This window comes from Vitis vinifera, chromosome 1, assembly GCF_030704535.1.
Source record: "Vitis vinifera cultivar Pinot Noir 40024 chromosome 1, ASM3070453v1".
Classification (NCBI taxonomy): domain Eukaryota; kingdom Viridiplantae; phylum Streptophyta; class Magnoliopsida; order Vitales; family Vitaceae; genus Vitis; species Vitis vinifera.
In genome coordinates this window covers 7,711,212-7,773,980 of record NC_081805.1, presented here as the reverse complement: position 1 = coordinate 7,773,980, position 62,769 = coordinate 7,711,212, and the positions used below count along the sequence as shown (strand labels likewise).

The 62,769-nt window shown below is 35.2% G+C and overlaps 5 protein-coding genes across 7 annotated transcripts in view; 2 read left to right on the top strand and 3 right to left on the bottom strand.

Annotated features, from left to right (window-relative positions):
• Positions 1-3,708: 3,708 nt before the first annotated feature.
• LOC100260250 (high affinity nitrate transporter 2.5) lies at positions 3,709-7,810 on the bottom strand. Its single transcript, XM_002266148.5, has 2 exons — positions 6,163-7,810; positions 3,709-4,393 (listed from the first exon to the last, which is right to left on the bottom strand). The coding sequence occupies exons 1-2, from the start codon at positions 7,305-7,307 to the stop codon at positions 4,021-4,023; spliced, it is 1,518 nt and encodes a 505-aa protein (XP_002266184.1). The 5' UTR covers positions 7,308-7,810; the 3' UTR covers positions 3,709-4,020.
• A 5,508-nt stretch (positions 7,811-13,318) lies between these two features.
• On the top strand, positions 13,319-14,053 carry LOC100255169 (pectinesterase inhibitor). The gene has a single exon (XM_002266188.5). It carries the CDS (start codon positions 13,420-13,422, stop codon positions 13,954-13,956), a length of 537 nt encoding a protein of 178 aa, XP_002266224.1. The 5' UTR covers positions 13,319-13,419; the 3' UTR covers positions 13,957-14,053.
• A 6,354-nt stretch (positions 14,054-20,407) lies between these two features.
• Positions 20,408-40,067, top strand: LOC100246568 (alpha-glucan water dikinase, chloroplastic). Of its 3 annotated transcripts, none has more exons than XM_002270449.4 (34): positions 20,408-20,659; positions 20,950-21,245; positions 23,113-23,154; positions 23,304-23,413; positions 23,588-23,666; positions 23,795-23,886; positions 24,006-24,159; positions 26,524-26,748; positions 26,905-27,249; positions 27,353-27,460; positions 27,591-27,689; positions 27,811-27,951; positions 28,074-28,162; positions 29,754-29,888; positions 30,168-30,330; positions 30,459-30,548; positions 30,631-30,816; positions 31,294-31,356; positions 31,437-31,499; positions 31,579-31,638; positions 31,722-31,874; positions 32,034-32,117; positions 33,240-33,416; positions 33,565-33,671; positions 33,848-34,061; positions 34,148-34,251; positions 34,469-34,607; positions 34,700-34,825; positions 35,584-35,694; positions 37,615-37,713; positions 38,455-38,628; positions 38,698-38,790; positions 39,057-39,172; positions 39,655-40,067. In XM_002270449.4, the coding sequence occupies exons 2-34, from the start codon at positions 20,979-20,981 to the stop codon at positions 39,857-39,859; spliced, it is 4,413 nt and encodes a 1,470-aa protein (XP_002270485.1). In that variant the 5' UTR covers positions 20,408-20,659; positions 20,950-20,978; the 3' UTR covers positions 39,860-40,067. The 3 variants fall into 3 exon arrangements, with proteins under 3 accessions (XP_002270485.1, XP_010651715.1, XP_059595691.1); XM_010653413.3 differs by having other exon boundaries at positions 20,529-20,659; positions 23,110-23,154; XM_059739708.1 differs by lacking the exon at positions 20,408-20,659 and adding an exon at positions 20,676-20,698 and having other exon boundaries at positions 23,110-23,154.
• A 2,854-nt stretch (positions 40,068-42,921) lies between these two features.
• On the bottom strand, positions 42,922-44,330 carry LOC100250014 (uncharacterized). The gene is made up of 2 exons (XM_002266225.4): positions 44,098-44,330; positions 42,922-43,481 (listed from the first exon to the last, which is right to left on the bottom strand). Exons 1-2 carry the CDS (start codon positions 44,292-44,294, stop codon positions 43,040-43,042), a joined length of 639 nt encoding a protein of 212 aa, XP_002266261.1. The 5' UTR covers positions 44,295-44,330; the 3' UTR covers positions 42,922-43,039.
• A 9,054-nt stretch (positions 44,331-53,384) lies between these two features.
• The window catches only part of LOC104879707 (uncharacterized), an 18,040-nt gene continuing 8,655 nt past the window's right edge, over positions 53,385-62,769 (bottom strand). Inside the window, exon 2 of the mRNA XM_010653436.3 lies at positions 53,385-62,769. This exon is cut by the window's right edge and continues 348 nt beyond it. Within this exon, the coding sequence (XP_010651738.2) occupies positions 61,757-62,769 (1,013 nt within the window). The 3' untranslated portion in view covers positions 53,385-61,756.

The following is a 62,769-nucleotide window of genomic DNA, read 5'->3' as shown; positions in this document are numbered from 1 at the left end:
ATCCATCTGCTTTGTATTTTATGGTGAAAATCCACTTGCACCCCACGGGCCTCTTCCCAACCGGCAAATCTGTGATAGTCCACGTCCCATTCTTCTCAAGTGCATCAATCTCATCTTGTACTGCCTTCTTCCATTCTGAAATTTTTAATGCCTCTTGTATTGTGTTGGGAACCCGAGTATCATCAAGAGAAGTAGCAAATGCTCTGTAAGATGGTGATAGCCCTTCATACGTAACATAATTCCCAATTGGATGATCTGTACATCTCCTAACACCCTTCCTCAATGCAATCGGCAGAGTAGAATCATCAATGTTGGGAATTAACACCTCTCCAGCCCTATCCTCACCTATGTTCTCTTCAGGAAGACTTGAATTGGAGTCAATATATTGGCCACATGTTGATTGTGATCCGTGCTCTAATTCCTGTCTTTTCCTCCTCCTGATGTAAACTTGTAAGTTCTCATTAGCAAGTTGTGGGGCTATAGGTTGAATAGGCATGGGAGACTAGATGGTCACGGGAGATGGAACATTTGTGTGCTGGGCTGGCTGGACTGATGACGGCATGGGTGTGGACAACTCAGTGGGCACGAATTGGGAAGGATTTGGTGACTCTGAGTGAAAAGAAGGTACACCCTCAAGAAGAGACTCCCAAACTTGATGTTCATTCATGCTCTCCCCCTGAACATGAGATTTGGGATAGAAGAAGACATGTTCAAAGAAAGAGACGTCCATGGTGGTGTAAAATCTTTTGTTGGTTGGAGAATAGCATTTGTACCCTTTTTGGGTTGGAGAATACCCTAGGAAAATGCACTTATTTGCTCGAGGAGCAAATTTACTACGATTTTGAGGATACACATGAACGAATGCTGTGCAACCAAATACTTTGAGTGGTAAATCAGAAGAGGCTGCACGGGTGTGAGGAAATTGTTTTAAGAAAAGTTGACGTGGGGATTGAAAGGTAAGCACTCTGGATGGCATACGGTTAATCAAATAGGTAGCTGTGAAAATACCTTCCCCCCAGAAATAGTTTGGAACATTAGAGGAAAACATAAGGCACCGGGCAACCTCCAAGAGATGTCTATTCTTGCGTTCAGCCACCCCATTTTGTTGTGGGGTGTCAACGCAAGAACTTATGTGGATAATGTCGTGATTTTGAAGATAAGTACTGAGACTACTAGTAAAGTATTCCTTTGCATTATCTGACTTGAGGACTTGAATTTTGGAATTGAATTGATTTTGAACCATAAGATTGAAGGTTTGAAAAATGTGCCCGACCTCTGACTTTTCTTTCATAAGGAAAACCCATGTTACCCGTGTATGATCATCAACGAATGTCACAAACCATCGAGTGCCAGAAATATTTTTTATCCAGGAGGGACCCCACACATCACTATGTACTAGAGAGAAAACAGTCGAAGGTTTGTATGGGATTTGAGGATATACTGTTCGAGTATGCTTTGCAAACTGACAAATTTCACAGTGATAAGATGCTGGATTTTTATTGATAAATAATTTGGGAAACAATTTTGCAAAGTAAACAAAGCTAGGATGACCAAGGCGATAGTGTAACATTATAATCTCACTATCTTTATTGACCTTAGAATTTGACACAGAATTGAAAGACTCTAACATACTCTGAGACTGTACGCAACTTGCTTGAGAGACTTGGTTTGAGAATTGGCCACATGAGAGGAGGTAGAGCCCGGAACACAGTTCAGCACTGCCAATCATCTTCCCCGATTTCAAGTCCTGAAAAACACACGAGTTTGGATAGAATTTAGTAACACATTGGAGATCACGAGCCAATTTGCTAATGGACAAAAGATTACAATCCAAGTTTGGAACATGGAGGTCAGAGTCAAGATATAAGTCTTTAGTAAGTTTTATAGAACTTGTCCCGGAAATTTTTGACTTTGAACCATCAGTAATATGGACGGATGAATGACCATTACTTGGCTTGTAATTTTGAAGAATGGCAGCATCTCCTGTCATGTGATCAGAAGCACCTGTGTCCACTATCCACGGCTTCATTCCTCCTCGATTAGCAGTGAAGGCTACACCAGTAGTACTGCCACTGCCAACTTGGCTTAATAGTTTCTGTAGCATCTCCATCTGCTCTTTGTTGAATGGACTCGGCTCGGGAACAGATGTGCTCTCAGAGTTGGTAGCCACGTGTGCTCTGCCATCTCTGTCAACCCGTGGCTTTGGTTTCCAATCAGCCGGTTTGCCATGAAGCTTCCAGCAAGTCTCCTTATAATGGTCTGGTTTCTTACAATAATCACACTAAGGCCTATCCCATTTCTGACGATCTCTACCACTACTATTAAATGACCAAGCAGCAAGGGTAGAGGCATCCAATGTTGGGGCAGGTTGCTCTTTGGATCCCATCATCACTTTCTTTCTACTTTCTTCACACCTAACCTCTGAAAAAGCCTCCCTGAGACTTGGAAGGGGTTTAATGCCCATGATTCGGCCTCTAACATCATCCAATTCCCTGTTTAGTCCTAGGAAAAACTTGAACAGTCTCTTTTGTTCCACAATTTTCCTGTATGTTGCTGCATCATCAGAACATTTCCATGAGTGAGTCTCAAATAAGTCAAGGTGCTGCCAATACCTTGTGAGTGTGTTGTAATACTGAGTAACTGTCTGCTCTCCTTGGCGGAAGTCATGTAGGGCTGATTCAACCTGAAAAAGTTCTGAAATATTTTCAGAACTTGAGTAAGTTTCTTTGGTTGCATCCCATATGTCCTTTGCAGTCCCAAACAGCAAGAAATTTTCACCTATGTCATTGTTCATGGAATTGATAAGCCATGACATGATCATGCTGTTTTCAATCTTCCACTTCCTGAAACCCGGTTCTGTAGTTTCTGGCATGGCTGCTTCTCCAGTGAGGTACTCATCCTTTTCTTTCCCGCAAATGAACAGCAACACAGATTGTGACCACTGTAAATAGTTATGGCCATTTAATTTGTGTCCTGTGATGAGAATAGGAGAGGAATCACTGCCACCAAGGTTTGGAATTTCAGATCTGTCCCCTGATTCTGGTGACGTGACGCTGGATACTTGTGATGATGCCATTCTGTATTTTGTCATGGACCGGAAAGGTAGAAGAACACTTCCCAAGGCACGTACAGGGATTGGAGTTGAGAAAAAATAGCCGGAGGACGTCGGAAAAACTGATCGGAGGGCCCGCGGAGGCAAAAGAACCCCAAAAGAGGCACGTGCAGGGCTCGGATGGCAAAAACAGGTAAGAAGGGTGGCTGGTCGGCGTCAGGCAAGCCTGGAGGAGGAAGCGCGTCGCCAGAAAGTGGCTCACGCGCCCTCACGCGCCGGCGCTTGAGATGCAGTCATCGGCCGGAAAAACGCACGTGGCTGGCGCGTGGATGGTTTTCTGGCTCCGGTGGTTTGGGAAAAATTGGAGATCTCCTCCAGGCACTCCTTGCGGTGTAGAAAAAACCGTTGCCGGAAAGTTTGCAGGAAAAGTTCGCCGGAAAAGTTGCCGGCGGTGAATGTTTTCTGACGACGATTCGATAGACCGGAAAACGTTTTCTCCCTTGGCTCTGAGAACAGGGACTAATGACCGGAATGAGAGATGGCCAGAGAGAGAGATGGTCGGATTGAGAGATGGCTAGAGAGATTTGGCCGGAATGAATGATGGCCTGAATAAGAGGTGGCCAGAAGGGATTAGGGTTTCAGAAAACTGGCTCTGATACCATGAAGAATTTCTGAATTCCTTTATTGATTTTTTAGATACACACCATACACATATATATACACAAATGACTGAATAAGAAAATATCAATCTAGCTTGATTCTCTCCTAAAATTAGGAAACTGAATCATCCTAAATGATCTCTCCTTTTTTATTCCTAAAATACTTTCCTAAATTAAAACCCTAACTTTGAATGCCAAATTTCAACGACAACCATATATGATAACTACTTACTGAAATACATTACTTTCGGTGGTTGTTAGGGCTTTTGGTATATGGTTTTTACCCATTCAAAATGCTTGAAACAGTCATCAGACATGCATGGATGAGGTCCTATCAGGTGTGGCTGCAGAGCCCACCCTTCTACCTCTTTCACCTCTGCTGTTATCAGCAAATTTCAGACTTCCATGATGGAAACCTTTCTCCTTCTCTTTTGAATTCCATTCAGATGAGTAATAGTCTTCCTCTGTGGCATTCTCTTTAGATGATGGGCCGCAAAACATGCCACCCCATTGTGGGAAGTATATTAGACATATTGGAAGGGTGCAGCATAACATCATGATGCCCATGAGAGTTATCCCTGTTTCTTTTGAATATCTGGATCCTTTGAAGAAAATTAGTTGAGTCAGAACTGCACCTACATTTCCACCTCCTCCTGTCATACCAGATACTACCCCCAGTGACCTGAAGAAACACAAAAAAATGAAATCTCTGTAGGTTCAAATAAGAAAAATGGGGTGCGATCAAATAGAATAACACATCCAGATACTATGTATGACATAAAAAATTTTACTGTAGCAAGCCTACTTCTAAGACAATGCTTCGATTAAACAACTCTTCATGGAAACTGTAGACTACCAAAAATGGGCTATCAATCTCTTATTAGTTCCTATTAAAAGATTAATAGTTCATTTCTATTGAGTTGGCTATAGTTGAATTGCACCAGATGGTTGATTTTATTATTTGATAGATATTAAATTTATTTCCTATTATTTTCTTAATTAGCTTTCTCTTGAGCCAGAGAGCTCCCTGTATATTTGGATATCTGGAAAGTGCAATCTATCAGATGTTTTGCAACTTCCTCTCAAATCAAGATAACTTCTGATCTAGTCATAATCTTATGCAGTAAGTACACAGCAACCGAAAATCATGTTGAGGGGCCTGCTCAAGGGACAAGAAAGCTGAGCAAGCATGTGGTAAGGGAGGAATTTCATTGAAGCATCTCTTGATTTAAATTCCTGCTATACTGTCATGTCTGATTTCATAAGACTGTCTATAGAGATTTTACCATATGGAATTCTAGAAAGTTGGATAGAAAAATTCATCTGCTGTTTTTGATGAATGAATGGTTCTTTCCCTGAAAACCTTTTGATACTTGATGAACCTAAATCCATAGCAGGTCTTTTTCTTTTTCTTTTCTAATGTTTGTTGATACAGGCAGCATAAATAAGAAGTAATCTTTCAGATGAATGAAGCAGTAGGTTTGTGGATTTGATAGTATGATAGAACTATGCTCTGTTAGATCATTAGTATTTGTTTTCCTATCCTGTTGAAATCCTCATTTGTTGCAGTCTCCTTTATCAGTAATGAACTTAATTTCACTTGTGTGAAGAGAGGGGAGGGGGGTTGGGTTTGCATTGGTTTAAATTTGATACCTTGTACAGGTTAGGAGTCTTGGCTGAAGGTTTTTGGTTCATCATTGGGTGAAAGATCATGATTTCAACAGTCAAAATGTTGGGATAATGATGGCCGGTTGAAAATTGCTAAGAAGTGTTCCTACTACTTAAGTTTTGGGACTCTGTAATGCTGCTATTTGCCAATAACAAAGGTTTTCATAGCTTTCATGTTGTAGGAGATTGAGATATAATTCTCTGAGTGATTAAAGTAGTGTTCAAATATTGTTTAGAGATAGAAAATATCCTTACTTTTTTTAAGAATTTGATGAACCAAACAGGACCAAGACATATGGTTTCTTATACATTTTGGAGAGGGTAATCAGGCTGAAGATTGGTTACAAACAGTGGTTCTTTCATTAAGTGAACCCAGATACAGGTTCAGAACCTCGCAAGAGAATTGCTGGAGATAATTAGATGGAGATAATTAGAGATGGTATAAGCAGTATGACTACCTTAGGAAGGTGGGACCAATCTCATAATGAACCTATTAGATCAATACTAGACAACCTGTACAAGTGCTCTCAGCTTCTCTCACGCAAATTGACCATAATTCAGTACATATCAGACCAACTGAGAGCTATACGGAGATGGAAGGGCAGCAAGAGAAAACACTGACCATAATAAAGACAAAAGTTTGCAGCTGATAAGGTAAGCATCATCAACTGAACTTAGGTCTAAAATTACCCCTTGATTATACATGTATCAAAAGAACAAATTCTGAATACTATATTGAAAAGAACTGGAAAATTGAATTTGAGAAGATTGCTGTGATCATACCTTCGGGAGATGAAAGGAACCACTCCAAATGTAAGACCACATGCAGCTTGGACGAACAATGAGAATGCAATCATCACAATGATGGATGCATTCAAAGATCCTACTCGTCCCAGGATAATGCAGAGTACACCTCCCAAGGTCTGCACCACCCATAAGGTCCACAGCCTGCCCCTCATCCCAAACCTCTTTGCCATTGCATCTGAGATAAACCCTCCTGCTGGTCGAGAAATCAAATTTGCTAATCCAAAACTTGCAGCAATAATTCCTGCAGTGTGGAGTTTGAGATTAAATCTGTCATAAAAATACTCTGCAATTATGTTGTCCACTGTCAGCTCTACTCCAAAACAATATCCATAAGTCAATGCCAATATCCATGCCCTGTAATTTGTAACCCCATGGTAGAAAACCTGTGAAAATTTATCTTTTGGTCTGTCACCAGATTTATTCAGTCTCTTGAAGTTACCATCTGGTGTGTCTTGACCAAATAACAAAACAGCAAAAGCTGATAACGTTTGGAATAGAGCTGGAATGAAGAATGCTATTCTCCAGGCTGTGAATTTGACCGCACCCATGTCACGGATGAGGGAAAAAACAAGTGGCATGATTAGCTGTGTTGCCCCACCTCCGAGGTTGCCCCATCCACCTGCAAAACCATTTGCAGCCCCAACCACTGGAGCAGAAAACATTGAACTCATCCAGAATTGAGTTGAAACGAAAGTGGAAAGGGAGAAGCCTGTGAAAAAGCGTACAAGAAGGAAGGAGATAGGTGATGAGATATAGGAAGTAAAGTAAACAGCTGGTGCAGTGAGGAGGATGAGTGAGGCGGAGGCAAGACGGGGTCCAAATAGGTCACAGGCACTCCCCATGGCAATCCTGGCAAAGACTGCACCAGAAACTGATGCAATCCCTGCATTGCCAATATCTGTTGCTGTAAGATTGAGGTTGTCCCGTATGACAGGGATGAGAGGAGGAGCTGCAAAGCTGGAGACAAAACAAGCAAAGAAGGAGATCCAAGACAAGTGAAATGCCCTCATGTGTGGTGCCGCCACTGAGAATAAGGGAAATTCAGTGGCCTTGTGTTCAGAGTCCACCGGAAGAGCGAATTTTGGATGCTGAGGTTCTGGTTCAGAAATTTCCATGCTCATGTTTCTGAATTGAATCGAAGAAGAAGAATCTTGGTGATGCTAAGAGTCGTCTCTAAGCACCAAAGGAAGGCAGGCTTTCTTCTTTTCTAGGAAAAGGGAATGGAACCTAAAAGCTATCTTTAGCTAAACTTATATAAGGCAAAACTCTCTCACCATAGCTTCTCGTGAATGATAATTTTGTATCTTTCTTTTTCTAGCAAACTGAAATTATTGTCAAGAAGTGTTTGGGCCATTTTTGTGTAACGGATGATAAATATACTGGAGATAAAAAACTAGCAACCTTTGGCAGGATTTGACCTTCATTTAGCTTTTGTTTCAAAGCTGAGAATTTTAGGGTTGTGTGGGCAGCGGCTCTTGGTGGATGAGAAGGGGGAAAGTTGGAAAACAACTCTACAGTTTCGCCGAGTCACATTGCTTGGCAGTGAATTCTGATGGAAAAAGGATAGAAGGATATGATTTCAAAGGTATCTAAGCGAGTAGTTGGGAGGTGAGTATCCCTGAAGTTGAATTTTAAATTTTGGGAGGAGACTTATTTGATGTAGAAATGTGGAGAAGTTGCATTAACATTGACTTTGGAATTTGGAGAGCACACCCAGAATCCAAGGGAGGTACATCTGGACTTGGTAAAAGATTCTTTTTTGAATTTTCTGTCAGATATCAAGTAAAATACAAATCTGTCCTTATCATTTCACAACCCTATAATGTTCTGAACAAAAATCGGGAAATAATGAGCCGTACATTACAAAGCTTACTGTCATTGAGGAGGAACCTATTGTTTTATGATATGGTTAAACAGGATCCATTATTTTGTCACAATGCATCATCAAATGTTTTTAATGTGGACGCTTTCAATTGTAAAATCACACCTCCTAGAAGCACTGTTAGCATGTTTGATGTAGACAATTTCGGTAGTATATTCAATCCACCGAGATATTTTAATAGATGCTTTTAGTAATAAAATCAGTCCTCTGTGAAGCATGTTTTTAATGGCAGGATTGCTCATCTAAATTTGGAGGTATTGTTATGAATTTTTTAAACTTTGTTTAAGGTAAGAGTAGCATGAAAAAGGAGAAAAATAGATATTTAGTTTTACATTTTCTTGTTTTTTAAATACAGAATTTAAGATTGCAATTCTTTGGATAAAATAGAAATTATTTTATAATTTCGCCTTTATTTGGATGTGGGAAAGCCGTCGAGCAGAAAGCCACAAGGGAAAGGTGAAATTGAGCAAATGAAAAAAAAAGTTAGGGTGAGAAAAAAGGACGGAATAAGAAAAGGGCACTCTGGTCATTTGAACCTTCATCCATTTTCTACGGGCTGGTGGCACGTTGAATATTGATTATAAAAATAATTTCCATGATTCTGACAGGTAATGAATCTTCTCTCTCTACATGCACACCCATTTTCGTCTTCCTGTAGTGTGGATAAACCTAACTTCCCGCTGCAATCTTGCTAATAGACTGAAGATCTCGAAGATGGGTCTCACACAATTTAAATTATGAAATAGAAAATTATTTAGTATTTTCAAAAATATTTCCTAGAATATTTGATGAAGTATTAAAAAAAATTATTTTCATCATGAAATAAACAAACTTTACTGTCGTTTTACTTTCGTTTGTTTGGTGCATCTTCCCAGCTGGATTCAATCCCTCATAACTTCAAAAACATGTGCCAAGGTCAAGACCTTCAAATTGGACTTTTGGGGCTTTATGAAATGACAAAGCTTCAATTATTGACATAGTCTTGAAAAGTAGCCCACCTCATTGGAAATTTTATGTTATTCGTCAATTCAAGCCAAAACCCAATAGAGAAATGTCACTCTTTTGGAAAATTCAGACTAGGGAGTTCCAAAAATCTGGCCCTTGGGTATCACTAACAGACCTTACGGCTTGCGGTTTAAAAAAAAAAGAAAGAAAAAAAAAGGGAATATCTATATTCATTCTTGTCGGCAAATTCGTGAATTTAACGCAAAATTCCGAGGCTGGATTGAAGTCGCACGCTTTCAGCTTTCCTTCGTAAACCACACAAACTCTGAAAGGCTATCTATGTAACAGACTGAGACTTGAAAGCAACTTGGGAAGCCTGAGAGGTCGGAATGAATGCTAGTTTGGAAGTATGCTAAAAGGCCATTTAACTTGCCTTCGTCACCTACTTCTCTAAGTCTCAAAGTCAATGGTTTCTCATTAATGGATTATCTGTCATAAAAGCCACCCCGTTAATGCCTTCCTCACAAGGTTTCCGTCAAAGCTACTCCTCATTTGCATAGCCAACATTCTTGGGTTGTATTTTAATATTCTCCTCAAGGGTCATGCTATAAAGACGGGACCCTGCTCTCTATATAAGAGAGGAAATTATTAAATAAACATTCACCACCACTCAAGTATATTCTACTGAATTTTTTAATTTCAGTTTAAATGCAAATATATGTATTCACGTAATATAAATATAATACTTGATGATGGTGTCTAAGAATATGTAATACAGCCATAAATGCATAACATCAATGTTGATGAGATATGCCGCGACCAAAAGTAAACCTACGACTTCGGGATTACGATGAAATGACTGAACTCTGGATAAGCTTCCAATGCTCATTTCATTCACAATCGTGGAAAACTTCAGCTTTGTACTTCATTTTTTAAGTCAGGGGTCATCGTCCGCCCATTTCTACGAGAGGAGCTCCAAAAATATGGATCAGATTGCTCATTCAATTCAGCTTCATATCTGGAGGTCACGTCAGGCAAAGGATAACCCTTTTTTATAAATCGAGTTTTGGGCCGTTGTAGGTCTTTAAAAAAATATTATCAGTATGATTTTGAATTTTTTAAAAAATGCCCATTCTAATCTGTCTAGCACGTCAGTTGAGGTAAATTTTTATTATTAAAATAATATAAGGACAACTCACAATTATGGTTTATTGACATAACTTAAGAAAATCCCAGTCATGGACTGTTGTTTTTGAAGTAACTCCGTCGCTCAGCGGGTTTATATAATGAAGTTTAAACTTTATCCACATAATCATCTTTGAACCCGAAGGACATTAGAAACGAAATTATTTGAGGGTTCTGGATAAGTTAAAATTCTTTAAAGAAAATTTTGAAGATTTTGTTCCATCATTTTTTGGATACGGAGATGCATTTTCCAAGTAGAAAAAGACTCATCTTTTATAGTCACTTTTCCTTTTGAAGGAGCATGAAATGATGGTTTTGGCGGTAGGTCAACAGATTTTGTTGACTTTTGGACATATGAGGACAAGCGTAATTGGACTCTGTCTTTCTAAGCACATATTAATGGTTCAGGTGTATTAGAAGTTGACTTTTTTTATGATACTAGTTTTGGTATAACGTGATTTTGTGTGTTTTCAGGTTCCTTGTTTGAGAGGTGGTGTATTAAAGATATACCGATTTTTGGTACCTCCAAGTTCAATAAGAAAAAAATGTTATTTTGATAAAAAACTCTATAAATCAAAAAATCATCTAGACATGAAATGTTTCAAATCAAATTAAAAGCCAATTGAAATCTAACTTCACTTTGAGCTTGAGCAGAGTCCTTAAGCAAAATCAAGGACTTCAACGGCAAGTCTACTTCTAAAATAACTCAAAACAGTAAAATAAGGGGATCTCCATCAAGCACCAAAATAGGGAGAAAAAAAATAAAAAATTGAAACCACAGAACTCCAGCAATTGAGAAGATACTGCAACTTCAATACAAGCTATGCCTGGTTTACCACTCTCTGTATTTCTATTAAGTTCACTAAGATGGGATCCGTCTCATGTAACCCATAGGAAAATATTTTGGGATATTGATTAAAAGAGTTGAGATATGATCCCATTTTACAAAAATGGTTGTCACATTTTTCAGAATAAGAATAATTGTTTTGAACAAAAATATCTTTCATCGTACTTTTACACTCATTTCATATCAAAATATTCTTTTACCACACAAGGGATTTTGATCCAATTGAGTTTATATTTACAACTTCAAACACCTATGGTGGAGCAAATAGCCATAAGTAAGAGGTTTCTTTTTTTAGATAGATCAAACTTGAATTTGAGCTAAGTTCAGGGCTACTTCCTAAAAGGTCTTTTTTTTTTTTTTTTTCACAAGTCATGTATGGTTTTAAGGCTTGAGAGGTCAAGAATATGAAGCTTCAAATGAGGCATGAATTGAAGCTAAAACAAGAGAGATTGACTATTTGAAAACTTCTATACAATATGGATGAAGTTGAGTTTGAAATTTAGAACTCTAGATTTCAAACCTCAATCTATAGGCCTTCTAAGTACTAACCAAGCCTTAGAATAATAAACCTAAGATTCAAGAATTTTATCATTGTTATAACAAGAAATCTTCCAACTAATTTTATAAGATCCAAATATGCTAACACGAAGGTAGAGAATTGAGAGTAGTAAGAAAAGGTAATATATTGATTTAGTTTAATTATGTTTTCATGTTTGAATTAGTAGGAATGAATCTCCTGAGTTAATTCCCTTATATGAAGTATAGATAATTCTTACAAAGACACTAATAATTTTTTGAAAGATCTTCATCACTTGCTAACTTAATTTAATCTTATTATTAATGAATCTAAGGGTCGTAAGATAAATATGAGATTTCGATTAGATAGAATTAAAAATCAAATTAACTATCATATTTAATTGATTAAAGAGATCTCGATATCAAGTAGACTTTGATCTTAAATCCTAAATTATATAATACTCTCTCCCATAATAGATTCGACATTGGATTAATGTTGATTATAAAATTCAAAATTCTTTAAAACCCTTTCTTTTCTTTTGTTTATTTTATTAAATATTTTAAAAAATATTTATTTATTTCTCTGTCCTGTGTATTTCATATTAGAGTTTCATAGATATAAGCAAATAATTAATCTTTCTAAATTAAAACAACTGAACACATTAGTATGTAGGGTATGGGGTATTTAGACTTGAACATTTTAATTTATAGCCATTTGACAACTTCCATATTCAAGAAGCCATCAGTATGGGGCCAGTTCTTAGCCTCATATTAGCATACCCCTCATCAGGTATCCCTTGATCTGAGCAAAGTCTAGAAACATTAAGCAAACTAAATATAAAAAAATTACAATAACATAACAATAGACACAAGCTTTTTTTAAAACTTAATACAAAAATAACACATCAAAAGTTAAAAAGAAGCCAAATAGAAACCATGAAAAAAAAAAAACTTATACCAAGTAACAAATCCATAAAATAATAGGGGAAAATGTAGAAAATAAAAATAAAAATATTATATAATTTATAATAAAAATATATATAAAAGAAAAAGAAAGTGAAAGTTAAAATATATTAGTGCAATTGGATGGTTTATTTATAATAATTTAATCGAAACATCCTTTATGTATAATATAATCAATAAAGTTTGAAGGAAAAGTGAAAACATAAAAAATAAAATAAAAATTAAGAAAATAGAAAGGAAAAATAAAAAGAAAAAGAAAAAGTAAAAATAATAATAAAAAAATTAAAATCAATAAATTATTTTTATATAGTATTTCGAATTCATTTCATTTATTTAATATAATTTAAAAATATATAAATATTTTATTAATTTTAACTATATTTTATTTTATTTTTTTATAATAGAATAAAATATGAAAAATTATTTTCTTTAATATTTTTTTTTTAGTAATTTCCAATAACCAGCCTATATATAATTATTGTTGTAAATACATATGAAAGGTATTATTGTGGTATGAAACGGGTGATAAATTGTTAAAAATTGAGGGTGGACCTCTTGCCCAACCTTAACACATTGAAATTCATTTGCCATTTGACCAAAGTAATCGCCTAAGAATGGATTGGGTCAGTTGAGTAGGAGAATAGTAAACTAAAAATCATGGCCAAGGCCATTGGTACGGCCTAGAATGAAGGCGAACCTCATAGACCAAGTGAACAACCCATGTTGACCAGTAGTTAGAGAGACGGTTAATTCTTTAACAACATTTGCATAAATCACAAACATCTCTACCGTAAAAGCGAGATCCCGATACTGGAGAAACCCAGAGAAACAAAAAGAAAAAAAAAAAATCAAAGAAAGAAAAAGAGATTGAAAAGGAAATTCCCAAGTACTGGCCATGGCTTCCAAGCACTACTTCATTTTCTCACTGGTATTTCTGACAACCGCCACCTTCCTCCTAGCCGGAAAATGCAGTGCCCAAGACCCTGTCTCCATGACCAGCGCCGCCTTGTCCAGCCTTTGCTCAGACGCAGATTTCCCACAACTATGCGAGGAAATAACAAAGGGAGCATCGGATCCAAAGAGTGCTACTCAGATGGCCATCCGAGCACTCATCCTCCGGGCATCCAACGCCAAGGCGTTGGCCGTGAAGCTGGGCTCCAGTGCCACGGGCTTGCGAAAGTCAAACTTCGACACCTGCGTGGAGGTTTACGACGACGCGGTCGACAACCTTCAGACCTCCTTGGCCAACATCCAGAGTGGAGACAAAGGCGCCCTTAAAAGCAACCTCTCTGCAGTTTTGTCTGACATTGTCACATGTGACGATGCTTTCGCGGAAAGTGCCGACGATCCACAAGCTCTAGGCCAGACTAACAAGGTCATGAGTAAGCTGGGAAGCAACTGTCTGGCTTTAGTGGATGAGGTCCACTTCTAAGAGGACCCCTCATACATTTCTCTCGTTTAAAAATGCTACGTTGCTTCCTCCATTGTGATGCATGCTTTTATAAGATTTTCTTTTCACCTTTCTAGCTTCTCCTCGTTATTTACTACATTTCTCGACGGTTTTTTTTTTTTTATAAAAAAAAAAACTCTTAAAATTTAAGATAAATAAGATAAAATTTCCTTTGAAACTGATAAATTAAAAAACAAACAATTTTTAAAATGACTTAAGTCTTAAAGTAACTTAAACTTAAGTCCAAAAAAAAAAGGACCTAATTCTATCCAGTACTATTTATACTTGAATTAAATTAACATCTATTTACATTTAAAACTAAACAAGAATAAAATAAAATAAACAAATTTTATCACTAGCTTAATTTGATTACTTTTTTTATACATTCTGAAGACGTTTCTGATCATCAAAAGAAAAATGTCAACTTTTTTGCTAATCTCTTGTCATCTAGAAAATCATTAAACAAACATAAAACTATTATTTTTGTGTACCCACCCCACCCTTAATGGGAAGAATTTGGAATAATGTTAATAAGTTTAAAAAGTTTTAAAAAACCGAAATAGGTTTAGACGTTACTTTGTGCCTCCTTGCCTTATTCCAATTATATATAAATTTAAATAAAAATTACTTTAATTGATTTTTTTATTTTTCAACTTTTTTTCACAAAAATAAAATATTGTTTTTCATAAAATAAATTATAAATATTTTTAATATTTCTTTATTTATAAATCATATTTATTTTTAATCAAATTTAAATTTTAAAAACAAAAAAAAGATAAAAAGTAAAATTAAATTGGAACAAAGGCTATGCGAGTATGAGAATTTCCTATACTCAACCTGCCATACCTAATTATTATTATTTTTGGACGATAATGGAAATATAGATATATATAAACGATATATATTGAGATAGAGATAAGTCATCTTAAATTCACCCGTTGTCATCTACGTAGGGGGGTCAAAGATTTTTCTTTTACCTCAATTAACAAATTGTAAAAATAACTATTCTTCTTTTGTGTTGCAGCCTGAAATTTTGTTTTAATTTCCACCTTTTCCCTCTTAAATCGGCAGTACCATAGATTCATAAACGTAGAAAATCAATTCAGATTTGGGGTTCATTGGATGGATTAGCAATGGCTTCGCCCATCGAAGCCGATGATGAATTGGTGGGCTGGGTTCAGGGGGTGAGGGTGGTGGAGCTGAGTTCGGGCGTGGGCTGTATTAGGGGTCAAACACATCTCAACCGGGCCCAACTCTGTGCTCCATGTGCAGCCCAGTTATAAGTTTCTCGGCTCATTCTTATCATGGTATAAATCCTTACCGTAAATAAAATCAAGAAAATGCGAATCATACAAATCCGGTGAGGAGGGAGGACCACCTGTCCATGGAATATCACCCTTACAACTTTAATATAAGATTAAAACTAGTCCATATTTATGTAGTACCAAGAACTTTCCTTATCCAATGTGGGATGTTAAAAAGAATTCATACTTATATAATCATTACAAATGGTATTAAAGTCAATCCACAATCCCGATGTGAGAATTCGTTTGGCCTCATAGAGAGTGGTTGTCTATCTCTATATATATAGAAATTCTTCTTAATATTATAAATGTGTTTTAAAGTCATGAGGTCCTTCAACTCAAAGATGACAATATCTACATGATTTTAAATCATTACAAAAATAATCTTAAAATTATAATATTTAAATTCAAAGTATTACTCATTTTTTCAAAAAATGAATTCAATATAAAAATTTTTAAAGTAAAAAAGATGAATTCAATATAAAATGTGATACTAGAAGTGATTAAAAGTGTTATGTTTATTTATTTATTTGTTAAATAATATTATTTTAATCCTATTTTTAAAAAAAAAATCCCAAAGATTCCCTCACTTCCGTTACAATTATTTAATTTGAGGTACTTTCCTACGTTACAATAACTAAATTTTTAACAATAATATCATATTTTTTTCCAAATGCACTTCTTACTAAGACGACAACAAAAATAAAATAAAAAAGGCTAAACCGGGCCCAACTCTGTGCTCCATGTGCAGCCCCCGTTATAAGTTTCTCGGCTCATTCTTATCATGGTATAAATCCTTACTCTAAATAAAATCAAGCAAATGTGAATACAAATCCGGTGAGGGGTGAGGACCACGTGTCCATGGAATATCTTTTGAATTCCATGCTAATAATGCATTTGATATTTTCTTTGGTTTCTGTGAGAATAGTAACAATGTCAATATTGTCCTTTTCAGACTTAAATGAATCCTTACAACTTTAAAACGCGTTTACAAAATTAAAAAAAGTTTATATTTATATAACATCAAAAATTTTCTCTTTTATCTAATATAAGACGTTAAAAAGAATTCATACTTATACAACCATTACAAATTGTATCAAAGTTAATCCTCAATCTCGATGTGAGAATTTATTTGACTTTATGATTGGTGTTTATTTATAGTTATATACATAGAAGTTCCTCTTAATCTTATAGATGCATTTTAAAATTATGAATGTCCCTTCGACCCCGACCTAAAAGGGATAATATCTACGTGATTTAGGTTATTACAAAAATAATCTTAAAATTATAATACTTAAATTTCAAATATAAATCATTTTTTCAAAAAATAAATTCAATATAAAAACTTTTAAAGTAAAAAAGAAAATATAAAAGGTGATACTAAAAGTAAGTGTCGTGTTTTTGTATTTAGTTTTTAAATAATATTATTTTAATCATATTTTAAAAAAAAAATCCCAAAGATTCCCCTCACTTTCCGTTACAATTATTTAATTTGAAGTTTTTTTACAATAGACTTTCCTACGTTACAATAACTAATTTTTTAACAATAATATCAGATTTTTTGCCCAATGCACTTCTTACCAAGACCAAAAAAAAAAAAAAAGAAGCTAAAATATCTAGATAGAGGACAAACGGGATCACAAACAAAATAAGGAGAAAGAATGGAGTCAGACTGACTCCATTTTAAATACTTTTTATTTTTTATTTTAAAATAAAAGGCTTTTATATAAAAATAAAAAGTTTTGTACAAAAGGTATTGATTTATGGTATGTCTTAAATATTAAATTAAAAAATTTAAAATTTGAATCAATGCCTTAATTTTTTTCAAATAGATTTTGAAATATTATATTTTATTTAAATCTCTGTATTATGTCTTATAAAAAATTATTATTATTTTTAAATTTTAAAAATAGCAAAGCATCTCCGCTCTCCTGGACTGTCTACATGCGGTTAGGCAGATCAGTCCAAATAAAATCAACCTAACACTCTGACGATGGACGGCTCAGATTAATCATGTATCGTCCTATTAGAAGAATCCAGACCAGATCTCAAACATATAAAATCAATTTAAATCACATCTCCAGACTCCCACGTTAGTTTTCTAAGGAAAAAGCAAGCAAATCACGAGCCTCCCGCCTTTGGCAAAAGCCGTAAGAGGATTGCTTGGGGAGGTGGGCAAGTGTCTCCCGTCTTCCCCGATTTTGTTGGATTTTTGAGAAGAGTACACGTCAGTTTAAAAAAAATAATTCCTAAATTAGAGGGAAAAATAATTTCAAATTTATACGTAATTTTGTTCTGATTAAAAAGAGAAAAATATTTTTTATTACATAAAAAAAAGTCATTTTTAAAAATACTTTAAAAAAAAGTAAAAAAAATTGTCTTTTAAATAAATGATTTTATAAAAAGAATTATAAAAAAGTGGAAAACCATTTGACGACTTTCAAAAAAAATGTAAAAAAATAGAAAATTTATTAAAAAAAGAAAAAAAATTATAAAATGGGAAATCGTCTTTAGACGATTTTTACAAAAAAAACAAAAAAACAAAAACAAAACCAAAAAGTGATAAATTGTCTCAAAATAGAAGATTTTCCAAAAAAAAAAAAACTTCAAAAATCCATTTTTTCATTCCCTAAAAATAATATACTTATGAAATAATATAATTATAATATATATTATGAAATTAATTAATTTTATTTATTAAATTTAATATATAATTATAATTATTAAGAGGTTTATCAACAATAATATTTATAAAATATAAATTATGTTTAACATTTCATATTTAAAAATTTTATATTAAATTAGATATTGAATTAAAAAAATATTTTTTTCTTAACCTTCAATTTTTTCTTTAAATTAATTCTATTAATTTAATTTGATATTTTTATTTATTTATAAGATAAATAATTATTTATCTATTATTTTTTGTTTCTTTCATTTTGAAATTTTTAAAAAAATATTATCAATTTTATGTGAAAAATGAGTTTTTTTTAAATATTATTAATTTATTAAATAATTATGTGATTTTTGATTTTTTTTTTTTGAGAAAATCGATTTATTACTTTTCTTACTTTTTGGTTATGAGTTTTTTTATTTTTTTTTATTTTTATGAAAATCCTATCTTAAAGAGAAGATTTTTCACTTTTTATAAATGTTTCTTTTAATAAAATCGTTTCTTTAAAATACAATTTTTCACTTTCTAAGACACATTTCTCTCCTTATTTTTCCTTCATTTTTAGGAAATCCTCATTTTAAAAGACGGTTTTAATAAACCGTCTTTTGAAAAAATGATTTTAAATATTATTATTATTATTATTATTTTCTGTTTGTCCAAAACTGTGATAGATTTGAAATTATTTTTTCAAACTATCGTATTCTTGTTAAAAAATCCTGATTTTGCTCTCGATTTCCAATTTGCACAACCACAAACCACAAACGACTTTGTATACATCTATTAATCAAGTCATTCCTTGTTTTTTTTTTTTTTAGCCCCCGAGCCTTTTCGTAAGGCTTCTGATTTTCAAAGATGCCTTTCGTCATCAATACCCTTTGTGGAGCAAGCATATCCAACCGACATCACTCTAGAATATAATAATGGATGATAGATATAAATATGATATCATATAGAAATTTCAATTAAAATAATCTATCTTAGATCCTTCCACACAATAATTAATATATTGTGATAATATCCCATGTTGAAAATATTAAAAATATATATAGGAGAAATTAACTTTTGCTATAAGGTAAAAAAAAAAAAAAAAATCAATTTTTTCTTTCATTAAGACAAAATATAAAAAATGATAGTTCAAAAATCACATGTAAAGATATTAAGTTTTGAATTTTTTTAGTGGTTCAAACTATGTTAGTATTTTAAATTGGTGGTAAATAATTAAAATATTGACTAGATATGATAAATTATATCAATTTTTAATATATATATTTTGTTAATGGTTTTAAAAACCAAATCGAATCGTCCAATTTGATCATAGTCGTTTCAATTTGGTTTAATACTTTAGATTGTCTAGACTTTGTACTAACCTCAAATCATACTAACCGACGGTCGAACTAGTAACCCAGCCAATTCTCTATGAATTGAACAGTTCAAAAGCTATTTTTTTTTCCATCAAAATGATGTCATTTTGATTCACTATAAAACCCCTTATTCCCCCATAGCCTTAATCTCTTGCTCTACCACCGCTGCCCCTTGCTGTTGCTGCTTTCCATCTAGCCTCCAGTTGCAGCATTGCCGAAGCTGACGCCACTGACTGAGGGGGGCATCGATGCCGCGGGCTGATGAGGATGTCTACACTAGTTGACAGCTCTCCAGTCTCCCAAAATGAGTTGCATTGTTGTAATTTGCAAAGTTCCAATTCAATATTAAATTTAAATATTCATTATTCATTGAATGAATTGGATAAATTTTGTTATTTTTATTTTTATTATTTTAATTTTTTAATAACATATAAAATATATATTTATGATGTTATTGATTTATTTAATAATTTGATTAATGAATCATAAATTAATAATTTTTGTTTACTTTAATCAATGATCTGATTTTAAAAATATTAATTTTATTTAATTTATAAAATAATCTTACTTCGACTCAAACACTTGGATGAGTTTTAAACAGGGTTTCACTTTACCTCTTCTCTCACTATACTGACTTCTCAACAAAGCAACGAAGAAAGAGTGACCGACACAGTTACCAACACTATTAGAACGGTACCGACAACTCAAAATCATAATCGCATCGCGCCCGCCTATTCCTCTCTCGGATCTACGATCACCCTCCCATGAATGTCAAATAATCTTTAAAATAATTTAAAATGTGGGAATCACGGTGGTCACAACTCAGAAGGCTTTGCTTTTCTGTTCGGGAGTGAAATTTCGTTATCAAAGTGAATCACAAGCGAAGTCATCCACTCTTTTTCACTAACAAATGATTGGTGCCCACACACCCATCCAAAAATAAAATCTCTCATAAATAATAAAATTATAAAAATCGTGGAATTTTGAAAAATCTTAAGAAAAAACATCAAAGGAGAAAAAGAAGAGTCTGGATATTTCTCAAACGATGTATGGCATTTAGCCACCACCATTTCAAAAATCAAGGAACCCGCTGTTCACGGACCCCACGTTCCACGCCCTTCCACACCATTTCGCACGTGACAAGCTCGTCTTTTCTGGCTGCACGAAACGTGGCAATGTCACGGATCAACACGTATTGCGACGATCGGAGATAAAACGACCTCACACGTACGTAGTTAAGTTCCTTATTTCCGCCAAGCCAGTGTAGAACATCCAATTACTGCTTCAGTCTCGGAGCTTCTTTTCTTTGCCTCTACACTCACTCAATTCTAAGCCTTCAATCGAAGGTAGTTTCCATTCACTCAATTCTTAGCCTCCAATCGAAGGCAGTTTCTCTTATTTAATTAATTATTTCTCTTCAATTCTGGGATCAGTTCTCGCAACAATTCACCACAGATTCTAACGCTGTTGAGATCCTTGGGATGAGTGACCGGAAATTTTGATTATAATCTCAATAGTGCTATTTTCAATTTTGTTTTGTTGCTGAGAAAATCCAGGAAAAGCACAAAAAAGAAAACAAAATTTGTTATTGTTTTTGCTTATTGAAAATGAATATTTATTTTTGGGTTTGGTTCAGATTTTTGAGGAGTGAATTGATCGAGGAACATGAGCAATACGATCGGCCATAACTTACTTCACAAGAGTTTGCTCCGGCACACTCTTCTAGAACATCAAAGCAAAATAAGCTGTTCTGGAGTTTCAGGCAACGCACTGTTTCAAGCTCAGTCCCCGACGCAGATTAAAAAGTCGCCGATATCCACCAAATTCCGAGGGAACCGTTTGAATCTGAGGAAAACGAAGTTACCAATGGGAACACATCACTTGGTTTCAGTTATTCCTCGAGCTGTATTGACCACGGATACTACTTCTGAGGTAATTATAACTTTGGTAGTGTAAAACTTATCAATGATTAATTCTTTGAATTTTAGGTGTTATAGCCGAATAATTATTTCTTGTTTAATTTTTATCTGTGATTAAGAAGAATATCTGACTATCGAAGAAATAAATAATTAAACCATTCTTGAATGTAATTTTACTATTGGTTCGAGTCTTGGAGACGAAACCAGGATAGAATTGAGTTCATCTTTATGATGATAATGTTGGCTAGTTATATATTACTGAAAATTTTCCATATTTTAGGCGTATAGCGTTTGTATATTTGACCTATTTCATGGATAGAGCAATCATTTCCCAGGAAATTGAAGAAGCTTACAATTGTCATTGATGGAGTGCCCATATTTTTTAGCTTCAAGAACGACATTCATTTGGATTTTCCACTGGACTTGCACCATCTAATTTTCTGAAGCACCAAGTGGAGTTATAAAATTTGAAAATACTCATAGGTCTAGGAAAGATATTCCATGTGTGTATAGTTTGTATACATGACACAATTTTTATGTTGTCCACCATGTTATCCACTAAGGCTCCAGTTGAATATCCATTTGGAGGTCAAGATAACTTCAGCAGTTTCCTTTAATTCCTCCCATTTTTTAAGGGATCTAATTGGAGCCCAGCTACCCAGGCTTATTTCCTGAAAGGCAAAAAAATTACCCCATCTTGAACAGACTCCTAAAGTGCTTTCTTACACAGAAAGTCTTCATGGATGATGCCATCCCATTTGCTGACATTCAGAATTGCTGTATGCAACCTGATTGTCTGCTAAGCTTTTTCTAAGAAGGTGATCTTTATATTACTTGCGTGGGATTTGTGACACCATTAGGTGAGAGTTTAAAGAGTTAACTCTTCACCCCATTACGGGAAATGCTCATTGCTATTGGCTACAATGAGCCCATCACTCTGCCATTAAAGCTTCATCTCACCGGTCAGCTTCTGCTCTCTTCTATACAGGTTTTTCCTGTTCAACTATTTGTTCTCCCACATAGAAACATCACTATCTGGTAATTGAATACTGCATGAGTTGTTGTTCTTTTGAGGAAATTGAGAAAAAAAAAAAATTAATGATTTTAGTTTGTGCATTCTTCTTGCAACATGCTGAAGTTTGTCATTTGCACCTCCATTTTTTGAAATTCATGAATGTGGTAAACAATCATAATGGTTTAAAGGCATTAAAAAATTCATCAGGTGGGAAAACCTAAATTCCTTTCAGGACATAGGTTGTTTTAGTTGAAAGCAGCTGTCATTTGCTACAAACAACTCATATTCTGGATGTTCATGCTGGACTCTTTCACTTGATCTCTTGGTTATGTTTATTGTACCTCGCTCAATGTTGCCTCCCGTCGCTGAATTCAATTTTGTATTAATGTTGGCCTAGAAGTTTAGTGGTAGCTTTCTTGCTTGAATTTTCTTTTTATATTTCCACTTTTCAGTGTGCAATAGCGATCCCCTAAAAGCAGTACTTTTAAGCTTTTTGAAATTAAGGCTTCTATTTTGATAACTAATCTTGTCTCTGTATGTTATTACTTTAGGTTTCCTGAATGACCAAATTCTCTTGACAAATAAGTACTGTCTATTTTATCCCTCACTGTTTTCTGTAGTCTCTGGAAGCAAGTTTTACTCCTTGCTTTTTTGTATATCTGCAAACAAGGTTTGCTTCTATGCTGTGAACTAGGCATCAACTGAATAATTATTAATATCCTGCACAAAATGGAACATGAGATCATATCGACATGACTTGATATTTGAACAATTTGTCCAAATGTATCTGTGCACATGCTTGCATATATATAACTTATTGGTTTGGCTGTGTATTTATTTTCACTGATTTTTTCCTTTGTAGCAGCTTGCAGGAAAATTCTGCCTTGATAAAAATATCGAATTGCAGGTATATATAACTTATGAATTAGGTTTTCATAGCTAACCCTAGCTATTTGATATAGGACTTGTTCTGAGTTTGGCTGACTAGATGTATTTACAACTCATTTTAAATAAAATATTCTAACTAACAGAAGCTATACTTATTAAACTGAGCAGGTTGATGTTAGTGTTCCCACTCCAGGCTCTATGGTACAAGTAAATATTCAAGTCACAAATTGTAGTAACTCTCTGCTTCTTCATTGGGGTGCGATTCGTGACACCAAAGGGTAAACTTTTGTGTAGATATAGTGATTCCTATTAATCTCAAGTATATATATTTTTTAAATGTTGAATTTCATTTTTTCGTTGCCCCCCTCCTTCCTTTCTCGGAGTACTAATTTCAAATTTTTCTAAAAAATGCAATGTGATATACCATTTTTCTTTCTGTATACTTCTTTCAGAAAATGGGTGCTTCCTTCTCATAGCCCAGATGGCACCAAAGTATATAAGAACAAAGCTCTTAGAACTCCTTTTGTCAAAGTAAGTTCCCAATAACAATAAAAAGTCATTTTGTAGGTCTCCCATTTGATTGAGTATTTGCAGGACCCTTTTTTGATCAAATCTGATAAATTTTCATCTGTTTACTTATTTTATTGTTTTACCTCTAGTCTGGCTCCAAGTCCATCCTGAAAATAGAGGTCGATGATCCTGCAATACAAGCTATAGAGTTTCTGATAGTTGATGAAACCCAGAACAAATGGTGAGTTTCCATTAGCTTCATCATTTCTAGATCTGTTACTTCATTGTAATTTGTTTTATATGAGTCCACTTCGTTTTTTCCTTTCTTTTTAATTTTTTTTTTAATTTTTATATCGATAGGTTTAAAAATAATGGCGAGAACTTTTCTGTTAAGTTACCTGTGAAAGGAAAGATGATTCCAAATGCTTCAGTCCCTGAAGAACTCGTACAGATTCAAGCATATTTGAGGTGGGAAAGAAAGGGCAAGCAGATGTATACCCCAGAGCAAGAGAAGGCAAGTTATTATTTGTCCTTAATTCCACTTATCAACAAACAATGCATGAACACTGTGTCCAATATATTCAATGCTTTCCTCCTTTTTTGTCTTTTCTCCTTTTTTATTTTTGGTCAAGGTTTCTCATTCTCTCCATGCAGTTTCCCTTTGTCCCCATTGCTCACTGCTTACAAACAGGTTTCCCTGGTTTTGGTTTGTGTTTTTTGTCTTAATTTCTATTTCTGCTTAGATAAAAACAAAATATACCATAACAACCAAAAAAACAAACAAACAAAAACATATGCTTAACTTTTTCTAACAACCGAGAGGCATGGTATTCCTCGGCTAGCATCCAGACTGCCTTAGTTAACTACATCCCTCAGGGTTAAACATCCAGAAAGTCACGCAGTTCCATCGAACTATCAACCAAGATATAAGTTTCCTCTCCCAGTGCATGAAGGAAAAGGGGAAGTCATAAAGCTGCTTTCGCTCCTCTATCCTCCTCGTCTAGAAGCCACATTTAATCCTCTAGCCTATCTGTCCTTGCTTCCTCTAACCCTGCCTGCTATCCCAACTACAAAGAGAAAGAAGACGGCTACCCTCTAATTAGTTATTATCTGTCCGGATATAAAGTAGCTACATCCAGCTCATAGAGGATGCAATGACTCTAAAACTATGCCTTTCCTTCCCTTGAATGTGCATTTTAATTGTAGGACACTTAATAGTCATCTAAATTATGCATTCTATAAACAAATGCATCTGCAGCTCTAACACCCTGTTTGTATTGGCTTTTGAGAAGCCAAAAATTTGTTTTTTTTTTATTAGCTCAATAAGAGCTTCTGTACATGTTTGGGTAATTTTAATAAATGAGCTTTTGTCTTTAAAATAGCTTAATATGGAAGTTAGGAAGAGGTTTCTTGTAGAACCACTTTTTCTGGCTTATGGCAGAAATAGTTTCATGTTTAACAAAATTTTACAACACCTATATTGCCTCTTTAGAATTATGGTTTTGGCTTCAGTTTTGGCTTCGAATTAAAGCAAAAAACAAAAAGCAATCCTGAACAAACCCTAAATCTACCATATTACAATAATGCTAGTTGGTTTCCAGATCTTTCTGCTAATGATCCATGAAATGTGTCCTCTTGGTTAGATCACCTGTAAAGTAATAGTGTGGAAGAGTGGGATATTATTATTGTGGATCAGAATAGAATTATAGACACTGCTTTTACATTTGTCACAATTTTAAAAAACTGCTCATTCCTTCTTAAGTTCTGGGACTCTTAGACCTGTCATTGCTTCAGTGGCTTCAATGGGAATCTGTATAAAAACTGAAATGCCAGTGATGTTTCCAGAAAAATGGATTTGACTAACAGGCTTTGTTTGCTAGTATTTTGTGTGTGGAACTGGAATCCAATGATACTTAATCAGTTTACTTTCTGGGTTGTGAACTTTGTCAGGAATGTTCATACTTAATATGTAAATGCTATCACAAGTCTGGCTTATACGATAGAAAGAAAGTGTTGAGCAATCTTTTTTAGTTATTATAATGAAAGAAGTTTGATGGCTTGGTTGTTGAAATTTACAAAGTTTACAATTGGAATGCATTAAAAATGAACAAAATAACAAAATAAAGGTATATGGAATAGAATCTTGAAGTTTTACTTGTTCTTTCTTTAAAAGTGTAAAACTCTTTGTTTATGGGTGGTCCTTATGCTTTATATACAGTTAATAACTAAGCAAGTTCCACAAACACTACATGAGTTCACAAAGGCCATTCAAGAAGAAAGAATCTTCTCTCTTTCATTTTCTTTTATGAAAATAAAGAAAAAATAGGAAAATGTGTATATATATACATATATATAAATTTAAGTCTTGAATACTTATCTTCCCTAATTCATTAAATTTTTTAATAATATCACTGTGCTTTTTTTGGTGAAAATGAGATTATTAGTAGAACTTTCTTTCTGGAAGAAGATCTTCAATATTCCCAGGGAGAAAAATAGTTGGATTTTGATGATATTTAAAATCATGGTGTTAGCCTCATCCTTATTGCTGTACCTGTCCTCTTCCTTATGAAATGATGGAGATAGTAGGTACATGGGTAATTTTGAAATTTGCCTCAACCCAAAATGATGGGGATTTGTAAAATCAAGCTAATATCGTTTGCTGAAAACACTTCTTTAATACATTCGCTGAAATTTTCCTCAAAGGTTGATATAGGATGGTAACTTGCAAATTGCTTGTTTGTAGTTTATAATCTCCAATAATTGTCCTATGATGAAACTTTTAGCACAATGATTTAAGGTTATATTTTGAGTTCAATGGACCAATTATTTGGGTTTTTGTGCTTTTCCTCTACTCAATATTTATTCTTACTTTCAATAGGAGGAATATGAAGCAGCTCGAACTGAGCTAGTGGAGGAAATAGCCAGGGGTACTTCCATAGAGGACATGCGAACAAGGCTAACAAACGAATCTGCTAAAAGTGAAATAAAGGAGCAACCACATTCTGAAACCAAGAGCAAGATACCTGATGAACTTGTACAGGTACAAGCTTATATACGGTGGGAGAAAGCTGGGAAACCCAACTATACCCCAGATCAACAGTTGGTAAGTTTAAAATCTTCTTTAGGCTTGTGGTAATTTTAAGTCTTTTCAGTATAATTGGACACCAATAATGACTTATTTACTCCTTAATATGATTAAGAAGGTGTTTGCCAATCATTGCTTGTGGTTAATCTTGATTAAAATGATCTTTCCGAACAGAGAGAATTTGAAGAAGCAAGAAAAGACCTGCAAACTGAATTGGAGAAGGGCTTGTCTCTTGATGAGATACGGAAGAAGATGATCAAGGGAGAAATACAAGTTAAGGTTTCAAAACAACAGAAAAGTAGAAGGTATTTCGGTGTTGAAAGGATTCAGCGCAAAAAGAGGGATTTAATGCAGCTTCTCCACAGACATGTGACTGAATGGACAGAGGAAAAAACTCCGATTCCAATTAAAAAAACAGAGCTGACAGCAGTTGAGCAGTTTGCTAAGTTGAAGGAAGAACAAGATAGTGGTTCTGTTCTGAACAAAAAAATCTACAAAATTTCTGACAAGGAACTTCTGGTGAGAAACTGATGTGCTATTTATGTTTTTCTCCTCATTCTCTTCTCCATCAGCAGAAAATTTTACCTGCATTCTAATATATCTATTGGTTTAAAATGTTAAGGTACTTGTAACTAAGCCTGCTGGTAAGACCAAGGTGTATTTTGCTACAGATTCCAAGGAACCCCTTACCCTTCATTGGGCTGTGTCTAAAAAAGCTGGAGAGTGGTTGGTAAGATTCTGAAAATATAGACATGGACTGATGGTGAATGTTTGAATTGATGACATTGTTTGTTTTTCCATACCAGTTATGGTTATTCTTTTTGTGTATCAGTTATGTAAAACGATTGGAAAATTTGCAGGCACCGCCTCCAAGTGTACTGCCTCTGGATTCAATTTCTCTAAATGGAGCAGTGCAAACGCAATTTGTGAATAGCTCTTCTGCTGATCCTGCTTATGAGGTATGCCAAGAAATTTCATGTGATCCTGTATGCCTTATGCATTTAACTTAACTTTATCTGAGAATTAATGTGAGATTGGATGTTCTTAGAGTACTTCACCTATTCTCAATTCAATTTTCAGGTCCAAACCTTAAAAATAGAGATTGAAGAGGACAGTTTTGTGGGGATGCCATTTGTCCTTTTGTCTCAAGGAAATTGGATAAAGAATGGAGGATCAGACTTTTACATTGAATTCAGAGTTGGACCTAAGCAGGTCAAAAAGGTTGCTCTCTGTTGTAATCCCAATAAACATTTCTTCTTATCAATCTATCTTGGTGTTTCTTTATTTACTTCATCCTACATCAACCTTCTAGAATCAATGACTATATTTTTTTCCCACAAAAGGATGCTGGTGATGGCAAAGGGACAGCCAAGGCTTTGTTGGATAAAATAGCAGAAAAGGAGAGTGAAGCACAGAAGTCCTTTATGCACCGGTCAGTAATTCCTCAGGATGTTAATGAATTGTCAAGCACTTTACAGAAAGGAAACCTTTTGCACCATTTTCACCAGTATTTTAATTTAATATTCTGTGCTGGCACACTAATAAGATTGTTTTTAGATGGCTTTGAAGGATCTTAAGAGAACTTATGGTTTTGAGTGATGCCACAACTTCAAGAAAGTGTGGGTTTTTTGATTGATATAGGTTCACATTCTGACAGCATGTGATATGAAGACTTATCCCTCTGTGTAGAGGATTTCATTCTAAAAGCTAGTTGAATTCTTTATTATAAATGTATAATATTGGTGTTGCCTCTCCATTAGCTGATTGTTTATTTCTGAAGCATTGCAGTTCTTGAGTTAGGCTTAATGGTAATCCATATGGCATGTTTCTGTAATGATTAAAAGCACAAAACTGATAGTGTATATGGAAGTGGAAGTGAAGAAAATTGTACTCTAATTGGTTGATTCCTTTTGCTCTAGCTTCTTCATCAATCTATCATAATATACATGTTATCCCATTACCAGAAAACATGCTTTACCTTGTCCTTGTTGGAGATGCAATGGAATTGCAATAATTGTTTACCATTCCACACTAGGACCATTGAATCTCATCACAATATAATTAGGAGTTATCAGATATTTAACTTGAATTATGATAGATTAGAGTAGAGAAATATTCCTCATTAGTAAATTTTCCCAAAGCTGTGATATTAAACGTGCAAGCTTTCTATTAATATAGTGAATAACACCTGCCATATGATGAACGCCTACTCTTTCTTCACTACCAACTGCCATGCAATGAACACCTACTCTTTCATCTAATTGTTGGTTTTACTAGCTATCATGTGAACTTTTGAGATTTTTGGTTAGCTCATTGTCTTAAAAGTACTACAATGTTATCAAAGGCAATCGCTTGGGTTGCCTAGGCCATCAAGCCAGGCGAGGTAGATAAAAGTCACCTCTTGAAGACCCAGGTAAGGTGGCTTCAAAGAGGCAATGCCTAGGCAATCGCCTTTGACCATGAGTTAAGATTAAACATACTTAGATCATAATTTCATTCAATCTAACATTGGATTAAACAAAGTATAAGATAAAATATTATGTTATCAATTATAGAGATAATAAGATGGAGGGCTATCAATCTAATCTTGATGGAAGTGATGACAATTTTAATTTCAATGATGACTAATGATGATGATGTCTAAAGCATCTCTAGAATGTTCAATCTCTTATTTTGTTTTTTATTTTGCTTTTTAGATGATTGAAAAATTAAAATATGCATTTATATAGGATGAATATCTTTAAACAATATAATGTTTCTTATGACATGGGGTATAATATTTAACAGTTTGAATAATTATTACTATTTTGTTAATTTTATAAGACATCATGAGTGATGAAAAATTAATAGTGTTGATTGTTGAAGACAACACTTATATTGGTTGAGTATCGAATAGGTAAATATATGTATATTTTTTATCGCTTTGTTTTTCACCTTTCGCCTTAGGCTAAAAAGAGTCTTATCGCCTTGACATCGCCTTTTGCTTTTGACAACGCTGACTAAGTCATATTTTCTTTTTGCAGATTCAATATTGCAGCAGACTTGATGGATCAAGCCATTAGTGCTGGTAAATTGGGTCTTGCTGGCATTGTGGTGTGGATGAGATTTATGGCTACCAGGCAGCTTGTATGGAATAAAAACTACAACATAAAACCACGGTACAACTCTGATAGAATAATTGACTCTAGCATTTGAAGGGCCAAATTTTCTTTTGGGCTCCTGCCACCAACAGATTTCTAGTACCTCTCACCAAACTGACTCTCATTAAACTGGCCTGTTAATTAGCTTTAGATTTTATTCTAACATTTTTTACATGCAAATCCTATGCTGCAAATGTACATTCAACTAATTTTGTTTTCTTCTTTTTGTGAACAAATTCCAAGCTCATGCATGCGTGTATCATTCTCTAAAAATGCCTATCTGCTGTATTCATGCAGTGAAATCAGTAAAGCTCAGGATAGGCTTACAGACCTGCTCCAGAACAGTTACAAAACCCATCCACAGTATAGGGAACTTCTGCGAATGATAATGTCTACTGTTGGTCGTGGAGGTGAAGGGGATGTTGGACAGCGAATTCGAGATGAAATCCTGGTTCTCCAGGTGGAAATTGAACTTTTTTTTTTTTTTTTTTTTTTTGCTTTTTTTTATTTCCTTTTGCATGCTCTATTTTATCTTTCTGTGCATGTGAATGAATATTGGAATTGTCTATTGTCATTTGTTTATTCCAGCGAAACAATGATTGCAAGGGTGCAATGATGGAGGAATGGCATCAGAAGCTACATAATAACACTAGTCCTGATGATGTTATAATCTGTCAGGTATTGAGGTTGTTAATTTAGATGGTCATTTTTACTAGTTTCTATTTTTAGAACTTGTCTCTCACAAATAGTGTTCTTGCAGGCATTAATTGATTATATTAAGTGTGACTTTGACATCAGTGCTTACTGGAAAACCCTGAATGAAAATGGAATAACAAAGGAACGCCTTCTAAGTTATGATCGTGGCATCCATTCTGAACCAAATTTCAGAAAAGATCAGAAGGATGGTCTTTTGCGTGATTTAGGAAAATACATGAGAACTTTGAAGGTTGGCTTCATAAACCTATCTTGCCAGAGCTTCATTTTTATTCAGTTTTGATATGTTTCACATGAAAGCTGCACCGTGTAATAATCGAATCATCCTGGAGTTCTTGAAGTGTTGCACATAACATTTTACATATGCAAGGATTCATGCATTTGATTCTTATAGGACATAAAGGGTAATCATTGAATGTGGCCTTATGACATGATTTGAGTAAGACTTTTGAGCGTGAGAGAGAACCTAAAGATAAATACACTTGTATGCAATCATGATTGAAGCAGAAGACATTTCCCCTTTATGAAAGGGAATTAATCATGATTGAATTGGAAGATATTCTCCTTGTCTATGAGGAGAAGTTAAAAATTTTTGATGTTTAGTTTGTTCTCTTTTCATGCTTGTCATGTTGATTCAAAGCCCCATTGCTCAACTTAAAAATTTTAGTGCCATATATGACAATTCAAGAGAATTATGATTTATATGCAGGCGGTTCATTCAGGTGCAGATCTTGAGTCTGCTATCTCAAATTGCATGGGCTACAGATCTGAGGTAATATCTGGAAGTGGGTGGAGTTGTTTTAACAGCATGTTTTGTCCTTAGCATTTGATATAACTTTCAATTTTCTTCAGGGTCAAGGATTCATGGTTGGGGTGAAAATAAATCCTATACCAGGATTGCCATCTGGATTTCCAGTAATATTCTCCACCACTCTTTTATCATAGTTACTTGCTTGTACCAGTTTTACAAAAATATGTCTGACATATCAAACAGGAATTGCTTCAATTTGTTCTAGAACATGTCGAAGATAAGAATGTAGAACCCCTTCTTGAGGTATGTGAAATTTTGTAGACAATTATTTTTTCGTATGCATTGCCTTTTGTTATTTATTTATTAATTTATTTTTGTGAATGCAGGGTTTACTTGAGGCTCGTCAAGAGCTCCAGTCATTGCTTATTAAATCTCATGATCGTTTGAAGGATCTTTTATTCTTGGACATTGCTCTTGATTCTACTGTTAGAACAGCCATTGAAAGGGGATACGAGGAACTGAATAATGCTGGAGCAGAGGTATATCTAATTTTCTGCATCTTCATTTTCTTTTATTAATATCTTTCTATTCTCTTTCCTTGACTGACTGGTCTCTGAGTTATCTCTATGTTTATGAGTGGTTTTGGTTCCAAAATTTCCATTACTGTTGATTGATCCCTGGTCTTTTATATTTTGCAGAAAATTATGTACTTCATCACTCTGGTTCTTGAAAATCTTGTGCTCTCATCAGATGATAATGAGGATCTTATCTATTGCCTGAAGGTAAATAGTAGTTCATCAAAATTATTTTAATTGCTTGTTCATTGTTCATAAAATATACTAATTCTTATTTCTTGAGAACCTGGTATGACAAGTTCAATGCATATGGCTTTCAGAACAAGACAAACCCTTCAAGTAACTTTTTGGGTAAAGCAACATTGTTTGGAAGCCTTTGGCAAAAAAGTTGAGGGATTTTTTCCCCATTCATGTTTAATTATTATATGATGGTATTAGATTCCAATGTGCTATTGATTGAAAGTGCCATCCACTGCTATAGACAAATGAAATAAAATGTACCTCAGCCACTTTTCGATTTTCTCTACATCTAGAAGATAGATGGTTTGCGGGCCTTTAAACACACCTAATTGTGCTAAATGGGGAGAAGAATGGTAAAAACATGTCACATTTCTTTCTATACCTTCTCACCATGTTGTAAATCACATTCCTTCTAATACCTTCTCACCACCTTTACCTTATGTGCTTACTACTGCAAATGTTCTACCTTTTGCAGTTCCTTGAAGAATGTATCAAGTAATTCAAGTACAATAATTTTGCAGTCCCATTAATATACTTTGTTCTAGATCACGATGTTGATTCATATGTAAATCAGGGTGATGCAGCTTTTATCTTAAAGAGCAATGAGAAAAATAAAAATAACTGGAGCAATGGCATACAAAAGGAACCCTATATAAAAATTTCAATGTGAAGTGATATGGTGACAACTGTCTCTTTCATTTCATAATCAAAAGATCACCTGTCCAACTCTTCACCTCTCAACTCAATAAAGCCTTAAATCCCAACCATACACAAATTATGGGTGGAAACTATATACTGTTTTGCATCTTAACTTGATTGACATGCTCATATCTCGCTGCTTGCTCCTGAATTAAAGTTGATTTATTAAATCTTTTGAGGTTAAATTTGATCTATAATTATTTTGCTACTGTGCTCTCAGTTGTTTCTGTTAGATGGTTTTTATAATCAGAGTCATTACTTGATTCATCTTTTATGGAAGAAATGGAATAGGGGGAAAATCTGGTCCTTCAGTATTTTTCCATTGTTGTCATATTTTTGTAACTTACCCATATCATGGTTTGATTACCTTTTCTTTCATTGCTTGTGAAGGGATGGAATCATGCCCTGGGCATGTCAAAAAGCAGAGATGGTCACTGGGCATTATATGCAAAATCTGTCCTTGACAGGACACGCCTCGCCCTTACAAGCAAGGCAGAGGAATACCATCAAGTTTTGCAACCATCAGCAGAGTACCTTGGATCACTGCTTGGAGTGGACCAATGGGCTGTAAGTTAATTGGTTTAATCATTTTCTATTAAAAAACAAGAGTAGCATTATGTATAGAAATAGGAATTTATGAGTAAGTTGTAATAATCTTAATATCGTTTAGCATTATATACCATTTTACTTAGGAAATTATAACCACTTCATGCAGGTGAATATATTTACTGAAGAAATTATTCGTGCTGGATCAGCAGCATCTTTATCCTCTCTGCTTAATCGACTTGATCCAGTTCTTAGGAAGACTGCTAACCTGGGAAGGTTGATTTTCAGTGGCCCCAACTTTATCTTGTTGAAATCTCAAAAAAGTTAGAAGTGTTCATTTGAATATTAAAAAACAGATTATGATGCAACTTTGGATACTGACTAGATTTATACAATGAAGCTTGTTATGTGATGAATACCATTCTAATTCGACTTTGGCTGGCCTGGAACAGTTGGCAGGTTATCAGTCCAGTTGAAGCTGTTGGACGTGTCGTTGTTGTAGGAGAGTTGCTTACTGTTCAGAATAAATCTTATGGGCAGCCAACAATTTTGGTGGTAAAAACTGTAAAAGGAGAGGAAGAAATTCCAGATGGTGCTGTTGCTGTGCTGACACCTGACATGCCAGATGTTCTATCTCATGTTTCTGTCCGAGCAAGAAATGGCAAAGTAATAATCTTTGGCATTGAGACTATACTGTGCATGTAATTTTTCTTGGTGGTTGTTTGTTGAAAAGAATGACTGGCCATTGGCAGGTTTGCTTTGCCACATGCTTTGATCCCAAGATTCTGGCTGATCTCCAAGCAAATGAAGGGAAGTTACTGCACCTAAAACCTACATCTGCAGATATAGTTTATAGGTAAATCTAACCTTTTAGATAAATGTCATATAGCATGTTCCATGATGTGAATAACGAAGTGACATTTCAAGTGTTATTCTTTTTGTGATAAATTCAGTTCTCTCATATTCATTGTTCTTTATGAAATTCATCTATATGGATAAGTTGCATGAACTAAAAGCATTGAAATTCACCTTTTGCTTTCCCTTTTTTTTTTTTTTTTCATATCTAATCTCAGTGCAGTAAAGGAGGGTGAATTAACAGACTCAATTTCAACTAAGTCAAAAGACAATGATTCGTTGCCATCTGTTAGTTTGGTCAGAAAGCAGTTTGGTGGTAGATATGCCATATCCTCTGAGGAATTTACCAGTGAAATGGTTAGACTTGTAAAATTAACAGTTCGTTTATGTATGAGGAGGATTTTTTTTCCTTATATAGCATTGATGGAGGTGGATTTTAATTTTCTTAGGTTGGAGCTAAATCCCGAAATATCTCATATCTGAAAGGAAAAGTGCCATTGTGGGTCCAGATTCCTACATCAGTTGCTCTCCCATTTGGAGTCTTTGAGAAAGTTCTTTCAGATGGTTTGAATAAGGTTTTTCCTGCGTTACATCTTCCTTTTGTTTTCAAGCACCCATCTAGAGTATTCAGCTGCATTTGGTTAGAATCTCTTCATTCAAAACCTTATAATGTTTGCATAATTAGTAAAAAATAAGGATAATTTTTGTTTTATCCAGTCAAACACTAGGTATTTTTTACATTGACATCAAATTCTGACAAATTGGTTTCTTAGGGATTTATAGTTGCCAATGGTAATGGATACACGATGGAGAGGCCTTTATAGTTTGAAATATGGAGGTGGGAGAATTCTGTGAGCCCAAATTTTTGCATGTACTGGTCATGACACCAGTGAGATATATTAGGCTTCAAAAGATTGAACAGAAAAATCAACCAAATAGCCCATGGCCTCTGTGTAAGATGCATCTCCATTAGCTAGTGATAATTAAGAATGTCTTAAGCTCAGCCCAGTGTTTCATAAGCATGTTTCAGTGTATAATATTTTAACATTGCCATAGGAAGCATTATGAAGGAGGAGGTTTCCTGGAAGTGAACTCAGTTATTCTTCAGACAAATTCTGATGGAATATTTCCATGACCAGCATGACCAAAATGCAATTCCATTGTTGAAGTTCATTATTTTCAAAATCTAATTACGATGACTTTTCTGGAGCAACATTTTCTTCTGTGATATTTGCACCAATATCTTGAGAGAAAAAGGAAAAACTTCTATGTACTGGCATAATCTGATTGAGTCCTCTCTCTCTCTCTCTCTCTCTCTTTCATTTAATTGCAGGAAGTGTCTGAAAAGTTGCGGAGCTTGAAAGGAGGGTTAGGTAAAGGGAACTTTGCTGTCCTCACTGAGATTCGTAAGACAGTTTTACAGCTTTCAGCACCATCTCAGCTGGTATGTCCTTCAGATGATTGGACTGCAGATTTATTCTGTCATATTAGCTTCAGATAATATATTGTAAAGAGTACATTTTTCTTACCATGCTTTTTCTTACAATTAGACATAAAACAGTTATGATTTAGGCAATATATTCTCCAAAGTTTTCAATCTGTGCTTGTAGCTTTGCTGTTGACCTGACATTCTTTCTCATGTCCCCTAATTTCTATGGACAATCATGCTTTAGGGGTAGATGGGAGTGAAAATTGCTCTAAAGGGGTTGAACTTTGCATAAATAGTGTAAAAGTGTATAGGAAGTTATGAAATTGCTCTAGAGGACTTAAGGTTAATTTATCATCCGTAAATATCCAAAATACCCTTAAGAGCCTTTTTTTTTTTAAAAAGGTGGCAATAAAGTACTCATAATAATTAATATATTAAGATTTCAAGAAAAATTAAAAAAATAATAAATAAAATCTTTTTTCAAAATCTATTTAATAGTCATATGGTTTGTTTTTTTTTCAATTTACAACTATTATCTTAAGTTTTTTATTAATTTAACATTCAATTATTATTATTTTTTATTTTTTATTTTTAAAATTAATTAAATAGCAATTACATAAGACATGTTTATTTTAATTTATTATAAAAGACATGTTTATATTAATTTATTTTTCATTAATTTAACTTGCTTATTGTTTTTATTTTTTATTTTGAAATTTAATTAAATAACAACTCTATAAAGCGTATTTATCTTAATTTATTTTTTAGTAATTTAACGCTCGAATTATTATTATTTTTTATTTTGAAAATTTGAATTTCTTTTTTGAAATTTAATTAAATAATAACTGTATAAGACATCTATAAATTTGCAAACTATGGATTTATATATATATATATATATTCATCTTCTTTGTTTGTTTCCATACAAAATTACTAGAAAAATTATTTACACACATACATAAATATCAAATATAATTTTTATTTTTATTCCTTTTTTTTACATATGTTCACACATATACAAAACATTTAATACTAAATGTATAAAACATTTTCACATTTTTATTAACATCCATAGAATCACGCAAATATATTTACAACAGGCAGACTTATACAACCATGTACAACTAATACAAACACCTTATACATTTAGTACAAGTGTCTTGTACATATGTGAAAATATAAAAAAAAAAAATATTTGACATTTGTGCATGTTTAAACAATGTTTCCAATGATATAAAAAACAAACAAAGAATATAAAGAAAAATACCTAATATATTCACAATAGGCAGACTTGTACAAGCCTTGTACACCTAGTATGAATGCCTTGTACATTTAGTACAAGTTCCTTGGACATGTGCGAAAATATTAAAAAAAAAAAATTATATTTGACATTTACTCGTGTAAATAATATTTGCAATGGTTTGATATCAAAGACAAACTATGAGAATCAAGAAAAACATATAAATAGAGAAGTGTGAATGATAAAGGAGATTTTTTATCCAAAAATTTTCATGGACTGAAACAATTATGCAAACTTCAATCCTTTTAGAGCTATTTTGAGGCCCATCTGCCCTTGAAGTGTAATTGACCCAATTTCTATAGGACCCCTTTGTTTACTATAGAATCAGCTAGATATCCCACCCAAAGCTGATCTCTGGTTCTGAATGTTGTCTTGGCACTATGCTCTTGAGACCTAGCTCAAGTGGCAAGGGGGTGGAGTGAGAATGTGGGGTATTCCCGATTTGACTTCCAACAAGGATAAAAGGGGGAAAAAGGGGGGTTGCCTATCAAAAAAGAAAAAGTTTAATTCAATAGTGTGAACTGGATATTACATGATAGGCATTGCTTTCATCAGATGAGTAACTGCAGGGACCTCTAGGCTGAATCATGAAGTTGATCTTAAGCTCATACCTCACAGGCAAGAGTTCTTTTCAGGTGCAAGAGCTGAAAGATAAGATGAAAAGTTCTGGAATGCCTTGGCCTGGTGATGAAGGTGAACAGCGCTGGGAACAAGCTTGGATGGCTATAAAGAAGGTAAGTTTTATCCTGCATTATGAAACAACAAATGATGGTGTTTGGTAAATAAAGTTGATGACAAGACAACTTAATCTCTTAATTGAAGTCATTAAGCACATCACGTATGTTTGGTAAAATATCCTAATATTGTAACTTAAAAGTTAAAAATGACTTAGTCAAAATAAGTAACTTATTCCTTCCCCTGTTTCTCTCTCAAAGCCTCATTATTGAATATCAGTGAGGGTAAAAATGTGAATTTAATAGTCCCCCTTAATGCATAAAGGAAAAATTAAGTAATAAATTTTAAGTTGATAACTTGAGTAAAATTCAACTTAAAATCAATTTAAGTCATCAAGTATTAGGTTTTAAGTTTTACTAAACACCACCCTAGTGTTTGACGGCTTAGATTGGAAGTAATGTTTTACTTCTAAGAATAGAAGTAATGTCTTGTTTTCTCCCAGATATTTTTTTTCAGGACTGTGTAATCTATATCTCCTCCTCTATGGATGTTGAGAAGAAGTGGATTTGTCCTTGTATATTCTGGAGCCTAAAGAACTGCTTTCTTTATATGCATGCATTTATGCACAATAATTTGCAGATTACTGTATTGGATTTAACTTCTTAGTGGTTTTCAATTAAGTGTCTGTAATATGTTGCTTGCTTGTAACTGCAGCTTACAATCTTTCCTTAAAGCTACCCTGATACTCCCATCAAACAATTCTGACATTTTGATGTATGCCATTGATCTGTTCTTTTCAGGTCTGGGCTTCAAAGTGGAATGAAAGAGCATACTTTAGCACCAGAAAAGTGAAATTGGATCATGATTATCTGTGCATGGCTGTCCTAGTTCAAGAAATAATAAATGCTGATTATGCATTTGTCATCCACACAACTAATCCATCCTCAGGAGACTCATCAGAGATATATGCTGAGGTACTGCACTAATTTTTTAGTTTTGTTCTATTGGATACCAAGAATATTTAGGCCTCCATTCTGGCATAGGTGGTGAGGGGACTCGGAGAAACTCTAGTTGGAGCTTATCCAGGTCGTGCTTTGAGTTTTATCTGCAAGAAGAATGATCTCAACTCTCCTCAGGTGAGTAGTTCATCTGATGTGATCTCATGAGGGGGTGTTATGTTTGAAATGCTCATGATGGATCTGAATCTAATTTCTGGTTCTGTTGAAAAGTACTAGTGGCTGCTTATTTTGGTAACTTTCAAAGCTAATTGGGAGAACAAAGTTTCACTGGTTATCAAAATTATTGTAATCTATGCTGTAATTCCTAAGTAGCATTCAGATAATGTGAATTGATCATTGAAAAATCTAGCATTGTCTGTGCTCACAACTTGGGTTACTTCCAGGTGTTGGGTTACCCAAGCAAGCCCATTGGCCTCTTTATAACACGATCTATTATCTTCCGATCTGACTCTAATGGTGAAGATCTAGAAGGTTATGCTGGTGCAGGCCTTTACGATAGGTAAACTCCTTTATAGCTTTACTGCTATTCTGATGCAATAAAATCGTCATAGATGGATGAAATCTTATTTATCATTGGCTATTCATTGTTTCTTGAAAGGTGGACTACAACTTCCTAGTTATCTGGTCTAGAACCTTTGATGATAATGTGAACTGTCCATTAACCCAATTATTTGCACTGTCCAAACACTGAGGTGCTAAAACCTAGCTGATTCTTGGTCTGGTTGGTTGAAATCTCTATTCATTTTATCTCAATAAAATCACTAGTCAAGATGACTCAGAAATTGGTCAGGTTTTAGTCTTTGATGGAAAGCTTCCGTCCAGTAATCTGTAGGTAGAATGTACTGTATTGCCATCCCTTTGTGTCCATTGCTGCCTCTATGGCATATGCAGTCAAGCATTTTCAGTCACATGGAAAATTTGGCTGTGTTTGCATTTCTGCCTCAAATGCTTTAAACTGATAAAATTTTACTTTTTCCTCAGTGTGCCGATGGATAAAGAGGAAAAAGTCGTACTTGATTATTCGTCTGATCCATTGATGATTGATGGCAACTTTCGGCAGTCGATCCTCTCTAGCATTGCTCGTGCAGGAAATGCAATTGAAGAGTTGTATGGGTCACCTCAAGATATTGAAGGTGTGGTTAGAGACGGGAAAATTTATGTTGTCCAAACAAGACCGCAGATGTGATCCTGATTCTTTTTTGTATCCTCGTAAAGGGACGAGCTATTTAAATGATAGTAGGAGGGAAAAAAAAATCGGGGGAAACCTGTAGAGAAATAAAGTGGGTGCAAGAAGCTTCACACGGAAGTTTGTCAATAGGCCATCTTGTACAATACAAACATAAAATTTTATTTCTATCTCATAAGGCATTATACTATTGCCTCTGTTGCGACAATTTTCACGTCCCTGCCTCGCATTGAATGACCTACTCCGACTTTGTTTATGGTAATGAACACCAAGTCCACCATAAATGCTGGTGAAAGGTTAAATCAACATATGTCCTGCTAGTTTTCTGCCAATTACAGATAGTCCTTTTTATGCAGGAGAGTGAGATTTTGCGAATGATCTTGGGTATACTAAGTCGAGTTTCTACCATTTATCAGGAATTGTGGCAAAATATTCCATCTTTCGGTTCAGTGTGATCCTTTTATTGTGTATGTAGGCGTGTGTGTTCTCAAAATCGTCAGTGACTGCTCTCCTTAGAGGAATCAATCACAAGGATTCACATCTCAAGTTGATAATGTTATTTCTAATAGTGATTGTGTTTGAAAAAATGTGGTTGAATCCAGCTTTCTCGGGTGAGAGTACGCTCACTCTGCCCTTGCTAGGATTTTTTTCTTGCCCAGGGTTATTATTACAACTCTGGAACAATTGATGTTGCTCTTCAATTCTAGAATAATGCTTCTTTGGAATGCCACAGCCTTGGAATAATGGTTGCCTTGTAACAATTTTGGAACATCGGCTCACTATTCTAGAATAATGTTGTTGCTGCTTTGAAAGGTTATTGCACGAGACCTTTACTGGATATTAGATGTTAATCGAAACAAGGAATTACTCAGGCGTGACTGATAGAAGAATAACCCAATTGTAATATACGTCCCAATGATACCAGAAGAATTCCAATCCATTGCATTGATTGGAATTCTTATGATCGTCTAAATTGGACCAAAGAAGGGTGTTATGATTGACAATAAAAAGATAAAAAAATACGATTATGTAACTAGTTAGGTTGATGTGTTATAATATTCCCCCCGCCCCCCTCTTTTTTTAAATCCTTGATTTATAATGATGTCAATGCATCCTTGACTTTTTTTTTTATCTAATCTAAACCTTAACAAGGTTAGGTTTTTGAAAACCCAAACAACTTGTAAATGGATTAAAGTTTGGAAAAAATTTTAAATCTTTAATTGGATTTTTTTTTTTTTTTCATAAAACTTTAACATGGATACAACCTTTATCTTATTCTTTCTATGACTAGAACATTTAAGGGCGATGCATCCTTTTCTCTACAATTATATTATTTGATGTATTTGATTTTAAATGAGAGTCTCTTGTTTCTCTTTGTTTATTGATATATATATATTTTTTTCTCTTTTTAAGGGTCTGATTCACAATTGTTTTAAAAACAATTTTTTGTTTTCTAAAACAAAAAAAATAGGAAAACACATTTAATTACCAAAAAATTATTTTTTATTTTATGTTAACAAGGTTTTTTCATATAATTTTTTTTTAATTGTTTTTACTTTGTTTTTTGAGAATTATTTTAAAAATAAGTATACAAACATATAGAATAATTAAAAATAAAATACTAAATATAAAAATTATTTTTAAAACATATTTTAAAAAATTAAACACACGTTAAAAATATTTTAACTTCTCACATACACTTTTGTTTTACAAAACATCTTAGAACAGTTTTTAAAAATTATTATCAAAAACAGTTTTTAAGAATTATTTTCAAAAATAGTTATCAAACGAAGCCTTAAAATTTTCTTTAGAACAAACTTTCTAAATTTCTTTACAAACCTAGAGATTTCAATATCAATAAAAATAAGTTTAATTATATTATTAAATTCTAATTTCTCTTTCATAGAGACTTTCAAGACCGATCTCTTAGGTTTCTTTAAAGGATATTTCAAAGGTTTGAAGGAATATTATCAATTAATCAATTTAAAGAGAGTCGACATCTTTACTTTTCTTTATGATAGTAAAATTAGGTTTAAATCTCTCATGAAGATATTTCAAAATCTTTCCAAATATTTTGAAGTTTGGAATCTTCTCATCTAGTTTGAAATTATGGTTCATTGTGTCACTTAGTTCAACATAAAATTCAAGAAAAGTCTTATCCTGATTTATTTTGATGCTTTGAAATACCTGATAACAAACATTTGAATATTAGATAACTTCATATTAGAAGTGCTCTCATATGTAATTGATGATTACCTTAAGTTTCTTTAATGTATTTACATGTTCTATCCAACGAAAATTGTTAGCACTTGTACCATAAAAAACATAGTTGAAAGGCTTTATGTCTGCTCGTTTACCTTTATTATAAATTTCAAATTACTTTTATTTAGTCTGATTTTCTCAACATAATCTCGAATTGAAATTTCTTTCTTGAAACTAAAAGCTACCTAAAATAGAAGGTCAATAGGTAGAGATGGGTAGATCCATAAACTTTAGTCTGTTCTTTATAATTACTTTATTAATCTTTTTAATTCCAATTTTCCAAGTTGATGAATATATAAATCTAAGCAATTTCATGAATCCACAAAGATAGGGACACTAGATGTATGTGGAACTCACCTATGACAACCTTCATAGGTCTAAAACTGTGGGTATATTGGATCAAATAAATAATCCATTAGATTTGAAAAATAAGTATACAAATTTATTTGAATAGACTCACCTTTTACCAAAGGAATTACTTTGACCGCACCTATACTCTAATTTCATGTCCTCAATACAATACCTTTAATAGACCAACTCAACACTACTTACTATTCAAGCTTCCTAATCACTTTCCTTAACCCATTTCGAAGACCTAATGCATGTTTAATATACCAACATTCTACCATAATATCTAAACTATGTACTTTCCTCAATTCTACATTAAATTAAATTTGCACCATATATAGCCCCTAAGTGAAATATATATATATAAATCAAGAGCAGCGTTACGCACTTACGCCAAATATCTAATCTTCTGTGCATATTAAGATTGCAAGCCACATACCAATAGACTCCTATGACCAAGGAAATTCCCCTCTTTCTTGAATTCATACGGGCATGTTTACATTAAATTACATTATTTCTGCTTCGTCATATTCCTTGATATTTCGAAATACCACACAACAGTCAAATTAATCAATATTTCCCTCCATAGGATGGACATCCTTCTGCTGTTAAACCAGAAATATTCAACCAAACTTCATTTACACGGCCAGTAGGATGATATGAAGCATTGTACTGGGCTATTGTGTAGGAATTCTTCTCTTCTAGAACTGCTGATTTTCCAAACAAGTAATCATCCAAACTGGTCTCAAGAGCTTTTATTTCTTTGCTGATGGTGTCGTCCTTGGCGAACCCTGGAAACACTCTGACTGCTACACAGTGGCTTCTCCATTTGTCAAACTGCAAGTTCAGCTCAGGATAGGGCTGTGGAGGAGATTCCTCATACTTTGGAGAAAAAAAGAACCTCACAGTATATTCAGACCCAAGTGCTGATGGGGTGACGCTTGTTAAAACAGGAGCAGTAATGGCAAACTGGGAAGAGTTAAGGTTAGCACCATGAATGTATTTATACAACCTGAGACCAATAACACAGCAAATGATGAGAGAAGAGAGTGATAAAAGCAACACACATATTATCCACATGGTTAAAGGCCAATCACTTAGATTGATTGTTGAAAATTGAGACACCATCCTTGTCATCAACATTACTGTTTTGATGTACCTCCATTTGCTTCTGTGCTTTTGGGTCTTTATAACTATTACTTACGCCCTCTATAATCGGGTCAGTTAAGAATTCGAGAATGACAAATAACAGGGAAAAACAAAACAGAGATAATTAGCATGCATGTCCCTATGCAAGCTCCAAACTTCAAATCAATCTAAGCTTTGCTTATCCTATGCCAGTACAAACACTGATATCAGCAAATCAATGTTAGCAAAAAAAATGCCGACTTTCCAAAAATCAAGATTTTAGTTCCATGTTAAAGATTAGTCTTATGTTATCCACTGTTATTGTTCCGATGCTTGGCTCAGGACTTATATTGGGTGCTGATGAAGGGGTTTCTGGTTCAACTTCACTTGAAAGAAAGTACTGTCAGGTGGGTATAAGTATAACTTCTCTCCATGGGTCAGTTGCTTCTTCTATAGTTTATCAGGAAACAAATGAAGGCGCAGAAAAGAAAAAATGAAACCTGTGAAAGGCGTCTTTCGTGGACTTGTTGAAAGAGGTGCCATGGACGGTAGCAGACATCCAAGAGGACTGTCTGTAGAGTCTAATCTGGAAATCAGATTGTGAGTGTACAACCGTGTACTGCGGAGAGTCGATGGCGTGACCTGAAACCACCAGAAAGCTTAGGTAAGCTATCAATACCAACAAAACCTTCACCATCTTCACCTTTTGTTCTGCTGTTTTTTTCGTAAAACAGCACGACTGCTTAAATAGTGAGGCTCAGAAGACTGAAGACCATTCCACCATTCAGAAAAGTCACTTTTCTCCCGCTGTTTATCGCCCACATATTTCATTGTCAGTGCTTGGAGCACACATGGCTTTCGCTTTCACCAGATACTGATTGCCCAGACCTCATGGCCCCTTTTTCGGTTTAATATTTAAGATAATAGATTTGAGATCCGTCAGATGACGGGATTCCTTTCAACCTTAAACCAACTTCAAGTTTTCAATTAGATAATGTAATTTAAAAGAAAAATAAAATAATAGTATTGATCGAATCAAAATCAGTGAATGGTTTTGAAATAGATATCGTTGTCGCTCACTGTTTTAGGCTGTTGGCTTTGGGCGTCACGTTCAAATTAAGGTGAGGGTTGGCCCAAGAAATGGGGCACCTTAAGAGGCACACAATTGATGATGTATATATGGTAGGAGTAGGTTAGATCGCAAAATAAATTAAATAATTATCAAAATCATGTTTTGGAGCCAATTAACATTATCGGCTTCATTTGAAGTTAAATAAAGCAAATATTAAAGTATGTTTAATAATAATTTTAGAAAATATTTTTAATATTAAATTTTTTTATCTTTTAAGTATCATAAAAACTAAAAATACTTTTTAAAATAATTATCAAATGTACTTTTAGAGTATGTTTAATAATAATTATAAAAAATATTTTTAGTTTTTTTTTAATACTTGAAAAATAAATAAAAATTTAGTATTAAAAAGTTAAAAAGGTTTTTTAAAATCACTAACAAATGAGTTCTTATTAATTTTATTATTAAAATCATTATCAATGATACTGGTTTTAGAAAAAATTTTAAAGCAACTTAAGGCCATCATCAAAAAGGGTAAAAAACAAGAAAATATATATATATATATATATATATAATACCCTTAAAACCCAAATTACCACTCTTAAGTTTTTCACATAAATAAAATAAAATGATTGTGGTGTTGATTTTAGAAGTTATATGTATTTATTCAAAATAAGGAGAGTTAAATGAAATTAATTTTTTTTAAATCAATTTAAATTCAACATCACCAATGTTAGTTTTGTAATATATAAAAAAATAAAAAATAAAACAACTCCTGTCCACATGACAACTTTGACGATTATTGACAATAATTTTGTTATTCAACCTATTCCTATCATATATTTAAAAATAAAAATAAAAATTTGAGCGTTAGAAAACAAATTATCTTGACAAGACATCTCCACGAAGAAAAAAAAATATAAAAAAGGGAAAATTAAAAGGCCGCTGCCAAATGGTGCACGGTGGACGGGTTCAGTATTAGGTTGACCGAATTCCCCTGTCAAACCATGGGTTGATAAGAGGCAGACAGAGGGATTTGAGTTTTGATTTTCGTGAATTAATCAAATATGTCAGTGGGTTTAGTTCCATTAATTCTGCCGCCCAACACCAGCCGAAAACATTGTCCTTTGTGTATAAAATTGAACACATCCAGATTCCAGGCAGGTTACTGATTTTTCTTCCGCTGGCCCACCATCGCAGACAATCTGAACGGCAATTCTTTCAGCAACCAAGTAGCAATAAAATACTTGGGAATCCGTTACTTATTTTAAAACTCACTTCTACCATGAAATTTAAAGAAACATAAGATATTTCCTGAAAAAACATTTATAATATTTCCTGAAAAAACATTTAATAAATGATTAAAAAATATGTTAAAAAAAAAAAAAAAAAACTTCAAATACAAATACTCTTAACCTATTATGAACTGGTCTCTTGCCAGAGAGAAATGACTTCTACAGGTTACAGGTTGGAAATCAGGGCATTAACAAAGTTAAAAGCTAAAAAGTTTCTGGTATGCACTAATTTAGATTATCATGGATCAGTGGATGATAATGGCCAGATCAAAAGGTGAAGAGCCAAAACTTCAAAAGCTATCATACCCTTCTTTTGAAGCTTCGAATCGAATCGTTATTTGGCCCACCCGAACCCACATGTCAACATGGCCAGAGTTTGAGTCAACACAGAAACTTCCTCAGTGCCTTTTCAACGACCGGAATATCCTTGCAACTTGTAAGTGAAGCAGCAATATGCACCCTTTTATGAATCAAACAAATACCAAATCATTAAAGTTCCCCGGAAAATATCCGATTGAAATTCAGCAAAGCAACAGAGAAACCCCTCGAGATGGTCAGTAATCCATGCGCAGGCGCGCACTAATATTGTGATTGCTCAAGTGGCCACTTTCTCTTTAACCTACAGGTTCACAACCTTAAGCTTCTTATCCTTCATGAAAAGTGCCCCACTCAACTGGTGTATGAGCAGCTCCCTCGTACGTGACATACTTCGGTAACTTCTTCCCATATGTGAGAAATTTACCCCCAGTAGCCACAGGCTTGCAGACAGAAGTCGCTTGGAATCCATCGCAAAAATTCAAACCCACAGAAGGCTTGAGCTCACTCAGTACCCGCTTCATGTACCTGCTCATCAAACCCACATAACATTTGAGGAGACCAGGAAGGGAAAAAGAAGAAAAGGGTTATCAAATCCCTTGTGACAGAGCCAACAACAATGTCAGATGCATCAAACATAATGTAATTAATCAGACATCAGCTACATTTCAACTGAAAATGAACCAGTTTCTAAAGAAAATGAGGGACTTCATGACCTGTGAGCAGTGTGTCAAAACAAACAATTTGTTCTTTTTTTTAATACCTGAGAACAAAATCAAGAAACATCTCCAAAACTAAACATGCAACATCATAGCAAGATTCATTGGTATAACTTAATCTTATTGGAAGAAGCAGAAAATATTGGTGAGTTATTTTCTCTTCCATTACTTTCTGAGAAAAAAGTTTTATTTTCAACACAATAATGTGGAAAAATCTTCACTCATTATTTGTTTTTCCTACCAATCAGGTGGAGAATCAAAGTCATAGGCACACCAGATGAGAAGCTCATGTATTACAAGTTCCAATGAACCAAGATGACTAAATCAGCCTCTTGGGAAGTTTTCATGTTGCACCCCTCGTAAACTTTTGCTTATAAAAAAAGAACCTTTGGCATCTCGTAACTTTGAAAAAAGAACTAGGCAGTGTAAGGGAAGGAGCATTACACCAAGGAATCAACAACACCAAAAATTTGTTATAAATTAACCCTTGTCCTTATTAGGAGTAGGATGCTCATAAGGTTCAGATTGCAAATCTGCAGGGAATTGAACCACATGCCACAACATGGGTTAAGTCTCTGAGCATTGAAATGCCTCCTAAACAGTCAACATCTTGAACAGGTAACTTTGTAAATTGCATGACCAAAACATAATACAACAAGACCAATCCCATCTTTTGGGAATTATATCAAGTATGATCCAGCTAGGTTGACATTGATTTACAACATTCACTCAACTATTATCAGCCCTCTTGATGCCAAATGCCCAGAGGCTAGTTGGTTGCTGATTGGTGGATAGGAAAAACTGCCCATAGGTTATGCAGCTTAAACTAAATCAATCAATGAAAAAATTTAGTCAACTTTGTATCATGGTTCAACCAAACCATATAGCAAAGATGTAGTAACTCAAAACACGGAGAAGGCCATTATAGCCATTTAAATTTAAAGAGAACTTGCTTCTACTAATAAATTGTAAATATCTGTCTTTCTGATCATTTAAATTAGTATTATTGTTCAAGTGAAGAGGCTAGTGGGTGTTTTGGTCTTTTGCAGCCAAAACTGCCTTATTTTAAATAAGTCTTGTGAAAATTCTAGATGTAGTTCCCCTTTTTTCTTTATATTCTTCCTTCCCTTTTTAAAAAAAACTAAATAAATAGATATGTGAAATCCCTAATTACCCTCTTCTTCTTTGTTCAACCTACCCACACCTGAAAAAACCCTAACCCTCCTCATACTTCTTCCCTTTTCTCTCTTCCACCTCCTTGCACACCCTCATTTTCTTTCCATCTTCCTCATCTCACCTTTATCCATAATAATAATAATAAGGATGAGCCAGCCATGTGCTCCAGTTTTTTGTTCTTGTGTGTGGGTTTTTTTATTTTTTATTTAGTTTTGTGCAGAGGGCTAGTTTTTTGCAGTGGGTGGATTTGAGGTAGTATATGAATTTCATATACTTATTTAAATAAATAAATATATATATATAAGAGTATAAAAAGAAGAAGGGGGGGTGTGCAGACCTCCCCACTCTTAAAAAAAAAATATATATATATATATATATAGAACTCCCCTCCCCTCAGTCTTATTAAAGTGAAGGGGTCAGAGGGCATTTTGGTCCTTTGCAGCCAAAATTCCCACTAATAGTTTATTTAGCAAAATCTGATGCCATCCTCAACTGTCTGTGAACAGTTGTAGAATGGGAGGAGGATATGAAAGGAAAGGAAAATAAATTGCTTTTGAAAATCAACTTCAAAAGGGAGATTCTTCACACCCTATTCCAAATTGTGTTGGGAGTGTAAGGTAAGCTTGGATTCTATGGTTTTAAAATTCTGAAATCCTCTTCCATGTTTTTGAAAAGTTCAGAAATCCAAGTTGGGAGCCTTACTTTAGTTTGGAAGGCCTTAATTGTGGCTCCCAAAAGCCCTTTCTCTGAACCCAAAACCCACTCACATAAAAGGGGGTCTGCACAAACCTCCTTGTTGCTGCCTTTCTCACTTCTGAGCTGAGATTGTTGGAGACCGTTCTCAAGTTTGACAAAAACAAGAGTCCTACATCCATCTTTGGCCTGCTCATTAGAGTGCTTTCCAAATCTGGTCTTCAACTTAGCAGCTCTGGGTCGACCCAACAAAAACCCTTTTGCAAGCCCTTTAGAAGGATGGTCTGTCATCCACGGGCCTTCTTTGACCTGGAGGGCCTGGAGAGCAGATGACCAGACTCTTTAGCGCATGAGCTCCTCACATTTATCTTCCAAAAATGGCCAAATAACCTCATCTAGGTGCATGAGGGCATAGTTCCCACTGTAGCCTGGTTGATGCTGCAGCCACCATGCCCAGAGAGCACAGTCACCATAGTGCATGTGCAGGGAGGCTTGACTCCTCAAGTGACACCTATAAACCCCCTTCTACATGACTCTCTTCTTCCCTTCCCACTCTCCCACCTGTGCGTGAAATGCCCTCACCATCATCCCCAACCTCTGGAATTTTGCATCTGTCCTTGGAGACCACTATCGACAACCATGATGTAAACTCCCACCATAGCTGGATTTCAAAGACATCCACCCCTACCATTACATGCAACTTTCTTGGAACCTTCTCCCTGTTTGATTTCACAAGAATCCTAGCCCACTGGAGAAGCCGCCTCTGCCTCGTCTCCTCATCTACTGCTATAAAACCTCCGCATGCGTCACCGAGCCTCATGAAGAACTCTTCTCCCCACAAATACAATGGTAACCATAACAGTCTCACCCAAATCTCATACTTCAAGCTATATTAGCCTAGTCACTAGCCTGTACAAGATCATAGCTAAAATATTATCTAGGTGTGTATGTAATGAGTGCTTCATGAAACCATTCATTATTCCCAAGGAGCTTTTGTTGAGTGGAGGCAAATTCTAGATGTTGTCTCGATAGCCAATGCAATGGTAGATGCGAAAAGATGTATAGGAGAGGATGGAGTAGTATACAAGATTGATTTTGGAAAGGCCTACAATCATGTGGATTAGGGGTTTTTGGATCATGCACTAGAAATGAAGGGTAGCATATGGAGATCTTGGATGAGGGGTTGTTTGTCTTCAACAAATTTTGTGGGTCCTAGTAAATGGAAGTGCCAAAGGATGGTTTAAAGCAACTAGAGGATTAGAACAAAGTGATTCTCTTTCCTCATTTCTTTTCACTATTACAACCGACGTTTTAAGTAGGATGTTGCTGAGAGCGAATAAGAGTAGTTTATTGGAAGGTTTCTTAGTGGGTAGGTGTAGGTCTAAAGTGTCTCATTTGCATTTTGCAAATGACACCATCTTTCTTTCTAGAGCTTGTATGGAGGATTTGTAAAATCTCAAGTTATTCTTGTTGGTTTTGGGGCAGATTTCATGTTATAAGATCAATTTACATAAGAGCACTCTCTTAGGTATCAACATGAATCAAAATGAAATCTCTAGTATGGATTCAATGCTTGAATCCAAAGTCTCTAATTAGTTTTTCTACTTGGGTCCTTCATTAGGGGTGTGGATATGAAAGCATGCACTTTTTAAGATTCCAGTGATGACAGGATTTTGTGGAGAATAGATGGATGTGAAAATGCTTTTTGGTCATTAGGTGGAAGAATTACTCTAATACAATCCCATTTGTCTCACGATACATTTATAGAGATTGGGATTATCAAATATGTCATCTATAAACCGCTTGCCACTAAAGTGGATAAAGACTTCACTTTATCCATTTTAGCTTATTCAAGAAGATCTTTGATATGCTTACTTTATGAAATAATCTTGCCTGGATCTGTATAAATCACTTCTATTCCCCAAAAATAATGAAGTTTACTAAGATCCTTTAGAGCAAAAGATGCATTCAATTACTTGATTACCTCTTAGATCTATGAAAAAGAACTCCCAATAATGATCACATCATCCATATAAACAAGTTCAAAAGTTAAGTCTCCACCCACAAATTTTGTAAACAAAGAAGTGTTTGCTCAAGAGGACTTAAAGCCTAAATTAGTCAACACTTCAAAACACTTTTCAAACCATGCTCTTGGGGCTTGCTTTAAGCCATACAAAGCTTTACATGGTTTGCAAACTAGATGAGAACTACTTTGACTGATAAATCCTAGGGGTTTCTCCATGAAGATTTCCTCCTTTAACACCATTGAGAAAGGGATTATTAATTTTTTTTTTCTAGGTAAATATTTGTCCCCATTAGGACTTAAACCTAGAATCTCCCATAAACTCTCCTCATCCCTTTACTACTTGAGTTAGGTCTCAAGGGCATTATTAAAATTTAGTTGCCTTATTTCCAATTTTTGAACAGGAGTAATGGAAAGTATAAGTCTTATAATTGTTGGCTTGATTAGAGAACTAAAATACAGTAAAATCAAATCCTGGAACTTGGTGAAAGCCTTTTGCCACCAACCTTGCCTTATATCTCTTAATTGAACCATTTGAATTTCATTTCACCTCAAATACCCATTTGCATCCCAAAATTTTGCAATTTTTTGAAGGTGCAACAAGTGACAAGTGTGATTTGAACACAATGCTTGATATTCCTCATCTATTGCAGTTTTCCGCTCTTTCGTGGAAAGAGTGTCTTGTGGAGTGTGAGGTTCTTTGACTTTAATTTTGGATTCCTTTGCTTTTTGTTCACAAATAGACTTTGGAGACCAAGTTTTTCCACAAAAATGGCTAATGCACAAAGTAGAAGAAACTTGTTGACTAAAGAGAGAGTTAATGGTGCTATTTTGATAGAGGATGACGAAATTAAGGACAGGGTGCACAGAGCTTATCATTTTCTTCTTTTTGAGATGGGATATTGGAGACCGAGCATAAAAGGCTTGTGTTTTGAAGTGTTACGGAGTGATTGTTCCAAGAGCTTAGAGGAGCCTTTTTCAGAAGAGGAAGTTTTCAATGCTTTCTCTCAATCTTATTGAGGATAAGGCTTCAAGGCCAAATAATTTTACTATAGCTTTTTAGCAGTTTTGCTTACACTTCATCAAGTTTGGGATCATTGGTTTTAAGGAGTTTTCCACTCAAGACACTTTCCAGAGAAGTTTAAACACCACTTTCTTAGTGTTGATCCCAAAAAAAGGTGGAACAAAAGATTTGAAAGACTTCAGACTTATTAATCTTGTAGGGGGATTGTACAAGTTGCTAGGTAAAGTGTTAGCAAACAGACTTAAGAAAGTGGTGAGAAAGATGGCTTCAAATTATTAACATGCTTTTATAGAAGGCAAATGGATTTTGGATGCAATTTTATTGCTAGTGAAGCCATTGACTCATGATTAAATAGCAACATTTCTCGGCTTATTCTAAAGATGGATATTGCAAAAGCTTATGATCATGTCAATTAGGGCTTCTTAATGACGACCATGACTAAAATGGGGTTTGGACAAAGGTGAATAAGTTCGATAAAATTGTGTATTTTCACGGTAAGCTTTTTTTGTTCTCATTAGTGGAACTCCGTTTGGTTTCTTTCAAAGTTCTAAAGGTTTGAGGTAGAGTAATTGACTACCAATCTTTGTTGTCCTAAATACTAAGTCAAAATTACATAACAACTCTAGTAAAGAAAAACCCAAGATGGGGTTACTACGACTTTTATAATATTCCAGGTATCGTCCTCAAGGATTGGCCTATGAAAGTTATCTAACTGGGTTTAAGAGATTGCTTGTTATCTGATCCTGTAAATTAAGAATGTATAAAATTGATTCAATCAGATTTGGGTTTGCTAAAATGAACCAAATTAAATTACAGAATAATTATTGATTTCTAAATCAATTAATTTAGGATTGAGGGTTCCAAAATCTAACTTTGGGTATAAGGTCCTAGGCCAAACAACAAGATCTATTTTAATTAATCTTTAGGTATTCAAAATGCATAGTCCGATGAGATTAACCTAAGTTCTATCACTAAGAATTACATATGTATCCTAACTTTTAATATTTTATTCCATTCTGAATTACCGATTAGATGAATGATATGAAATATGGGTTTAGGCCTAGGATTTAGGCCTTTGCCACTTTGTATAGGTTTGTCTTTAGGTAAATAACAATGTCAAAACCTCAGATACCCAAGAATTCCTAGTATCAAGAAATGGAAAATTGTACCATCCTTCAATTCAAACTAACTTTAGAGGGTATTTTAATCTTGATATTATTGCCTTAACCCTTCATTTAATCTAATCTATTGTTTTCCTTGGCTCTAATCCTATGTTTTGATGTTTCACACCCCAATATGGCTTTTTAGCCTCTCATGGGTAGGTTTTCATATACACAAACCATAAAAGAATAAGAAAGAACCATTCTTGAATTCAAAAAAATTAAAAGCAATATTTTATTTAATAGTATAAAGGAGAAAAGAAAAAAAAAAAAGAAAACATTCAACGACTTCCTCTCTCTCAAGAATCATTAAGAATTCCCTTCGTTCTTTTTTTTTAAAGAAACCTAAAATTGGAGTTTTTGTAGTCAAAGTAAAAACTAACATGTAGCATACTCCTATTGGCCACTTATCAAGTCTTCTAATTTATTTCATGTCCTTGTTCGTCATCCCAAGAAAGATCATTTCAAGACTCGAAATGATCTAAAAAGACTTTTTATGGGGAGGTGGCGCTCAAGAGAAAATACATTATTTGGTTAATTGGAACTTAGTTCTCCTGGGAAAAAAGGATAGGGTCCTCAAGATTTGCAACCTTTCTGTCCTAAACAAGGCATTGCTTGGTAAGTGGAATTAGAGATTTACCATAGGAAAAGAATTCTTATGAAAACAAATCATAATAGGGAAGTTGGAGAGGAGAAAGGGGGATGGTGTTTGAGAAGGGTGAGAAATCGATATGGAGTGGAGTGGAGGTGTGTGGAGAGCCATAAAAACGAAATGGAAGGGTATAAAGAGCAGGTCTCACTTTTTAGTTGGGAATGGGAGAAGGGTTAAATACTAGAAGAACTTGCGATACAAGGATCAAACATTGGAAGAAGCCTTCTCAAACTTATGTTCCTTTTCTTCTAACAAAGATGGATGGGTGGCAAAGCAAGGAAGCAAGTTAGTGAAAGGGGTGGTTGGAGCTCCCATTTTTTTAAAAGGCAATTTAATGATTGAGAGCTTGATGAAGTGGATTTTCCTTTCCAAAATTAAAATTGTTGGCAACTAAAAGGGAATTGGAAGCAAATTGAGTTGGAATGAAACCAAGAGTGGCAATAGTGAAAGTCAATTTCTTTGCCTGGGAAGCATCTTGGGGTAGAATTCTAACTCTTGATCAGCTCAAAAAAAGGCATTGGACTCTCCTGAATAGTTATTTATGCAAAGGTGAGAAGAAGACAATAGACCACTTGCTTCTATATTATTCCAAAGTGAGAATGGTGTGATACTTGATTTATTCTCTTTTTGGAGTGGAGTGTGTGATGCATTCTTCATTAGAAGGAGCTTATTGGGTTACCCTTGTGCTTGTTGTGGACTCTTTGGAAAGAAAGGAATAGAAAAGGTTTAGACGATGTTGAGCAATCTTACTAAGCAATCAAATCCAATTTTATGTATTCATTTGTGATTTAAGCTAGGGTGTATGTAGATAGGGATGGCAACGAGGCAAGTTTTTTCGGGTACCCGCCCCACCCGGTTCCTAATGGGACGGGGTTTAAATTTAATAAACAGGTTTGGGACGGGTATGGGATTTTTTTTTTAACTCGGGGCGGGTTCGGGTATTGCCCCATCCCGCCCCGCCCCGTTTACATATAAAATTAATTTTAATTCAACGAGCTTAAATTCCACCCAAGAATCCCTCTTCCCAAACCCAGAAACCCCACCATTTTTCCTTCACGAAAGCTCTCAAAACTCCACCTGATCAGATCTGTCCAAGAACAATTTGATCACCAGCCTCTTACTTGGTCAACACCCAGATGGGAAAACATGCTTTCCACTGCAGCAAGCTTGTACCCTCTCTATGTCACTGCTGGAGGGGTTGTTGCATGTGTGAAGCCATCTGTTTTCGCTTGGTTTGTGGCGAGAAACCAAGCTTCTTATAGCTTATCACTTGGGTTAATCATGTTGTCCATGGGTATCACATTGAAGCTCAGGGACTTCTTTAATTTATTGATCCAGAGGCCTTTTTCTGTGAGTTTTTTATGGTTGGAGTTTTTGGGTGTTTTGGTATTTGATTGTTTTTGAGACATGGTGCTTTGGAGTTGCATTACAATCTAGGATTGTTTTGTGGGATTTGAGAAATGGCAGTGATTGCATTTTTGGATGTTTGGCAGTGCAATGTTATCTTTTTTTGTTTTTAATTTTTTTTTTTTTTAAAAAAAAAAGCTAAATGGGACGGGGATGGGAATTGTTTTTAATAAACGGGACGGGGTTGGGATGGGGACGACCCGTCCCGTTGCCATTCCTATATGTAGAGGACCACACAACGTCTATGTTAGATTTTATAAATTGGTTGAGCTTAAAGTAAAAGGGTTTTTTTTTAAACCTTTTCACCTATATTGGGAGTTTTTTATATACTTCATGTATACTATGCTCCACCTCCACTTGTAATATATGTTCTCTTTTGCATGTAAAAAGAAAAAGACTTTAGGCTTGTATATTCAATGTTTTGACCTTGTAATCATTAGGTGAACATTGGTTCCATTCTGAGATTGTAAAGAAACTGAAACAACTAATGGGAGAGATTCTAATGTTGCTTTGTTAGAACTCTACTCAAGTTACATGCTTGTGTCATGACTACTGACAATATAATCTGAAGGTTGCGAGTTAGGATTTCTAATGAAAGACTAGGGGGATGAGTAATAATTGATGGTATAATGATAAGCTAGAGGGTCCTTTGACTATGAGTAGCTTTATTTTGTGTTTGAGCCAATATAGTGTTAGGCTTTGTGGAGCCTAGTTTTGTTTGATCCGGTTTGACGACTCGACCCGAATAATATTGCATGGCTTTTTAATGGGAGATTTATTGAGGTTTGTTGGGCCCGTTTAGCCCATTGTGGAACCACCTTTTGTAATTAGGTTTTTTAGTGTGGTGTGGTTGTCATGTTATATATAGAGAGAAAATATTGTAACCGTTATGGTTGTACTCTGTATTCTTTCCTGATAATAGTGATATCCTTACAATTCCGTAGACGTAGGCAAATTGCCGAACCACGTAAATACTGTCTTGTGCATGTGATTGTTTTTCTTTGGCGTGTGTTTTCTCTATTTTTGTTTCTAACAGGTTTGGAATTCGGTTTAATTCCCTACATATAGCATATGGAAAAACAAATTCATCAAAAATAACATTTTGAACTACATAAAGGCTCCCATTAGAGGCAAGACATTTGAAACCTTTATGATGATCAAAGTACCCAAAGAAGTTACCTGGAGTACTTTGTTACTCAAGTTTATGTGTATTATAAGGTCGAGGATGGGAATAAAACCTACAACCAGAAACTCTCAGAGAGTGATAATTAGGTTTTTGTTTAAATAAAACCTTAAAAGGTGAATGTTGATGTGGGAGCCAAGTAGGCATTCTGTTTATAAGGTATATTGTAATAAGGAATGAAAAATCCTAGAATTTTAGTAGTTTACTTGCTTGGGCTGGTAAGGTGAGTCCCATTTCCACTATATGCCTATGTTTGCTCTTAACAACTCCATTTTGCTCATGCATGTGAGGACATGAATTCCAAAGAAAATACCACTAGATTGAAGAAATTAATTAAAAGCTTTAAACTCTCCCCCATAATATATTTGAAGCATTTTAATCGGGTGCCTAAATTATAGTTCAACCTTGATAAAAATAGAAAGAGCTTCAAATTTTGTCTTTAGTAGATAAATTCATGTATAATGACTAAAACTATCCACAAAGCTTATGTAATATCTATAGTTTGTGGATGAGAGACAAAGAGCAAGACCCCAAACGCCAGCATGAACAAGTTCCAATGGTTTTGTATATGTAGAATTTAATGATTTGAAAGGAAGCTTGTGGCTTTTGCCTAGTAGAGAAGTTGTACAAAAAAATTGTTCTTTATTCTTAGAAAAAGATATATTATAGCTATCAAGGACACTCTTTACAACTTGTAAGGAGGAGGGTTGCCCCAACCATCTATGCCACAAGTTAGTTGTGGAAGGAGATTGAGAATCACTTACTAGAGCAAAAACGATAGGTGCTAAATTATTGTGGCAGTTACTTAGAGTATGCACATTAGTGCTTACAGCTTTAGGCACAATGATATTTTTAATCTTCATGGATAAAACTACTTCATAAAATCTTGAATAGAATTATTTAGGCTTCTTATATCTAGGAGGCTTGATATTGAAAGCATAAAGTCCACCTTCAAGGTTGCCTTGCAACAAAATTGATCTTGTTACTTGATGCCTTACAAAGAAAACACTTGGATGAAACTCAAAAAACACGTTGTTGTCTTTACCAAACTTAGAAGCACTGATTAGATTTCTAGTGATATGAGGAATATGCAAAAGATTCTGTGGACCCGCATTTTTCACATGCATCCCCACTCATCGGCGAGACTCATTTTTATTGGTGCAAAATTAGTTTCAGAAAAGTTGGAGTCGCCACTTATTTTATTTTATTTTAAAAGGGAAAATAAAACAAGAAAGAAAACCCTAAAGAAGTGACTCCATAGTTTTTGAAAAAGCGTGTCTTTGAAAAACCCGAGTCTAGATCCGAGGATTAGATTACCTATTGGGAAGGTACCTCTAAAAGGTAGCATCCCTCTAAACCCTACAAAGGTCTCTACTGACTAAGTTGAGGGAAATGAGACAATTAATTGGTTGATTATTAATACCTAGGTAGGCTAAGGTGATTTCAATACTGGCATACCAAAAAAAAAAACAGAAATCAGATCACAATTGCAAAGGAAAGTTTGGATGTGTACTTGGACTACTTCTCAAGCACTATCATAAAACATTAAAGTTAGTATAGAAATATAATACACAACATGCATTTTATTTTTTATTTTTTATTGGAAACGACACAAAGATATATTGATAGAAAAAGAAGTACAAGAAGAAGAATGAGAAATCCTCCCGCCAAAGACAACTAAATTACAGGAAAATACACAGAAAACAAACGAACTCCCTATAAGAACCAATCCTTATGGAGTACACACCGCTATCCAATCAAGTTGAATCACATTAAGGGGAGTCCCCTTAAATGCCTTGGAACAGAAAGCCCAAAGAGAAGCAAGGAAAACAATAGAATCCCAAAGAAACTCTGAATTCCTTGCTTTATCCACAAAAATCCTCGCGTTTCTCTCCCACCACACAACCCGAATTAGAGCGATGCTCGTAGCTTGCCACAAAACTATCCCCCTTTTAGAAGTTCCAAAGCCTTTAAATTTGATGGACATCATGTCAGATATGCTCATCGGGGAAACCCAATCCATCTTAGCTAACTGAAATAACCCGTGCCACAACCCAATCATCAAGGAACAATGAAGAAAAAGATGATCTGCTGATTCCCCATGCTTCATGCACAGAATACAAATATCAGGACTAAGGGCTTTGTAGGGTCTTCTCACTTGTAACATGTCATTAGTATTCACCTTCTTGTGTGCCACTAACCAGACAAAGGACTTCACTTTGAAAGGAACTTGAGAATTCCAAACGAACTTTAAAGGAAAGTCCTGAGGAGATCCAGAAGATTGAGATAATGCTAGAAAAAAGGATTTGACCGAAAAAAGCCCTGAAGAGGATAATGGCCAGAATCTGGCATCTAGGACCGAAGGAGATAAATGCAATTCATCCAATGATTGCATGAGGCCTTCTAAGTCCTCTATCTCAGAATCTGACAGGTTACGACGGAAATTCAAATTCCAAGAGAAAGGACAAGTAGGATCGAGAACTGAAGAAATAGGAATGTTTTTATCCACGACTACTCTAAATAGTCTTGGATATTGGGTTCCCAAAGGTTGGTCCCCCCACCACAAATCTTCCCAGAACCGAATTCTTTCCCCGTTTCCTACCACATACCGAGTAAACAAGGAAAACTCCTGAAAGACTTGTGCAATAGCCTTCCAAGGACAGCGATGTGACCATCTGACTAAAGTGTTAGCATCCCAACCATTGGAGTGTGAACCATAAATGCTTAAAATGACCTGATGCCAAAGAGCTGAACCTTCTCTGGGATATCTCCACAGCCATTTCCATAGAAGAGCGAGATTCCTCTAAGAAATATTCCCAAAACCCAAACCCCCTATTGCCTTCGGTTTGCATACAACATCCCACTTCACTAAATGATCTCTTTTGCCTTCCCCAATCCCTGACCATAAAAAATCCATTTGCAACCTCTCGATTTTTGCAGCCATTGACGCGGGAATCTTAAATAAGGAAAGGAAGTAACATGGCAAATGGGTAAGGCAAGATTGGATAAGAGTTATCCTCCCCCCGAAGGATAAGTAGGTCTTTTGTCACCCATCTAATCTACTTGAGATTCTCTCAATCACTGGATCCCAAAAGCCACACGCCTTAGGGTTCCCCCCCAAAGGGAGACCCAGATAGAGTATAGGCCATCCGGAAGCCTTGCAATCAAGCATCTCAGCCAATCTTGAAAGATGAGCCTGATCAATATTGATGCCATAAATACTACTCTTGTCAAGGTTGACCTTGAGCCCAGAAATGTGCCCAAACACTAACAAAAGACTCTTGAGAGTCTGCAGCTCTTCCTCCCTTGTGTTAGAAAAGAAGATGGTATCATCAGCAAATCGCAAATGGGACACCCTAGTTTTATTTCTACCCACCCTGAAACCCTCCAACATATTTCTTTCCTCAGCTCTCATAAGCATCCTACTCAGTACATCTGCGACTAAAGTAAACAAAAAAAGGGATAACAGGTCGCCTTGTCTTAATCCTCTCGATGCCTTAACCCACCCTTTAGCGCTACCATTCACCAAGACTGCATAAGATACCGAGGATAAACATCCACTCATCCATTTCCTCCATCTAGGACTGAACCTCTTCTTCTCTAACACATGATCCAAAAAATCCCACTTCACGTGATCGTAGGCCTTTTCAAAGTCTATTTTGAATACGACGCCTTCCTCCCCTGACTGTCTTCTCTCGTCCACTATCTCATTTTCTATAAGAACCGCATCCAATATTTGTCTCCCTTGAACAAAAGTGCCTTGAGTATAGTGGATGGTCTCATGTAGAACCCCTCTTAGACGCCCTGAGAGCACTTTGGATATTATCTTGTAGAGACTAGTGATCAAACTAATGGGTCTAAAGTCTGATATTTTCTTTGTCAAACTCTTTTTGGGTAATAGAACAATGAAAGAGGCATTAGTGCTTTGATTGATAATTCCGCTCCTATGAAATTCTGCGAACACTCTCACCAAATCCTCCTTAATCACATCTCAACAATCTTGGAATACTGCAATAGTAAAGCCATCAGGCCCCGGAGCCTTGTCCCTATCCATCTGAAAAATGGCCTTATAAATCTCTTCTTCGGTGAAAGGGGAGTCCAACCTTAACGCGCTCTCTTCCGAAATAGGGGACCAATCTAATCCTTCAACACCCCAAGACTCTCCTGTAGGGCTTGTGTAAAGCTTTTCAAAGTAAAGTAAGATCTCCTCTGTGATACTCTCAGCATTCTTCAGCACTAAGCCCCTCTCATTCTCCAACTCCTTGATATATTTTCTATTTCGCATGTCATTAGCCACTTTATGATAAAACTTAGAGTTGCAATCCCCTTCCTTGACCCATTTCACCATAGCTTTTTGTCTCCAATGGATTTCCTCCCTCAAAATTAATTCCTCTAGCTCCCCTTTTCTTGAGGCTCTTTGACTTAACAAATCAGAAGTGAGGCCCCCTACCTGCTCAATGGCATCAAAGTTAGCTAAATCATTGAGGATACTTTTTTTCTTTTTTTTAAGCTCTCCAAAAGAAAACTTATTCCACTCCTTCAATTTAGCTTTAACGTATTGTAGTCTCCTCATGAACTTGTGACCTTCCCATCCGTTTCCTTGAAACCCGCTCCACCAATTTCTAAAGTTCTCTTGAAATTAGGGTGTTATAACCACATATTCTCAAACTTAAAAGGTGTTGGACCCCACATGAACGGATTGGTATCCATAACAATTGGCCAGTGATCCGAGGTCCTTCTAATTAGGGCTTCTTAAAGGCCTTGGGGAAAGAGCAGCCCCCACTCATTTGAGTAGAGAAATCGGTCCAATCTCTTACACACAGGAGACTCTTACAAATTTGACCAAGTGAATGAAGCATTCCGAAGAGGTGGGTCAAGCAATTCACATTCTCTAATAAAACTATCAAAGTCCCTCATGCTTGATGTTAGACTAGAACCCCCCAATTTTTTTGAGCTTCTCCTTATGACATTAAAATCACCGCCCACACACCATAACGGATAAGTTAGTCCATATATGTCGAAAAGCTCCACCCAAAAATCCTTCCTAAGTGAGGAACTGTTTGGACCATAAACAGCGAAAATCCAAAGAGGTCCACAACCGTTCAAAGAGAACTTGACTGAGACCGAGAAAGATCCTAATACCACCTCCTCATTACGCAGATTTTTTGAATCCCAAATGATCAAAATCCCACCTGATGCCCCAGACGCCGGAAGAGCAACCCAGTCCTTATTTCTGACCGTCCAGACACTGCCCACAAACCTTCTGTCACATTTCTCCTTTTTTGTTTCCTGAATCATCACAACATCCGGATTCTCTTACCTAAGGAAATCTTTAACCATCCTACACTTATTCCTTGAACCCAAACCCCTAACGTTCTAGCTGATATTTTTCATGGAAAAACACAAAGACCCTGACCTTCCAAGCCAAAACCACTAAGTCTCAATAACCTGTGGGGCCTCTGATCTTCCTCCTGGAATACACCTTAATGTCCAGAGAGCATAAAACCTCTCGCACTTTAACCATTTTCCTAGGAGACAGGCCATCAATAAGGAGATCACCCGAGTCCTCCTTATATGACCTGACATTAGACTCCCTATGGGTACAGCTCTCGGTCATCTGGTTTGATAAAGCACACTGGTTCTCCTCCTCAACATGGACAAGGATGTCACCATAATTTAAAGAGTCAACAACACCTTTTTCAGAAATTTTTTTTGAGATTACTTGATTTTCCGTAGGAGACTGAGAAAGAGGGACTGAATTGGGGAGATGTGGACCAGAGGGACTCGATAATGAAGAATCCATACTACAAGAAGGAAAAGAAAAAGACTCGGGTGGCTGAGAAGGAGAGGACTGACTTACCTCCAAGTTTCTCGCTCCCGGTATTTCGCAAATCCCCTCAAAGATGAGTCCTTTACCTCTGATTATTGAATTAGAAGGTGAAACCATGTCTGAAGAGCCACGAGGGTCAAACGCCACTCGTCCCGTTAGCCCTTTTTTGTCTTCTACATGGATCACCGAGGTATCTTCCTTCGAAAAATTGCTAGACAGTGGAGATCGAAAGAGAGGATTCTCTCTGATTCCTCGTTCCATCTGAAATCCTGTCCCAAATTCCTCTTCCATGTTGCGAACTTCACTTGACGACAATGAACCCCGTAGGAAAAGAGGCTTGCTGCTACTCCGATGTCCCTGTCGTCGATCAACGCTTGGAGGGAAGAGGGTGGACCACGTCTTCTTTGAAATTGTCGTCTCTTCCTCCTGTGTAGAATCTCTCATCTGCACCGTGGGAGCTTTCCCCTTTCTCACTTCGTTTTCTTCCCTTTGCGACCAGACTTCCATACCAGAGGACTTCGTTCCTCCTAAGTTTTGGCCCAACCCCGACGGGCCTATTAACTTACAACCCACGGTGGTGTCTGACAGCGGGCTAAGGTTGGGAAGAGACTGGGCCTTTAACT

Bases quoted from the DNA above. Each gene is read 5' to 3' on its own strand.
- LOC100260250 (XM_002266148.5), bottom strand. From the start codon at position 7,307: ATGAGCATGGAAATTTCTGAACCAGAACCTCAGCATCCAAAATTCGCT. The intron at 4,394-6,162 runs GTATGATCACAG...GTGTTTCTTCAG, and splicing joins GTTCCTTTCATCTCCCGAAG to GTCACTGGGGGTAGTATCTG.
- LOC100255169 (XM_002266188.5), top strand. From the start codon at position 13,420: ATGGCTTCCAAGCACTACTTCATTTTCTCACTGGTATTTCTGACAACC.
- LOC100246568 (XM_010653413.3), top strand. From the start codon at position 20,979: ATGAGCAATACGATCGGCCATAACTTACTTCACAAGAGTTTGCTCCGG. The intron at 34,608-34,699 runs GTTAGACTTGTA...TAATTTTCTTAG, and splicing joins AGGAATTTACCAGTGAAATG to GTTGGAGCTAAATCCCGAAA. The intron at 38,791-39,056 runs GTGAGTAGTTCA...GGTTACTTCCAG, and splicing joins ATGATCTCAACTCTCCTCAG to GTGTTGGGTTACCCAAGCAA.
- LOC100250014 (XM_002266225.4), bottom strand. From the start codon at position 44,294: ATGGTGAAGGTTTTGTTGGTATTGATAGCTTACCTAAGCTTTCTGGTG. The intron at 43,482-44,097 runs GTTTCATTTTTT...TATTGGTCTCAG, and splicing joins ACGAAAGACGCCTTTCACAG to GTTGTATAAATACATTCATG.